The 71,766-nt window shown below is 45.6% G+C and overlaps 2 protein-coding genes across 3 annotated transcripts in view; one reads left to right on the forward strand and one right to left on the reverse strand.

Annotated features, from left to right (window-relative positions):
• MAML3 (mastermind like transcriptional coactivator 3) overlaps positions 1–15,644 on the forward strand; it is a 418,624-nt gene extending 402,980 nt beyond the window's left edge. The window contains exons 3-5 of one of the 2 annotated variants that reach the window (XM_040473561.1): positions 2,901–3,152; positions 7,236–7,320; positions 12,026–15,644. In XM_040473561.1, coding sequence (XP_040329495.1) covers positions 2,901–3,152; positions 7,236–7,320; positions 12,026–13,023 — 1,335 coding nt within the window. In that variant the 3' untranslated portion in view covers positions 13,024–15,644. The remainder of the gene's footprint in view (positions 1–2,900; positions 3,153–7,235; positions 7,321–12,025) is intronic. The other variant, XM_040473571.1, reaches the window with a different exon arrangement.
• A 5,348-nt stretch (positions 15,645–20,992) lies between these two features.
• Positions 20,993–46,937, reverse strand: MGST2 (microsomal glutathione S-transferase 2). Its single transcript, XM_040473582.1, has 5 exons — positions 46,787–46,937; positions 41,236–41,335; positions 25,442–25,512; positions 21,773–21,854; positions 20,993–21,286 (listed from the first exon to the last, which is right to left on the reverse strand). Exons 1-5 carry the CDS (start codon positions 46,842–46,844, stop codon positions 21,157–21,159), a joined length of 441 nt encoding a protein of 146 aa, XP_040329516.1. The 5' UTR covers positions 46,845–46,937; the 3' UTR covers positions 20,993–21,156.
• Positions 46,938–71,766: the final 24,829 nt, after the last annotated feature.

Here is a 71,766-nt window from a genome sequence, read left to right on the forward strand (position 1 = left end):
CTTACCACTTCTGGGCATGCGCCCCAGCTAGGCAGGGCTGGTCACACAGGACCAGAATATCTCAAAGTGCCCAAAGATAAACAGGGCCCGCCTGGGCCAGCCCAGACCAGCCCTCATAAAACTAGATGAAGCAAACTTTATCTTCCCTTGGGTCTCATTTTCTTTCTCCTCTCCTCCTTATCAAAACTGGAAAATATTAGGGTGCCTGAGTGGCTCAGTCACTCAAACACCCGACTCTTGATTTTGGCTCAGGTCATGGTCTTGTCCTTTGTGAGACTGAGCCCCGAGTGGGGCCTGCACTGGCAGTGCAGAGCCTGCGTGGGATATTCTCTCTCCCTCTCTCTCTCTCTCTGCCCCTCCCCCACGCATGCTCGCGCTCTCTCTCCCCCGCTCTCAAATAAACTTAAAAATGTTTAAGAGGGGCGCCTGGGTGGCGCAGTCGGTTAAGCGTCCGACTTCAGCCAGGTCACGATCTCGCGGTCCGTGAGTGCGAGCCCCGCGTCAGGCTCTGGGCTGATGGCTCGGAGCCTGGAGCCTGTTTCCGATTCTGTGTCTCCCTCTCTCTCTGCCCCTCCCCCGTTCATGCTCTGTCTCTCTCTGTCCCAAAAATAAATAAAACGTTGAAAAAAAAATTTTTTAAGAAAAAACTGGAAAGTGTCAAATATACTGAAATACACAGGAAAAAAAAAAACGGTGTACCTGTTTTTTTTTTTTGATTGGTTAACTGTTTATACTTCAGTGTGAATTTGTTTGTTAAAGTGTTAAGTCAATCAGCCATTTGTTCCTAAAGGTGGCAAGAAGCAGCTTTATCCCATTGGAAAGAAGGGCTTGGAAACAGGCAGCAATTATTGAGGGAAAAGGGGAGACTCTGAAACATTGTGATGCCTGTGGGGCTTGGGCCTAAAGTAAACTTTTTGGTAGCATAAAGGCTCCTGGCCTTTGGGAGTCTAAGTTCTTTTTAACATAGATATTTCACGGCTCTCTACCTGATAATCGTCTGTAGAGGAAATCCGCAAAGACAAAAAGGGTTTTGCAATAACACTTCCGCTTGAAAAGTAGAACCCAGGACACTTGTGGAAGACACGCTATGTATTTAGTCTACAAGCAATTCTCGGGTGTATATTTAGCACCACAGCCCCACAGTCTCGTAAAGGCCCGTGCTAGCAGAAGGAATACTAAATTTCAGCTCAAGATCAGGGTTCCAGTTCTGCTGTTTCCAATTCTTCCATTTGCTAAGTGTGACCTGGGCTACTGCACTAACTGTCCAGGACTTCTCGGCCTCTTGTTTCCAGGGCAAGAGAAGTAGGTTTTTGTCTGCTTTGCTTGTTTTGTTGTGTTTGTGTGGGTGGAGGGAGGAAAGAAGAGTAGCTGAAGACCCAGTTTAGGCTGGGAAGAAAAGCACCGACGGCTGAGCATCACACGGCAGAGGGAAGGTACACAAACCCAGGCTGTGGGGAATAAGATCCAGGACTGTGTCTCTAGGAGAGCCAGGGATCAAACTCCTGTTTTGAGAGGACAGTGCCAGCATGATTGACTGTATCCATACCAAAGAGGTAGCAGGGCAGAAGTAGGAAAAAAATATTAAAATCCAGTTTGCTTGGATACACAAATATTTAAATAACTTTAGACTTATTCATATTCATTTTGTATTATTTTGGTGACATGATGGTACCTCACACTATGGATACGTCCTTACATGTGTGCCCATTTAATCTGTGTTCATCTCAGACATCCGATCCTCTGTGTTCAGATGAATTACTTGAAATGTGAATGAATTAAAAGGCAGAATATTCAGACAGCACTTGCTTAGTAGATGAATAAGAAAGGAACTATCTAGAAGCTGAATTTTATGCTCACATACCATATTTTCCCCGGTGAACACTGGCTGTTACAGGCTTTCCCTGTGAGCACATTCTCCAAGTAGTCACTTGACTCTGTGAGTAGGTCTCTACTCCCTACTCCTTAAGAACCAGTCCTTAAAAGTTGCCATCATTTGACTGAGACAACTGTAGAATCAGAAGACCCAAATTAACCCACACATTATAAATTGTCCCAGACACAGGAGGCTCAGCCCTATTTTTAAAGATGTCGGGGGCGCCCGGGTGGTTCAGTCGGTTAAACGACTGGCTTTTGACTTTGGCTCAGGTCATGATCTCACGGTTCGTGGGTTTGAGCCCCACATCGGTGCCTGTTTGGGATTCTCCCTCTCTCTCTCTCTCTCTCTCCCTCTCTCTCTGCCCCACCCCTGCTCACGTGCTCTATATCTCACTCAAAATAAGTAAACTTTAAAAAAGTATATTAAAGATGTCAGGAGATTACGTATCTTTGTTCAGTGCAACGCATTCCCAGCTCTCGCCATCAACGACCCCCACTAGCAGGAATTTTGTTTTTACGTGCAGCAAAGCTTTCAAATGTCACAATTAATTGGAATTCCATTAATTAGTAAATCTACTGATTGATAAATTCCAGAATTCTTCTGTAAATGTCTCTCCTGCTAGCTAAGAAGAAGTCCATTTAGGCCAAGTAGACACTAAAGATTAAGAGGTAGGGGCACGCTGTCTCTTCCAGACTTAAGGTGATCCCAGCCTGAAGTCTTCTTCACTTTCCTTTGGAGGAACGCAGAATGTTAGCTGAGCATCCAGCCTTTGTCCCGTCATCAGTCTCATCCAAAACAGACTGGCCTTGCTGTCAGATTTCCCAGAGCCGTGCTCCATTACCGTTCCCTTGTATCTCTCCAGTTCCACGGTGGTAAGGCCAGATTTGAGGACCACTGGGTGGGTTTTGTGGGAATAGAATGCGTGCCACTCAGGACCCCGCAGGCCCGCAAGCTGGGGCCCCTGCCCCCATGCTTCCTCTCAAATATGAAACCTCTGCATTCTCTTCTCTTCTTCTCCTCCCAGGAACAGCACCCAGTTGGACTTCCCCGGACCACAGGCCCCATGCAGTCCTCCGTGCCCCCAGGCTCGGGCGGCATGGTCTCCGGAGCCAGTCCCGCGGGCCCTGGCTTCCTAGGCGGCCAGCCCCAGGCAGCGCTCATGAAACAGATGCTCATTGATCAGCGGGCCCAGTTGATGGAACAGCAGAAGCAACAGTTCCTGCGGGAGCAAAGGCAGCAGCAGCAGCAGCAGCAGCAGCAGATTCTAGCCGAGCAGGTAACATGATTCATTCATTCAGCAGGCATTTATTCGGTGCCCTGTGTCTGCGAGAGAGTTCCAGTTCGTGTCCTTTGTCAAGAGATTCACAGTCTAGCATTCCCCAGATCGCCGAAGAATCTGCCGAATTTGGACCTTTCCATTAGTTCGGCTTTTTCTTAGAATGAATTAGTTTGTTCTTAAAAGACAGGCTTCTGCCACCAGTTTGAAGGCCTGTTTGCCAGAGACATTTCTTCGATTCAAGCCTGCCTTCTTTTCTTCTGGTTTCTGGCACAAGGGTCTGCGCAATCAGTATGGGGGTAGGGAGGCTGCCTCACATTCTTCATAGAGGCTAATATTTCCAGCATGAAGAAAAAAAGAAAGTAACTCAGAGAACTTTGTTTCTTGAAGGAAAATGTCAGGAGGAGGGATTGAGGAGAATTCTGCAGAATTGGTCATGAACAATGGGACAGGAACAATAGCAGAATAATAGGGCCTACAGAACTACCTGGAAACCTGAACCCGGGGTCACAGAAAGGGTGCAAACTTAAGAAAATTCCCAACAGCTTTAAAACAGCTCAAGAAATCTTTGAGTTAAAGGAAGGCCTAACACGAATAAATCTTACCGTAGGCATCTTTGTCCACCCTCGCCATAGAATTCCTCCAGCTCCGAAAGAAAGCCTTCCCTGAGAGCTGCTTCTGTAGGTTTCAGTGTGTTTTGTTTTTCAAGATGCCCATGCCTGATTCAGGATTATTATCCCAGGAAAGGCGTGAGGCCTTCCACAAGAGATCCCTACATGGCTCCTGTGGGAGTCTGCACAGGACATCTCTCTCTCTCTCTCTTATAGGAGGTAGGCGTGAGGTTGTCTTCCAAGGCTTAAAGCCCAACAAAGCTCTGCCCTACAGTTCCCCTCCTAGAAGGTTCCTAATATAATCAGAATTCTGGAAACTTATCAAGCCTCCTCCACCCCATATTTACAAGATACCACGTGGGACACAGGCATGTTGAGGTCCCTACTAAGAGCAGTTCAGAGTAACACCAGCCATCTCCCAAATAGAAAAATTGTACTGTTGAACACAGTTCGCTTATGTTCCCTTCTCTGCTTTTGTTCCTGAGCAGCTGTGTAATTATCTTCCTTTTTACCAAGGTCAGTCAGCCGCCTGGCACCTCTTGTACAAACAAACCTCTCTCCCTCTCACCCTGCATAAGGTGTGTGACAAGGAACCGTGCTAATATCTCTCAGGCAGTGATAAATGAAGCCGCCGAGGGGAAGCTGGGCTTTGTAAATCCTCTCCTTGGCCAATCCCGGGAAATTTCAGGTGCGCCTGATACTGTGAGCGATGGCCTCTGATGTGTGTGCTCTGACCAAGGCGCAAATAGGAGCCTGGGTAACCCGGCAAACGCAGTTGTGCTAGCCAGGGCTGTCCCCACTCAGCGAGGGCAGCCAAACCCCAGGGGACAAGGAGGGAAACACAAGAGTGGAGGGAGAGCTGCCCCAGGAGAGTGCCCAGACAAGGAGCCGACACACAGAGAGATCCAGGGCCCCTTGGAAAAGATGGGGAAATGGTATCATTCCTTAGCAGGTTGTGGGCACCAAGAAATGAAGAGGGACCAAGGAAAGAATTTTACTCAGCCTCCAGATGTGTCCCACCTTTTGCTTGTGGTCTGATTCTGGAAAAACCTCTTCCCCCACTCTCCTCATCTGCCAGGTTAGGTTTAATAATTTCCCGGCCTTCCTCTGATAACCGTTTTAAGGACGACATAGAGTAATGTGTGGAAAATTCTTCGGCAACTGTACACGCGTATGTGGTGACCTGTCACGTGACCCTGGTGTCACGGACTGTGATGTCAGAGCTGGGGCCACGACTGCCAGCCATCAGTGGGACTAGCCCAGAAGCGAAACTGAGGGGCTGCACGGAAACAACTCAGTGCAGCAGCCTGCCCGTGCCCAGAGATGGAGCTTGTCCGTGCAGGCTGTTGGGGGGCGTCTACGTGTGGTGGGTTGTCAGCCTTTGTGTTTTGAGAACGAATGTTGCCCTATCAATGCTGAGCTGATGTTCTTGGTCTCTGCAGCAGCGGTGAAAGTGCCTAGTAATAGCAGTTTTGAAAGCAGCGTGTTGAAGGTCCTGGGATTTCCTGAAAGGACTTGGGAGGGAGAACAGAAGGATTTGGGATCTTGCCTGTCTTTGGGAACTTTACAATGACTCCGGTGGCTTTAGAAATCAGGACAGAGCCGGCTGAAGGCAGGTGTGAGTTGACACGTAATACCTTACTTGGAGCACGGCACTTCACATCTATTCACAAAGGTTCAACCGAACTCAGAATTTTAGACTGGAAAGAAATATTGGTGATCACGGAGGCTTTTTTATTTTACCTATGAAGAAACTGGAGGCCAGGGAGCTCATGTGAAGTATCAGAGATTGCAGAGCCAGAGAGGCACAGCCCCGGGACTGGAACAGGAGGCCCCCACCCCCAGCCGACCACAGGGCACCCCAGGGCTTCTGTCCAGTCAGTGTGGACCCTTAAGTTCTTACATAATATGAGAAGTTTGGCTGAGGAGAAGCTTACTCAATAATGCCCTTATATTGCTGCCTAAAAGATTAGCATGGTTTCTTGTCTATACTTTATCTATACAATTAATTAATTTCAACACTTTGTGCAAAACACTATGGTAAGCACCCCAGGATGAGGTGAACGGGGCAGAGGCTTTTCTTTTCTTTGGTTGCCAGAGTGCTGGCTGGCCTTGTGGAGAAAAAGAAAAGAAAAGAAAAAAAAAGAAAGAAAGAAAGAGAAAGAAAATTGTAGAGCTGCCCAGAAACAAAAACAAAGAAGAAAAAATAGAAATAAACACATGTGTTAAGAAGTGACCAATGTGTGTTATTTTTATAATGAACACTTTAAAGAGCAGGGCCCTTGGTCTACGTTCTTTATAAGCCCTTGCGGATGAAAGGTGCTCAATGAATATTCAGCAGCTGCAGAAGGAGGTTAAATGACATGCCGAAGGTCACGCAGCTACTTGACGGCAGACTGGGAACTAAAACCCCTTTCTCTGCTCTTTCCACCTCACCCTTATTTTCTTTCCCTTTTCACATACAGCATGGTAATGATCATAATAGCCTTTCCAGTAGATTGGTAACAGCTCCGGCAGCGCAAAATCCCCGCGAGGGGAAGAAGAAAGACAAAAATCACAAGCCTCTGGCTCCTGGCACATGTGGAGTCCCACGCGGTTTCCTTAAGGCACTAAACGCTGTATATTTTACTTGCGGAGATGTATTTTACAGGCAGTGTGGCCTGGTGGGAATAAGATTAGCCTTTTTTATAGCCCCTGAGAATCCCATCTTCCTATACCGGAAGCAGCTATTTAGGTCATTAAAAATCAGTTGCTCGTCCCTTGAGCTGGGTCCCACAGTGCTAAGGAAGACATGCAAGCTGATGTTGGAAAGTCACAGCCAAGACTGGCTCCCTCGATACGCACTCCTTGGGAGCCAGCAAGTCTACACATCAGATATGCCAGGTAGTCACCGAAAGGTACGTGCAAGGATGTGCATAGCAGCAGTATTTGTGACAGCCCAAAAACAGGAACCACTCTAAATGCCCATCATGAGTAGAATAGGCAGATAAGTAAGCCATGGTGTATTCATTCATAGGAAGGAATACTACTCAACAGTGACAGTGAACAGGCCACAACTACACGCATCAACACGAATGAACCTCATAAATATAATGATGAATGCAAGAAGCCAGACACCAATACGTTGTATGAATCCATTTATACGAAGCACAAAAGCAGATGTCACTAGTCTGCACTGTTAGGTGGCTCCCTGGTCAGATGAAGTGGGTCCCTGCGGTGGGTCGTGACTGGAAAGGGGCATGAGGGGAATGCTAGCGGTGCTCAGTTTCTTGATCTACATGCTGCTTATGTTGCTACAGGATGTGTTCATTTTGTGAAAACCCATCAGAGCCATGCTTTGCACACTTGCCTGGATGCACCTGATTCCTCAACACAAAGTTTAGTTTTTGAAAAAACTGCCTTCCTCAAAACCGCCACGATATTTAATCGTCTCTCCCCATGTCACCTCCCTGTCCTTGTCCTGTCGTTCTAGCAGCTGCAGCAATCACATTTACCCCGCCAGCACCTCCAACAGCAACGGAATCCATACCCAGTGCAGCAGGTCAATCAGTTTCAAGGTGAGGCCAGTGCACACCTCTTCCGTTTTATACCTTCCAGCCGTGAAGTGTGAGCGAGCGTGTAGCCAGTGACATTGCCTTCTGTGCTGTGTTTGGGTTCAGGTAATATTAAAAATATGTTAAAACTGAGGGTGCCAGTCAGTCAGAATGCATTTTTGGAGCCCTCTGCTGTGGCAGGCATTAACCTTTTGGTGGCTGCGTCACAGAGAGGCCCTGGTTGGCCCCGGCAGGGGTCAGAGTGGCTGTGGGGGGCAGGGTTGGGGTAACTGTTCTTTACCAACGATACACAAGTATTTCAATAGTTTAACAGCCAACGGGGACCTACTGGTGCCTGGCTAGTCCACCATCAGCCTTGTCTTTGTCTGGATCGTCATCTCAGGGAGCATGGGAGGAACAGTCCTGTGCCACATCCTTCTCGCTAATCCCAGCACGTCAGCTCGCCACAGCCCCCACTTCAGACATCCACTTGGGAAAAATCTGGCTTGCAGCAACCACCGATCTCTGCTGAATCTAGAAGACCAAAGCGCCTTGAGTTTGACTGGACTGTCTTGATCCTGCTGCCCTTTGCAGAAACCCTGATGACTCATGACCCAGTAGCAAGGGGCATATTGTGTGCTCAGTGTTATCATTCCTTTATGAAGTATAAAGTCCACTCAAATATTGATCCCTTCCATCTCCAATAGAGAGCACCCCTGAGGGTCTTGTATGGGGTAGAGGATCAGCCTGACAACCATCCCAGACTCATCACAGGAATTTTCAGGGAGCTAGAGGGGTCGCCTAGTAGCAGAAACCCTAATTCCCATCCTCTGCCCTTTTCATGAGACCTAGATCCTGGGTCCTAATTTCTCAAGTGTTACCGGTCGCCGGTCGCTTTAAGAATCTGCCAGAAGCTATGGGGCCCCTTGCATATAAATATGCATATATATAAACAAATACAGACTTTGTGTGGCATGTCGCAAGTGCTACCCTTCTCGTAGACTGTGAAAAATTCACAGGGGGTGAAAAATTCATGATCTCGGGTAGCATTGTTCAATCTTTGGGTTGCAACACACAAGTAGGTTGTAAAGATAATGGATCCCAACCAACATTTTTTTTAAAAGGAATATAATAGAAAAATGATGAGAGTGTATCATAATAAGGGAAACTTTTGTTTCTGTTGTAGACCAGTATGTGTATATACTGGATCACATGCTGTGAGTAGTGGTTTAAAGAGTCTGAAAGCCACTGGTGTTCACGGCCAGATCTCAGTGAAGATTGCCTGTGGAAAGGCAGTGGCCTGAGTAGCTACCACTCCCTTCCACCCCTGGAACACATGTGTCAGACCCCTTTGGACTTGACCCAGGGGAGGACAAAAGGAATGAAGCTGTGCACAGGTGTTATGTGTGTTAAATCAGTGCCGATATTCTTTGAAGAATTCTGTTTCTCACTTGGTCATGGGTAGAGGGGGTGTGGAAATGGTCACCGTTACACGCATAATTTTTGCTGCAGACACAGAGCCTTCCTAGGTTTCTACAAGTAGTTCTCAAACGTTAGCTGCATCAGAATCACCAGCGGAGCCTGGAAAAGCACACATGGCCTGGCCCCACCCCCAGAGTCTCTGATTCCAGAGGTCTGAAGTCAGGCCAGAGAATTTGCATTCTAACAAGCTTCCAGAAGTCCTTGCTGCTGCTGCTGCTGGCCCAAGGGCCACACTTTACGAACTGGTGATTTATATCAAGAACTAATTAAAAATACAAAATCTTATAAACCCAGCGTAGTGGCCCTTGCATTTTCTAGGTTCGTAATTCATTTATTATCTTTTGGAATAAAGGGACCCACCAACATTTAATGCTTCCTCTGTATTATGAGTTATTCTGTATGCCTTGGGTCCAGGTTAAAAGTTCTACTCTTTGAACTTTTCTAAAACTCCACCCCACAGGTAATCAACCTGGAAATTTAGCTGTACTTAAGTTGAACACCCAGGGCCATGGTGCGGTCCCTGAGCTAAATGAGGCACTTTTTTTCTTTTTTCACTCTCTTCTCTATTTTATTTTACTAACACCCTAGATATCATAATAGTGTGTATCTAGGAAAATAGCAAATTGGTATAGATAAGAAATACTGTCCTTGAATCACTTACTTGGCAATGTTGCATGCCTATGGAGAAATGCTTATTTTTCACAAGTATAGGCTTCCTGTGAGTAAAAAGCGAAAACAGACCCTTTTAAGAAAAAATTGCATGTGATCTCTATTTGAATATGGAAGATTTTCACATGGTGATATTAACCAGTGGATAAGAAAATTAACTTGAGTACAGTGTCCCACAATAATATCAGTTTTAGACAAAAATAAAGAAGAAGAAGAAGAAGAAGAAAATTAGTCTGTTATTTAACCTATATAGTAATCAGATAAAGACAAGGTAATTATTTGGACACATTTGCATTTTTTTCTATACATATTTAAAATTATTGAAGGTCAGGCACCTGGGTGGCTCAGTCAGTTAAGCTTCCGACTCTTGATCTCGGCTCAGGTCACGATCTCACGGTTTGTGAGTTCGAGCCCCGCATCAAGCTCCTCACTGGTGGTGCAGAGCCTGCTTGGGATTCTGTCCTTCTCTCTCTCTGCCCCTCCCCTGTGCTCTCTCTTTCTCTCTCTCTATCTCAAAATAAATAAGCTTTCTAAATAAATAAATAAAATTACTGAAGGCATAAAACTAGATTAATAAAAAGGGTTTGTTTCTTTGTACCTAGGATGAAAATACGGAGCTGATTGCTGGTTTTAAAATGCCTTTTTTTGTTATTCATTAGAGTTACACCTAGGTAGCACAGTCACTTTATACTAAAGATAAAGGTTGGCTCGGATTAATGCTTTAATACCTCTTAAAAGGCATTGCAGCATTTCTGTCCTCTAAAGAAAGGAACCTATCTGTCATTCACAAAAGTAGCCCAGACCATATCCAGTCCCTCAACATATCCATTATAAACATACAACAAAAATATCCAAAAAAAAAAAAAAAAGGAAGTCTTTTTGTCTCTTTCCAGCAGCTCATCAGTCTGTTTATGCAATTTGGGTCTAGCCAATCAGTCTCCGAGCCAGCAATATTTTCTCCTTAAATTTTTTTTTTTTTTTTACAAACAACTCAATAACCCATTTCACCACAGTTGATCAGATTGGCCATGCAGTCGATACAAATTTAGTCGTTAAGGTCACAAAACTTCGTAACAAGATTACAGACAATATATACCACCATCCAGTGTTTAACAGGAACTTTTGATTTTTTTTTTTTAAATCACTTCGATATATGAAGCTTAAAACAGAAAACCGAAACATTTCTAGGGATCTCTCCAGCCCTTTTGGGTTTCCCCACAGTAACCATTTCATTTCTCAATGCAGCATGATATTGATCTCAGGCCACAAAAGCTTAAGTCATAATCAAAATTCCCATAATTTTCTTTCTTTAAGAAAGAAAGAAAATATGGAGACATAGTTGCTGCCCAGAAATCAATAACCCCATCAGGAAGACAGAAACACACTTATCTGCCAAGGTGCCAAGCTTAACAAGGTTAGACTGTTCTCGTCTGGCTTTTCATCCCATCTCATCCCAGTTGCGGGTAGTATCACATTTGCTTATAATATTGATTGGCCCCCGGGCTGCATCTTTTTTAAATGTCCAGGAAAAAAAAAAAACTATTTTTTTTTGGTCTTAGAGACTCAGTCATTAGCTGGGACATAGGAAAAACTCATTTTTGTGCACCTCCTAGCCCTTTACGGCATTGACTGGGGTTCTCAGGGTGACATTTCTATTCTCTTGGCTGATTTGGAAATTTCTTAGGAACATGTAAAGAAGGACTCACTCAAACGCCTAATTAGAGTTGAGGGACTTGGCATTCAAACTCTGGCCAACTTTTAAACATCATCATTAAAAACCATGTTAGCAATCTGCTGAGAGAAGTAGTCACTGCCGATTTGAAGGAGTGAGTGGACTTTGCTGGAGAAATGCATAAAGTTCATTGCCAAAGAGCAAGTAGCAGGATGATTTCTTTTTCTAGCTCAGGAAGCTGGCCATTGTGCACTGACGTGTTATGATTCAGACAATCTGGAGCGTGTGGAAATCTAGAGAGTGGATCCAAAAAGTGTCCCCATCTGTCGAAATAGCTTCTTAGCAGGAGCAGTGGCCTTTAACCTCTCAAATCCTACTCAAGTCTTAAGGGAAATTAGTCTAATGGTCTTTATTGATAGTATTCTCTACTGAACCGTGTTCCACTTCACAAAGAGAAAACACAAAGTGATCGGCCATTTCTTCTTAATTTAGCCCAGGAGGTGAATTCCCACTCACCTCCAAGAAAAATGGTATCTGATTGGTTGAGGGTGGCATCCTATCCAGAAGAGTGAGAAACATCTTGCTTCTGCAAGTGAAAATAATAATCACAGAGTTATCAAGACAACTACAAAAGCACGTGTCCAGTAGCCAGTAGGATCCCTATTTTCATGTGTCTATAAAACAGTTAGTGGTGGTTATCTCTGATGGTGGGTATTTAAGTACTTTTGTACTTTTCAGCGTCCTACAAATTTTTTGTAATCAGCATATGTTACAGTCAAAAATAATCACTTTTGTGGATCTTTTCGTATAAAAGAATTTGGTCATTCCTAAAGAAAACTCCAGCGACGTGTTACAGTAACGTGCATATTGAGATGAGTGAATGGGTCCATTTTTTTCGGCCTGCAGGTTCTCCCCAGGATATAGCAGCCGTGAGAAGCCAAGCAGCCCTCCAGAGCATTCGAACATCACGGTTGATGGCACAGAATGCGGGCATGATGGGAATGGGACCCTCCCAGAACCCAGGGACAATAGCCACGGCAGCAGCCCAGTCGGAGATGGGACTGGCCCCTTATAGTAACACACCTACCAGCCAACCCGGAATGTACAGTATGAGCCCAGGAATGACCCAAATGTTGCAGCACCCAAACCAAAGTGGCATGAGCATCGCACACAACCAAGCCCAGGGGCCAAGGCAGCCCGCCTCCGGGCAAGGGGTTGGCATGGTGAGTGGCTTTGGACAGAGCATGCTGGTGAACTCGGCCATAAGCCAACAGCACCAGCAGATGAAAGGGCCCGTGAGCCAGGCTCTGCCGAGGCCCCAGGGCCCACCGAGGCTGCAGGGCATCATGGGCACGGTCCAGCAGGGAACACAGAGCTGGCAACAGAGGAGCTTACAAGGGATGCCTGGGAGGACTAGTGGAGAACTGGGATCATTCAACAACGGTGCGAGCTACCCACTTCAGGCTGGCCAGCCGAGGCTGACCAAGCAACACTTCCCACAGGGACTGGGCCAGGTTGTGGATGCTAACACCGGCGCGGTGAGAACCCTCAACCCAGCTGCCATGGGTCGGCAGATGATGCCACCGCTCCCGGGGCAGCAAGGCGGCGGCCAGGCCAGGCCGATGGTCATGTCCGGCCTAAGCCAGGGTGTCCCCGGCATGCCAGCGTTCAGCCAACCCCCGGCACAGCAGCAGATGCCCAGTGGCAGCTTCGCCCCAAGCGGCCAGAGCCAGGCCTACGAGCGGAACCCCCCTCAGGACATGGCATACAATTACAGCGGCGAAGCCGCCGGGGCTTCCTTCCCCGGCCTCTCAGACAGTGCAGACCTCGTGGACTCCATCATCAAAGGGGGCCCGGGGGATGAGTGGATGCAGGAGCTCGATGAGTTGTTTGGGAACCCCTAGTCAAGAGGAGGCCCCAAGAGCCACAACTCTAGTGCTGAAAGCTTAAAACGTGAGAAAGAAACAGGATGTTGAGCCATCCCTGTTTTTCGTTTTTTTGACCCACGGAAACTGAGCAAAACTGCAGCTGGCCCACAGTGAAAGATCCAGGTGCCAATCGCAGCCCCCACTGGGCCTCGTTTCACCTGATTTTCACACAGCACTCAAGACAACACGCCACGCAGGTCCCTGCTGCGAGAGAGGGAGACACACTGGAGGCAGGTGGGGAAGACAGATCTGAAGCCCCTCGGCCCCGCACTCCCTGTGCCCGCCCGGCCCAGGGAGAGCTGCTCCAGCCCGTCACTCTGCTGCCCGGTGTGGGGTGTCCGTCAGCCCCTCCTGGCCCAGCTCCGGAGACCGCAGAGCCCGGGGCCGGGAAGAATCCCACGGAGGCTGCTGGGTGGTGGCACAGGCCAAGAGCGCAGGTCAGAAGTGCGCTGAACTCTGGCTGGAAAGAGCTGTCAGGCGTCAAGACGTGCTACTGTGTTTGGAGGGTGGACACGAAGAACAGTGAGATGTCACAGGGAGACTACAAAGGATCTTACAAGCCTGTCTGCTGCCCGTGATGACCCTCAGGAATTTTAGAGGCGTTGCTGCTAGCTGCCTCTCAAGGAAAGCCACGTGAGCCTAGAGAAGGGTCTGTCCGGCAGTCTTGGGGGAGGCAGCCCTCTGCTGGTGACTGTGGTGACGGTTCCCCGGGGCAGTTGGGCTGGAGCCTCCTGGGGCCTCGGTGCGATACTGATAACGTCCAGGCAGCTCACATCTATTTCCGGTGGCCGCGGGGTGGAGAGACCCCGACTGGATGCTGTGTCGTCTTTCCCCACACCCCTCCCCACCCTGTTCCTTCTTGCCTCCACCCCATCCTGCCCCTGCTTTTCCTTACAGACTATTCCAGAAGAAATGAAGCTTTTGTCTTTAGGGGGCCTGGGCAGAATCAGAATAAACGCAAGAACGTAGACCGTGCCTGAAATGCAAAGGCAACACTGGAGTCTTTTTGCTCTAACATGTAGTCGAGTGAATATTCTCCGCCCGGAACTGAGCAGGCCCCTCTGATGTTCGACGGTGGGTTTATAGGAGCCACACCTGACACTTCTGGGACACCCTGGGAGGAATGGCCCCGATGGTCGCTGACTCTGGCTCCCTTTGGAAAAACCCCAGGGGTGTGGCTCTGAAATTGGCCTTGCCCTTAATCCCTACTCACTGGAAAGACAAATCTAAAACACTGAGAGACAAGGAACTGAAAAATCAATTGCCCCACCGTACACATTTTGATGATGAAAAGAAGGAAGATACAATTCCTCCCATATGGGCAAAGTAATCCGCTCAGAAAGTCCTGTACAGTCGTTCTCTTTGTAAATCACTCCAATCTGCCCTAAGCGAAGTCTGTCGGTGCCCTGAGCGAAGTCTGTCAGAAGGGATGACGACCTCTACCACTTCCTGTAAGGCTTGTCTTTTTAGTCCTTGCTGCTGTTCCCACTGTCCCGTTTTTGGAGGCCATGTGGCATAATTATTATCCAGAGTAAGAATGGCGTGTGCTTTTCTCCCACCACCCACCTGCCCCGTGTCCGAAAGCCTGGCTCCCTCTGTACGCTCACATGCACCCCGCTGCGCCACATGTGGGCCAAGGCTGTGGGAGGCTGGACTGGCTGTACTCAGAGGGGGTCCCGAGAAGGGGGCTCGAATGGGAAGCTGGGGCCAGAGGATGGAGACAGGCAGGCAAGCAAACACTGCCCTTGGCTTGCTCGCCACGTCCCAAGGTAGTGGATCTCCTGAGCAAGGGGCAGGATGGAGAGCAGGGGAGGCCGGGTGGGTGAGAGCCCAGGCAGAGGCTGTACCCTGGGAAGAGGTGGTGGCAGGCAACCGTAAGCCCCTTGCCTGGGGAGGGGCCACCACCAGGGAAACTCTTGAGTGGAAACAGATAAAAAACCAAAAAAAAACAAAAAACAAAAAAAATACACAAAGTAAACAAACAAGAAGACAGAAAGCATAATTACCTTTTTCTGAAAGGTACAGGAAACAAATATATAAGCAACGATGAGAAACTGGGGGTGGCTGATGGAGAGAAGGGGGCTCCATTACCTTGTAAAAGCTTCCTCCAAATGCTTAGTACTGGGACCAACTAAATAGAGAGGTAGATTTTAATAAGGTCGTTTTGTTTTTGTTTTTGTTTTTGTTTTTACTACGGTGCTGATGTATATGTAATGTCTAAAAAAGTTATTTGTAAATAAGTTTTTACAATACTGCAGATATCACTGGGTCTACTATCTGTAAAAAAATATACATATAAATATATATATACTGTTTGTTTAAAATAGAGTATTTTTATTTCCTTCTTTAACTCATCATCACAGCAGTGGTATCGCACTTCAGATGACATCTAATGACTAATTTGTACTGTATGACCTATGGCAACTTGCTCCATTTTATTCAGATTTTTCTAGTTTTCTGTTTTTACTTTGTACATTGAGCATTGCTTATTTCCTTTTAAGAATTATGTACAGAACTCGGAAATGTAGAAATGAAGTGATGTTGACATACCACTTTTAAAGAAAAGAAAACAAATAAAAGATCATTATCTGAATCAACCCCCCCCAAGTATAGTTTATTTTAGGGTTGTCACTGGGTCTCCAGCTTTAATTAAACAGATATGCCTGGGTTTTAATTGGTTAACTGCAGTTCTTGTCTCCAAATTCTTGATATCATTAACTATTTAACAGTGGAGATCAACCATTCCCAGTCTTTTTAACTCAACCACACAACTAAAACTTTCTAAATTTTCACCCCAAGGGATGTAGCAAAGGGAAGAGAAAAAGCCAGCTTTGAAAGGAACGTAATGAAGTCCATTTGTGGAATCATGTGCCATAACTGTTCCATTTCAACTGGTTCATTCAGAGGACTTGGAAAACTGATAGTAAAATTTTCATTAAAAAAAAAAAAAAGAGGGGCGTCTGGGTGGCTCAGTCGGTAAAGCTTCCAACTTCAGCTCAGGTCATGATCTTGCAGTCTGTGGGTTCAAGCCCTGCGTTGGGCTCTGTGCTGACAGCTTGGAGCCTGGAGCCTGCTTTGGATTCTGTGTTTCCCTCTCTTTCTGCCCCTCCCCCCTCCCTCTCTCTCTCTCTCAAAAATAAGTAAACATTAATATTAAAAAAAAAAAGAATCCTCAAGTGATATATGGAAGGAAAAGTAACAAAGGGGTCTTGCCCCACTATAGTGGACACTGTCCATGTACACTTACGTACACACACGCACACACACAATCCACGCACACCTTACTTCCAGCCCTTGCTCCGCCCGCACCATCCACAGATTGTTGGAAATGCTAGGAGGTTTACATTTCTCCAGATCAACATTAGTCAACGAGTCACTAGTGCAAGTGTGTGAGAAGATAGTTCGGCTTCCTGGACAAGCCCTGAGATAGGATTTAGGTCCTCCAGAGCTCCCCTGCGGCCTCAGGCAAACACCGGGACTTTGCCTGAAGTCCCTTCACTTGGCTTCTTGTCCTTCCCCACTCCGTTCCGATTACCCTCCAGGGGGGACCTTCCTTAATGAATCACACACATGTGAATCCACTCCTCCCCTTTAGGAGACCTGTCCCTGAGACTTCCATGAAACTCGAAAAGGCATAGTAAAACCACACAAAACTACCTGGGTTAAGCAAAAAAAAAAAAAAAAAGCCACAAAAACAATAAAGTCATCATCAGAAACAGATCCAAAACAAAGGTGAGTTTTAATAGATACAAACCAAGAGGAAGAATGCGTTTGACTGAGTCACAGCCCGGCCCTACCGATGGGGCACTGTGGTTCCAGACTGGCTGGCACATGACAGCATGGAGAAAACAGTATGACACCGTGCTTTGTCCCAGCGATAAGGGCTTAGCACTCCACCAGAGAACAGGAGGTTGAAAAAGGAACTGACGGGGGTGGAGGGCGGGAAGGCTGATAAACAGAAATAAAATCTTGAAGCCGAGGAGAGTTGAGTACTTCCCAAGTAGTCAAAACCACGTAGTTTCATTCACACGAAAACGCATTGTGCACGGAATGAATGGCATCTCCTTCTCCTTCAGGATGATTTCTTAGATGTAATCTTACTGACCTTCTTGAAATCCCAATGCGTGAATGTGTGGTGGGGGAAGAGGTGGAGAATAAATATCTTCTTTCTAGGAAGTCACCAGGCATCTGCCCCGTGAGATGTATTTTGTTGCTGAAAGTTAAGGAGCACTCGGAAGCCCTTGACCCTTCTTTTCAAGGAAAGCTGTGTCTGGAGACAAAGGGTGAAAAACAAATGACCTGATTTTTTCCTTATTAATGACCTTTTTGGCCTCACCCCACCCACCTGCAACCCTGCAAAGGGCCGTGGGGGAGGGGAAGCGCCAGGGAACGGAACACGGCTACTTGTTTGTATAGCCAGCCCTCTGTCGCTAGATTTTCTTTTTCATTTTTTCCCCTCTTCTCTCTCCAGTCTTCTCCTCTAGTCTCTTTTTGAAGTTCCAAGGACATTTGACACCACTCTGGTGTCCTCTGGGGAAGCTGCCACGACCTGCGTGATTTCACGTGACAGGTGGAGGCGATTATGGCAGCATGCACCCAAGTGGGGCCCAGGTGTCCCTGCCGGGCCAGCACGGGTGCTGTGGCCCAACAGTCAGGCCTGTAGTGCTCGACTTGAAACAGATCTTCACCACTGCCAAGAAACCGATTTCAGGTTTTAACTTCATAGAAATGATTTTGAAACTTCTCGTTATGAACGTTATCAAACAAAAGTAGACCAGGAGTACGGCGAATAAATACACACTTTGCCATATATGCCTGACGTGCGTACTTCTCCAAATAAGTTTGACACATTAGCTACTTCACCCCTCAACCTCTCAACACGCAGCTCCCAAGAATCTCTTCCCTAGCCACAAGATCGTTATCACACGACACAATGAACATTAATTCCCTCAATATCATCTAATTCTCACTTTATATTCAGATTGTCCTTATCGTCTCCCAAATGTCTTCCATAGCTGGTTTTTTCCAAGCAGGATTTGATCGAGGATCCCACATTGCCATCTGGTTTTTTATGCCCCTTAAGACTCTTAATATAGAACAGTTCTATGGGGCGCCTGGGTGGCTCAGTCGGTTAAGCGTCTGGCTTCAGCTCAGGTCATGATCTCGCAGTTTGTGAGTTCAAGCCCCATGTCCGGCTCTGTGCTGACATCTCAGAGCCTGGAGCCTGCTTCAGATTCTGTCTCCTTCTCTCTCTCTGACCCTCCCCTGCTCATGCTCTGTCTCTATCTCTCAAGAATAATAAACTTAAAAAAAAAAAAAAAAAGTTCATCCTTTTTCATAACACTGACTTTTTTGAGCCAATGAATCTGATTTCTAAAAATAAAATCCAGGGCACCTGGGTGGCTCAGTCAGTTAAGCGTCCGACTTCAGCTCAGGTCATGATCTCACAGTCTGTGAGTTCGAGCCCCACGTCGGGCTCTGTGCTGACAGCTCAGAGCTTGGAGTCTGCTTCTGATTCTGTGTCTCCATCTCTTTCTGCCCCTCCCCTGCTCATGCTCTGTCTCTCTCTGTCGCAAAAATAAATAAAAACATTCAAAATAAAATCCATCATGGGGCACCTGGGTAGCTCAGTCGGTTAAGCATCCAACTTCCGCTCAGGTCATGATCTCGCAGTTCACAGGTTCGAGCCCTGCATCGGGCTCTGTGCTGACAGCTCGGAGCCTGGAACCTGCTTTGGATTCTGTGTCTCCCTCTCTTTCTGCCCCTCCCTCGCTCACTCTCTCTCTCCCAAAAATCAATAAACATTAAAAAAAATTTTAATCCATCAACTCCTGTGTATGTGTGTATACATATATATACATACATACCACAAACAAAAGAAACTCACATTTCTCTGGCCAGCATGTTTGCTCCTTGTAGGCAAATGTACAGGAATTAAAATAATCAAGAGTTTGCCCTGGTGACAACAGAATTAGAACCAAGGAAAATTTTCTGATTCAAATGTTTAAAGATACAAAGCTCTGACATCCTGGTGTACCCATCTTCTTTTTCCACAAGTTTTTAACCAAATTCTGTGTGTGTGTGTGTGTGTGTGTGTGTGTATTTGTAGCTTACCTTTTTAATAGCTCCAGTTTAGATGCAAAATAGAAATTGTTTATAAATCCTCAAGTGTAAGATTGGGAAAGTTGTGCGTTCTTTTCCCTACTTCCGAAGGATATGATTACGCAGTAATTGTTCCTCAGGGTCAAAATTTTGCATTCTTTCTTCCTTATTGTCTTCAATGTGTGAAACAATTAAAATGTCACAATACAAGTCACCGTAACTGATCAGAAAACGAAAGTGTAAAAAGACCATAGAAACACAGCATGTTAGTATTAGCCCCATTTTTCCCAAGGAAGACAGGCAGAGTGCTACAAAGTGCTGTGGTAGCCTGAGCAGCAGGCGGGAGAACCCGATTAGTGCCGGCTGGCTCTGGTCTCCACCTCTTGGCTCCACTAACCCCATGGATGAGGTGCCTTAGTCAACGTCAAACAGCCAATGAGTGGGGGACCCAGACTAGTATCCAGATATCCCCGTTCCCAGACCGATACGTTCTCAGTGTATTGGGAGTACGTAGTAGTGCTATTTGGGATGCAAAGAGTTGTAATGTCTTTGCCACTATTCTGGAAACACTAGTGTTTGCCTTTATTTCTTTTCCTATTATTCATAGTCTTTTTTTTTTTTTAACGTTTATTTACTTTTGAGACAGAGACAGAGCATGAACGGGGAAGGGGCAGAGAGAGAGGGAGACACAGAATCGGAAGCAGGCTCCAGGCTCTGAGCCATCAGCCCAGAGCCCGACGCGGGGCTCGAACTCATGGACCGCGAGATCGTGACCTGAGCTGAAGTCGGAAGCTTAACCGACTGAGCCACCCAGGCACCCCTATTCATAGTCTTTAAAACTTCCTTTGGGGCGCCTGGGTGGCTCAGTCAGTTAAGGGCTAAGTGTCCAACTTCAGCTCAGATCATGATCTCACAGTCCTCGGGCTCTGTGCTGACAGCTCCGAGCCTGGACCCTGCTTCAGATTCTGTGTCTCCCTCTCTCTCTCTGACCCTCCCCTACTCACACTCTGTCTCTGTCTCTCAAAAATGAATAAATGTTTAAAAAAATATATTTTTTTTAACTTCCTTTGTACCCAGAAAAAAGGAAAGCCCAATAAACAGCTCCTTGAAGATGCTCACAACAGACTCAAGGGTGTCCAAATTTCTTTAGAGAAATTGACAGAGAGCCGTTTTCCTAATGTTAAAATGTGTCATATGTGCTCATAACTCCCTTTTGTTAAAGTCCCTGAAGTCTGGGGGTGAACGCATTCCCATTTTATAGATGAGGAAAATAAAGAAAGGTCATTTGTATTGTGCCACACAAAGACTGCACATCAGGGTCACAACGGCTGCCCCGACCCCACACCCCACATGACACAGGAAGTACAGTGGAACCCAGCCCTCCCTCCAGCTGTGACCATGGCCCTCCTTCCCCTGCCCCGGGCAAGGACATTCACCGAGCACTAGTCTCTGAAAGGTTTCTTAAAAATGATAGGCCTTTCCCCCTCCTTTTTCCTTTTTTCTTTATAAAGTAACTTTCACAACCAGATTTGTTTTGTGCTATTCGTTGATGACTCTCTTCTCTGGCTACTCTTTGGGTTTGCCTGACTTTTCCCACATGCGGCCATCTGTTGCTTTCCTACACCGATGAAGCGGGCTTGCTGCCTTATCAGCATCTGTCTGGAACTTTCCATCAAAAGAGAAGTAATCTCAGAGGCAGGTGATGGTGGTGGCCGCACAGAAAGCCCAGCACATGGTCAGGCTGCTTCCTGCCCACACAAGCAGTCATGACTTTAGCAGACATACAAAACCTGGGCTCTGCGCACTTGCACTGAGGATATGGATACATCCCGTCCGAGCAGACTTCACTTCTTAAACAGGAATGTATTCTCTAACAGGTATGGTCCTACAAAGCCATTTCAAGAAAAACAAAAGAAAGACTTTTGTTTTTAAAAATTGATTGACTCCATATAACCTTCAGGGTGGAAACAGCTTTTGCTAGCATTTGGGCAAAGGGAGGGGGGGACGTTAGAAGCGTCTCAGTTTCTTGGCGACGTTGAGGTCCATGTATTCATCCAGAAAGCTGTTTGCAATCCCCAGGGTGCCCAGGACTGTCAGCAAGGCCAGAATCGCCAGACTCAGCCGGAACCCGGTGATCCTGCAGGGTGGACGTGAGGCAGAGAGGTGATCAGCAGCTGCAGGGATGAAGGGAGGCGTCCTGAAGCAGGCAGCTCCACGTGGACACCGCCCAGGACTTCCATGTCTTTGCCGTTTGAAAATTTTGATTCATCACATGAATTCAAGGGGGATGCCTAGGCACAGAGATTAATTGGCTCCTTTGAACATTCAAAGGATTATCAAGACCGGGACGAATTATTTCCTTTGCAACTTTTTGGAGATAGCGCACAATTTTTGCAAGGATTTAAAGTGTGGCCGCCAGAAGTGCCCGTTCAGGGCACAGTTTGTACTTGATGTTCCTGCCTCGCACCAGTAGGGCGGGGCCTGGAGAGAATGGCCCCGGGCAACGCAGATGACTTTTGCAAACACAACCCTCAGGGCTACTACTATTCCCAGGAGCGGGAAGCTAATTCAGACTCCATCCTGCCACTTTTGCCTGAACACCCAATCCTTACGTTCTCCTTACCTTTTTTTAGCTGCTTCTGAATATCCCCAGAAATACTGGTGACGGGCATATATGTACACAAGACCCAGACAGGTAGCAAAAACTATAGAGAAAAAATAGAGAAGATACAGGATATGATGGCAGTGTCTCAAAGTGCAATATGAAAACTGAGGGAAAAAAACTTACAAACTTTGTACGTGTCCAAAATATATACAGATCTCTGGCAATTCAATCATGAAAGGAAGACAAATTAATTTTTTTTAATGGGCAAAATATTTGAATGGACAATTCATACAGGAAGATAATAAACAAATGTACCAATAAGCACATGAGAGTTGTTTCAGTATTCAACATCATTCAATATCAGCAAGCTGCATCTTAAAACCACAATTAGAGGGGCACCTGGGTGGCTCAGTCAGTTAAGCGTCTGACTTCGGCTCAGATCATGATTTCATGGTTCGGGAGTTTGAGCCCCGCGTCAGGCTATGTGCTGACAGCACAGAGCCTGGAGCCTGCTTCGGATTCTGTGTCTCCCTCTCTCTCTGCCCCTCCCCTGCTCATGCTCTATCTCTCTCAAAAATAAATAAATATTAAAAAAATTAAAAACAAAACCAAAAAAACCCTATTAGATGACACCACCACATACCCACTAGGATGGCTAAAATTTAAACACACCAACAAAACGTCGGTGATGTTGGAATCCTCATACACCCTTGGTGGGAGTACAGCCACTTTGGGACAAGGTCTGGTAGTTACTTATGAAGCTAAATATACTTTTCACCCAGCAATTCCATCCCTATGTATTTACCCAAAAGAATGAAAGCACTTTTCCATAAAAAGACTTGTACAGAAGGTTTATTGCAGCTTTATTCATAAGAGCCTAAATTTGGAAAGAGCCCAGAAACCTACCACCAGTAGAATGGATAACCAAATGGAGATAATCATACTACAGAATACCACTCAGCAATGAAAAGACACAGATACTTGCAACAACATGGTGAGTCTCAACATTTTGCTGAGTGAATGAAGCACTGCACAAGAGGTCACCCTGTATGATTCCAGCTATGTAAAGTTCTAGAATGGGCAAAACTACACTGTGATGAAAAAGACCAGAACAGCGTCTGCTTCTGAGAGCACCTGATGAGGAGGGGCATACGAAAACTTTCTGGGTGGTCATGTCCTGCATCTTGAGGGGTATACACTCGTTAAAACTCATTGAATGGTACATGTATGATTTGTGCATTTCACCATACAGTATACAAATTTTACCTAAAAGAAACGTAAAGTGCGGCATGATCTGCCATCTGGTCTAACAGAAAACACCAATATCTTCCATACAGTCAGGGACCCTCTCTCTCTTCCTCAGCACCCAACGGATGCAAATAGCCAGGGCCCTCTTGCACACTTGGAGTCTATCTGTGAGGCTCTGATATCCTGGATAAAATGAAATTCCTTATTTTATTAGGTCACAAACATTTTCTTTAGTTTCTACTCTATACCAGGTATTATTCTAAGGATCAGGGTGAGCAGTGAAATGGATACAAGCTTCCTACCTTTATAGAGTTTACCAGCAAAGACAGACAACCATGAGAAAAATGAGAAGAACATCACAGACTTGAAAGCATCGAGAAGGAAATGAAGTGAGATGGATGGGACCGTGGGGGGGAGGTGGAGGGGAGGACAGCGGAGCCACCTTTAGAAAGGGGTCAGGGAAGGCCTCCCTGAAGGGAGGACATGTGCGTGGGGCCTGCGGGTGAGAAGGAGAAGGCCGAGCAAAGAGCTGAGAAGAGCGGGGGTAGGGCCACCCGGCATGAGAGGGAGGAAGTGGAGAGATCCTGAGTGGGCTACAGTTAACCTCCCCATCTAATGACTTAACTCGCACAAAGCCAATGAGGACTATTCAGGGCAATTAATAGGCAACTTTTCATGAGAGAGAAGGAAAAGAAAATTACGACGGAAAACCCTTGTCTGACAGGAGGCCTCATTCAGCCCATTACAGTGAAATCCAAAGGGTCAAATAGCAGAGACTGAGTCCCATTATCAAAGGCACTTTTCCTATTGTTAATGCAGTCTTACCTGACAAGGAACAACCCCTTCATTCATGCCCTTGGGGGAAAAAATGGGAGTTGGGATAAAGTTAAGAAGTCTTCCTCTAGAGGACATTTTATCTGAAGTTCCTCAGTTGACAGTAAAAAGTACAAGAAGACAGTGATGGGGTTGCCTCTGAAAGCAACTGGATTTGGGTTTATGGGAAATCTTAGCAATCAACTGTCAGATCCAAATGAGGCAACGAGAAAGCAAAAGAGATTGGGTTTCTCCAACTAAGGTAGCTGGTGATACTTGACCCCATTAAAGAAACAGGCAGAGGGGCGCCTGGGTGGCGCAGTCGGTTAAGCGTCCGACTGCAGCCAGGTCACGATCTCGCGGTCCGTGAGTTCGAGCCCCGCGTCGGGCTCTGGGCTGATGGCTCGGAGCCTGGAGCCTGTTTCCGATTCTGTGTCTCCCTCTCTCTCTCTCTGCCCCTCCCCCGTTCATGCTCTGTCTCTCTCTGTCCCAAAAAAAAATAAACGTTTAAAAAAAAAAATTAAAAAAAAAAAAAAAAAAAGAAAAAAGAAACAGGCAGAGTTTGGGTTAAGCCTTCAGCTCTCCAGGGATATGTGCAGCCAAACAGAAAGTAGATGTCTGTAGAGTTGCTACATACAGGAGCACATCCTTGTGAACTTAAGAAAAGGTACCTGGGTTATCGGAATACCTATAGACCCTGCCTGTACTTGAAATCCAGTTTTCTCCTACATTGATAAATGTTAAGTTGGACAAATTATCTGTGATTCGGTTTCTTCATCTATAAAGTAGGATATGTATAAAAATTTAAAACAGGGGCACCTGAATAGCTCAGTCGGTTAAGCATCTGACTCTTGATTTCGGCTCATGTCCTGATCTCAGGGTCGTGAGATCAAGCCCCGCATCAGGCTCCACACTGGGCATGGAGCCTGCTAAGATTTTCTCTCTCTACCTCTCCTTCTGCCCCTCCCCACTCTCTCTCTCAAAAAATAAAATACAAATACATTATTTTTTTAAAATTTAAAACAGTTTCTGGCACATAGTAAGTGCTCAATAAATAATAGCTATAATGATTAGGGTGAATTGTCGCAGATAAACTAGAATTAAGGAATCAGATTTGAAGACAAACTCATGTCATTTTCATCTGGGAGTGCCCAGCATACAGTTTGTTTCAAGTTGTTTTTTTTTTTTTTTTAATTACTGAATTAAATTGAAATGAAGCCAAAATTAATTTATCTTTATTTTTTTTAATTTTTTTTAATGTTTATTTTTGAGAGAGAAAGAGAGACATAGTGTGAGCGGGGGAGGGGCACAGAGAGAGGGAGACACAGAATCTGAAGCAGGCTCCAGGCTCTGACCTGTCAACACAGAGCCCGACGCGGGGCTCAAACCCACGAACTGCGATATCATGATCCGAGCTGAAGTCGGGCACTTAACTGACTGAGGCACCCAGGCACCCCCAAAATTAACTTATTTTTAGAACAAGTGCTCTCTGATGCACATAGACATGGCTTATTTTGTTTAAAACAATTTCTAGGATCAGAAGATGTATGGTTACATGTCTGTTCCTTAATGGTTCTAAGAACCACAGTCATCATTAGATCAGAGTTGACTGTATTCTAAAATTACCTTGATTGAAATACCATCCAGCCATCCACAATGTAATCAGAAATATGGGGTAAAACTCCACACAGTTTTGTCTGCAGGAAAAAATAAAGACGTGGGTTACATTATGAGAAAACTAAACACCAAAGCATTAAGCTTCCATCTGAAGGTAAATGTCTAATCTCTTCTTATATAAAAATATGTAAGAATTACATACATGTCTTTTCATGTAAAATGAATCTTCCAAGGTAAGACTCAAACATTGTTTAAATCTTAGATCAGGACCAAGAATCACTCTCCTACAGGTAAACCACCAGTAGTAGGAATGAATTATACCTCTTTTCCAAAAGACAGACCTTGAGATGGTCCTGATTCTAAAGCTAAAATTCATTCTGTATCCTATCTACAGAACCCAGAAAATAACACAACTTATGTAAACCAAATTTCTTCCCAAAATTCCTACACATTCATTGCCTTTCGATTGAGTTAATCAGCAGTTAAAAAATGGTTTTAAATAATTCCTATAAAATCTCCTGAAATCTATGAGTAAGTATTTTTCACTCCCATTTTACAGAGGAACAAACTAAGACCTGAGAGCACAAGCTGACTGATGCCTTGCAGAGAATCAAACGGACTATGTCATCGCCAAATTCCAAGTTCCGTCCCAACATCAATTCAAATTGCCTCTATTCATAGAAGAGGTGGATGGAAATTTTGATACTATTTTAAGCGAAAAGGAATAGTTCTCTGGGAACTATAATTCATCTGCACCTAGCAAAGGGAAAGGAGATGAATTATATTCATGCTTCCCATGCTACGCCCCCAAGTGATCTTAGTTAGGTTGACTGTGCTCCTTGCTGACAATATCACAACCAGAAAGAGCTTTAATATAATTCGTAATGAGGTCTTGAGTTGATCCTGATGGAAGCAGCATAATTAGACAGAATTAGAAATGATACCACAGTGTTCCTTAAAGCTTGAGGATTTAAGGTTATGAGGCAATTGACCTAGAAATAGTTGATACCAGTTCTTGAAGATCTGCATCTTCTATCCGAGGTCACCATGAGTGGCTCTTTTTTTTTCCCCCAAATTAAAAAAAAAAAAAAATTGTTTTGTTTTGCTTTTGCTACCAAGATGGCGACATAGGTGGCTCCTGAACTTCCCTCCTCCCACGGATACGCTGATCGCACAGCCACACACAGAGCAATTCCCTCTGAAAGAAATCCCGAAACCAACTGTGACTCCTTCAGTGCAGGCAAGGAGAAAATACCCACACTGAAATAGGTAGGAAAGAGGGAGACACGCTCTCACCATAAACCCCAGCACAGCACTGTATCACCAGGTGGGAGTCCTCAACTCCTAGCTTCTCCCAGAGGACCTAGAGCACTCCAACTTTTTAAGACTTCCACTTGAGGGCTGGGTCCCCAAAACACTTAGCTCTGAAAGCTAATGGGGCTTGCATCCACAGGATTCGGGGTAAGACTCTAGCAGGACAGTGGCACAATCCCTCCCTTAAAGTGCCTACCAGCAGGGGCTGCGTCCCTGTGCACATCCCCTTGGGGCTCCCGGAAGTAACCCAGAAGATGGGAGAAGGGAGTATCCCAGAAGATAGGGGGAGGGGTGCTGAGGTCCTAGGTGAGCAGGGGTGATTAGAAGCCATTGAGATTCAGGCACAGGTGTAAATGTTAACTGCATTTATGCTCCCTGAGGGCAGAGCCTGGGCAGCTCAGCACCCAAAAAGAGTCCCTTTGTCCCCTATAAGCAGTTCGTCACTGTTGGTCTTGCCCTGACCTCAGGTCTTAGTTGTGCTCATTCTACTTTTCCCCTGGCTCCTCGTTTGATGGCCTGCCTTAAGCCCTAGTCCCTCTGAAATGAGGCTTTGTTCATTTCTTAATAGCATCTAACAGATTGAAAATAATTCTCCGATGGCTAGCCCTGGGGCCCTGCTATTTGCGGATGGTCTTCTCTGCAGCTGCCTGCTGAGAAGACCAGGTATTACTTGGCCTTGAAATACCTTGCATCCCATTCTACTTGCTCATTATGACCTCTTCCACCCTCCTCCAGCATGTGACCGTGTCTTTCTGCCACCTCAGTGAAATGGTTCACGCCTGGATATGTCCCAAGATAGCTGTTCACAGTGAGTTGTCCACAAACATTGTTTAACTCAAGGGGACCAACCTCTGAAAATCTGTTCTTGACAATCCTATCAGTGACTACTCACAGTTACATTGACAAGAAGACCAAAATGAGAATAATTTCTGGTCTCTTCTGGACATGAAGGCAGATATATTCTGTCCTCTATTCTATAGGAGATCCTCAGGGAAAATCTCCAAATGGGACAGAAAAGAGCTGGCAGCAGCTGTGTCCATTTCCCTTTATGTGGGAAGAGAGGGTATAAGCTGATTGTGACCACTGATAGACTGTCCCCTTTCCTGCATGTCCACACTGAGGGAAACGAGTCTATCTACTCATTCCCTGGTTAGACCCCTCTTTGCTCAGTAGTCCTGTGCTCTTTTGACATCTAAATTTCCCATAAAATTATTAGGGAGAATTGTTATTATTGTTATAGACAGGTGTCACCATGTGCCTCGAATTCTACTCAGGGGCAATAACAGAAAGACAGTAGGGGGACGAATCATCCTAGTTTGCCCTAGATTGAGCAGATTTTGAGAACGTGGGACTTTGAACTTTATAACCAAGATAGTCCCAGATAAACTGTAGTGGTCTGCCTAGAACTGAGGGTTCCCTGGGACACAGAACTTTGAGTGCTAAAACCAAGGAAGCCCCAGGCAAACTGAAAAGATCTAGTCACCACGAAGAATGACCTGAAGGAGCCTATGGAGCTTGAATAGTTCAAGCTGCTGGAACCCCTCATGGATCATCCCCAGCTCCAAGGGATCCCGGAGCTCAGGACATGTGGCCACCGCGGGGTCCCACTTGGACCCGAGGGCTGGCAATAGCGAGGGCAGTACCAAACTAAGTGCCATTGGACCCTGTCTTGGTCATTAAGTGTGCCGCTGAATTCAGCTCATTTTGGAAAGAAGAATCAAACGTTGGCCCGACAGCCAAATCTAGCAGTTCCTAAAATGATAGTCTACAAATGTTTTTGATTGTATAGTGCTCATGGTTGCATAACCCCACAAAAAACAGAAATGGCCTGCTTTACAACAAAGATGATGTGAAGTTGGTGCCATACGGCAGCTGCCCGGCCTTCCTGGATTTGGGTGGGGCTATCTCTTGCCAATGGAAAGAGAAGGCGAAATGTGTCACATCTGAGCCAAATGATTAAGAAGCTGGTGTGCCCAGATCCCTTCCCCCACACCTGGTTGAGTGGAGAGAACTCTCAGGACATGGATGGGGACAGACCCCTTAGATGGACAGAGCGTAGGCCTCTCAATGACCATGGGGAAGGCCACTCAACCAGGAGCACCCACATAGGACACTTCGTGGACAGAACACAAACTTCCCTTGTGTTAAACCACTGGGATTATGGGGTTGATCCATTTAGCACGGCAAACACAATCAGCTGGAAAAATATATCACATACACTATAAAACCCACACAAAACAGAAATTCAAGAATGAGACTCTAAGAGCAAATATAAATAGAAGCTCCAAAATTTCCTCATGCTCACAGCGGATGACTTAGTTCGCCCTCAGCATGTACATGTCATCTGGGAGACCTCTGACCTAAAACACTTGTGAATATCTCTGCTATTAGATTTAAACGCACAACAGGACACAGCGTATAGCAATCTTGTTCATAGAAAATCTGAACCATGCGCTGAAGGGAAAAACCTAATTAGCTATAGTACGTTTCTAATGGTACGACATCTTTCAAAAAATAAAAACAGACGAGGCAACTTAAAGGAGACTTCGTAGGAGCTTCTTCTCTTTCAAGTTTTTGTTTGCTCATTTTTCTTTCTCCTTCTGTTTGGGTGACTCATTCTGAAGCAGCGGGCTGCACACCGCCACGAGCAGCTCGCACTATTAACAGATGACCCAGCCCCGGTCTGCTGCCTTTTGACCCTGCAAAGTCTTTTCAATTATTACACTGGCCGAGGGTCAGAGCAACAGGTTAATATGCTCAGAAAAGGCTCGGGGATGAAAGGTGCTGAAGTTAATCTTTCTATATAGATTCGTAACTATCTAAATTGCTCCTTGTCAAGCAACCCTTGTGCGGGAACACCAGAGGACATTTGCCACGAATAGCAGGAGGGCAAGACTCTAACCACCACTTCAGTGGTGCCGCTGATAAGCAAAGGGATGAACCGATGAGGGAGTGAGGCTTGCAGCTCATCCAAATTCCTGCCGCTCCTCATCCCCCCGCTTCCGGAGGCTCACCCAGCTTGTGTGCAGAGCTATTTGGTGGTGGCATGAATGTTTGTGTCCCTCAAAATTCATGTGATGAAGGTCTAATCTCCAGCGTGGCTGTATGTGGAGTAAGGAAGTAATTAAGGCTAGAATGAGGTCAGAAGTGGGGGACCCTGATCTAATGAATGGGATTGGTGTCCTTATAAGAAGAGACACCAGAGAGCTCTTGACACCCACCAGACTCACTCTGCCCAGCCCCTTCTCTGTGCTTGCATGCACACACCAAGGAAAGGACAAGTGAGGACACAGCAAGAACGCAGCCATCTGTGAGCCCAGAGAAGAGAGCTCTCAGCAGAAATCCAAGCAGCGGGAACCTTGATCTTAGATCAAGGTCATGATCGCCCAGCCTCCAGAAGTGTGAGAAAACAAATGTGTGTTGTTTAAGCCACCCAGTCTGTGTTATTTTGTTACAGCAGCCCAAACTGACGAATACAGGCAGTTTGTGGAGAAGGATGAAGAACTCATCATTTAGAGTCATTCTCTGGCCTTGGGGACCCCTAGCCCTTTCTAATTCAGTGGATAAATACATCTTATGCATTCAGCTAATATCTAAGATGGGTGCACTTGTAAGAAAAATGGAGATGTGTTTACTGTTTTTTATTTGACTTATTTGTTGTTGTACTAACCTATTACAAAAGTAGGTGACTCCCATTACTATAGTCCCAGTGTTACAGAATACCTGAAAAATTTTTTGTGTGAATTTTCCTTTCTCCAAAGTTTTTAGACATAAGTTAGAGCCACTAGTTTTAATTTCAAATTTTCAGGATTTCAATGTGAAATGACTATAAAAAGTAAGTGGAAAAGCAACAGTAACAACAGCAACAAAATTTACAGCTATAGTAGAGTAAGAGGAGGGAAATGTTTCTGAAGAGTACTCAGATTCAGGATGATTGGGTTTACTTGTGGCAGGCTAATTCTGGAACAGGAAATGAGTAGTTCAATGTTAAGCAAATAAGGGTGCATTAAGAGAACTAAGTGAGAGGATTTCCTTCTATCTTACCCAGCACGAATGAAACCATTGTTGGGACACTGCATATACTTCTAGGCTTCAGGTTTAGAAATAACATGAAAAATTTGAGTCTAAAGAGAACAACCAAAATTTTTTCATAATTTGGGGGAAGAAGCTGAAGAATTATTACTACCTAGCCTCAAAATACAGAAGATGAAAGATAATGAAGATAATGATCCCCAACTGTATGAAAAAGAGTGGGGTCATTAGCAGCTATTCGTCTCTTCTGGTGAGAATAGAATCAGAGGGAATGTACTTAAATTGCCACAAGATCAAGGTAGTACTTGGATCTACTTTTGAGATTTATAAAAGCCTTCAATCTAAAGGGATCAAGGTACTCAAATTAGACCAGATAGAATTTTCTAAGCTTAGCAATAACAAGAAGGACTGGCCCTTGTTGAAACTATAGTTGCTTTGTTCACAAGTTTAAAAGTGTATTCTGGCAAAAGACTGCAAAACTCTAGAAAAAGTCGTCTCTAAGGCCCTCACGGTAGGAAGGAAAGTGGGAGTGGATGGGGGACTCTAACTCTCAAGTTACCTGGGACTGGTAACATGGGTAAACTGGGCTCCAGAATCATCATCTCTGCTTGGTGAATGAATATCCAACCTGAGGTGATGTTGAGACAGGAAATAGGTACTTCTGGGGTGGTGAGAGGGACCTGGAAGTGATTGTTATAAGACGTCAGGTCCCACTTAGGGACAGGATTAGCCCTTACACCAGGCTTCTTGGCCATACTTAGGGAAAAGCAGCAGGAAAAAAGAGTAGAGGAAAAGACAGCATTTCTGGTATAGCCAAGGTCATAAGATGTTCAAAGGAGGCTGAAGGACTCAATGCTTTGGTCCAGAAGAGCCAGAAAAGAAAGTACATTTTCTCTTAGGGATTTGCAGAGCTCGAGGAAGCCTACCCTATAGCCAAATAGGCTTTGGAATGACCTGGTTATCCCCGGGGATCCTGTCCTAACTACCTCAGATAAAATCAAAATGGCTTTACTAGCAATGAATTTAATCTGGTTTGACCTGATTTACCTAAACCTTAGAACCTAAGGCAAGAACTTGGGCTGGTGCTATGGAACATCTAAGAAGAAATTCACGGAAGTGAGTAGGCCCATCCCTACTCACTCTTCAGAGAAACCTAGGACAGTTACTACTGTGCTCTTGAAGGTATTTTATGACTCCAAATTCACTCCCTCTGCCCCAATTATTGGCTATTATTTTTTAACCCCTCTTCATTCTGCCACGATTAATCAAACAGAACAAAACACTTCTAACAAGGAAATTCGGTTTGTATACTTTTTGATAAACAGACATTTAAGAGAAATATTTGGAAATGGTGTCCAGCGATAGAAGAGAAGGGAGAAAGCAATAACTTGAAGGAAATCAAATTTGTGGAAAGTGTAAGAACAAACAGAACCAGAAGCGGCCCGAGGATTTAGAGTGCTGGAAGCCCAACACTCCCCAACAGAATGTTCTCAGATGACAGAAGACAAAGTGGGAAAATGTGGAATTTCCTCCTGTGATGATTTTTATAAATAGAACAGTGTCTCCCTAACTTCAAGCATTCATACATCACTGTCAACATTTTAACATCTCCGTATACCACTTACTATCTTTCTATAAATCAACTATTTTTTCCCTTAAATTAGGGAAAATGCAATTTTATGAGTAGAAAAAGAATATCACTTTCGAAATAAAGAATAAGTATAAAAATAAATCCCATGAGAACAAAATTTGCCAAGTTCTCATTAGATGCTGTTGATTGCTGAAGGCTCTGAGCATGAGACCCTCCCTCTGTCGAACAGGAGAATGGATGGTCCGGAGGTGTTGAGAATACATACTCCCTGCTAAATGTGACAGATTGAACCCATGTTTATTTCTTCTCCCTCCTGAAACCTCACTAAAATGCCAGGAAAGGAAAAAAAAAAAAATAGATACAAAGTCAAGAACAAGGAGAATGGGAGTAGACACAACAGTGGAAGAGAGACGTTAGTCAATTTCTGAATAAGGACGGCACTTAAGGGAACAGCAGCTGAGCTGACAGAGCACAGACAGATGAAGCCTAATCACCTGCACAAGGAAGGTCCAAGGAAGACTAATACACCGCTTATCCCAGAACCCAGGACACTCAGGAACTGGGGGCACCAGGTACCCGTGAGTCCGAGCTAAAACAGAAGAACTGGTGGACGGACTATAATCAGGAGTGCTTTAGCTCCCCTCCACCTCTGATCCCCACCCCTACTACCCCATCACAGGAGATGGGAGGTCTATCGTCTAGAGAACCAGAACCAGAGAATCTCGTGGGGTCTAGGAACAATGGTGGGGGGGGGGGTGAGGGTAAAATCTTGTACTGAAAGCCACGCGAACCTACATACTACATAGTGGGAGAACCTTCCTTCGTTCACCCACCACACTTTCAGGTTTCTAGAAGTGAGACCTATTTACCCATCCTCCTCCCTCATCCCATCCTTGCCTGCCCCCACAGGGGGCTTACGGGTTTTCCCTAGAGAAACCAAATGGTCCCAGAAAGATAACCTACAGATACTGACTTTGGGGACTCTACAAAAGGAAGCTGCTGCCAATCAATCACCCTTTAGTGAGCTGCCCACTCTACTGAGCCCCACCCATGCACACAGAGTCCCATCATTTTCTGATGCTCTTTACTAAATTTGCACAGATAGCCAACCGAGGATCACTTGATATTTGAGTAAAGCTTCTAAGGTCTCCTTTGCTCAGATCTCTTTACTGGACCCTTGTCTTCTTGACCTCTAAGGCTGGTTCAGTCCTTGCTCCTCTTCTCTCCCTTCTCCTTTGTCTACACCCACTCCCTTAAGATTTCTTCTAAAAAAATTAAAAAAAAAATTCTTCCAATCTCATGGCTGTAAATCATCTTCGTGTGCCAATGGCCAATAACTCTTGAATTTATACTTCCGGTTCCAATCTCTATGCTGAAATGCAGATTTTTATACCCACGTCCCTGCTTCTCTCCACTTAGATGTGTAAACAATGTACGAGGCAGTTTATGATGCAAGAACAAACGATCTGAGTAGCTTAGTCGATGACAATGCTTACAGTCTCTCCTTAGCTGTAGCATAAGTCACATCTCAGACACATGTCAAAAGGAACCTCCCGGTCTTCCCCCCAAAACTGCTCCTCCCACTGCCTTGTCACTCTGTTGTCTCTCTCATCTCTCCCAGGATGCTCAGAACAAAAATCCAAGGTCATTCTTGATGCTTCTCACATGCCATATTTATCATGTCAGGAAATTCCCTTGGCTCTACCCTCAAAACGTATCCAGAATCTGACCATTTCTCACCATCTCTACTGCTACATGCCTGGTTCAAGTTAGCTTCCCAACTGAATTTTCTGCTTCTACCAATGCCTTCATAGAGACTGTTCTCAGCAAAGCAGACCAAGTGATCCTTTTAAAGTATAAGATCATGGGTGCCTGGGTGGCTTAGTCAATTAAGTGCCTGACTTCGACTCAGGTCATGATCTCGTGGTTCATGAGCTCGAGCCCTGCATCGGGCTCTCAGATGTCAGCATAGAGCCTGCTTTGGATCCTCTGTCCCCCTCTCTCTGCCCCTCCTCTGCTCATTCTCTCTCTCTCTCTCTCTCTCTCTCTCAAAATAAATAAATTAAAACTTTAAAAATAAAATAAAATATAAAATCATGTTACTCCTCTGCTCAAAACTTTATAATGACTTTCCATTTCACTCCGAGAAAAGCCAAAGGCCTTACAATGGCCTTTAGGGCCCTACGTGGTCCATCTACTACCTTTCTGACTTTCCCTCCTACCACTGCCTGTCAGCTCCTTCTCTCAACCACACTAACTTCCTTGCTAACCCACCAGGCACATTTCCACTTAGGGTCTTCGCACCGGTCATTCCTTCTGCCTCAAGTATGTTTTCTCTGCGGGGCGCCTGGATGCCTTGGTCGGTTGGGCGTCCGACTTCAGCCAGGTCATGATCTCGCGGTCCGGGAGTTCGAGGCCCGCGTCGGGCTCTGTGCTGACAGCTCAGAGCCTGGAGCCTGTTTCAGATTCTGTGTCTCCCTCTCTCTCTGCTCCTCCCCTGTTCATGCTCTGTCTCTCTCTGTCTCAAAAATAAATAAACGTTAAGAAAAATTAAAAAAAAAAAAAAGAATGTTTTCTCTGCGTGTTCATGTGGCTAACCCCCTTACCTGCTGTGTAAGCTGTTGCTCAAGTGCTACCTTAGTGGGGTCTACACCGACCACCCTAAGCAGCAACCTACCCCCGACTCACCTCCCAGCAACCCACCCCTCTGTGTTTTCCTTTTTCTTTTCTTTCTTAACACTTACCACCTCTTGCGTAATATATTATTTTCTTATAATATTACCTGCTTATGGTTTATTTTCTGTCTTTTCTAGCTATGAGGTAAACTTCAACAGACAAGGATCTTTATCCAATTTTTTCATTGATACATCCCAAGCTACTGGATATATCACACAATGCCAGATATATAGAGGTGCTCAATAAATATTAAATAGGCAAATAATAAATAAAATTGAAATGTAAAGGACAAAATAGACAAATAAGAAGGAACTTAGAAAAAAACAGAAATGATGGGGGCACCTGGGTGGCTCAGTTGGTTGAGCATCTGACTTCGACTCAGGTCATGATCTTGTAGTTCCTGGGTTTGAGTCCCACATCAGACCATGGAGCCTACTTCAGATTCTATGTCTCCCTCTCTCTCTCTGCCCCTTCCCCACTCATGCTCTGTCTCTCTCTCTCTCCCTCTCAAAAATAAATAAACATTAAAAAAATTTTTTTTAACTTTTTTTTAACATTTATTCATTTTTGAGAGGGAGGGACAGACTGTGAGTAAGGGAGGGGCAGAGAGAGAGAGAGAGAGGGAGACACAGATTCCGAAGCAGGCTCCAGACTCTGAGCTGTCAGCGCAGAGCCTGAAGCAGAGCCTGAACCCACAAACCGTTAGATCACGATCTGAACCAAAGTCGGACGCTTCACCGACTGAGCCACCCAGGTGCCCCAAAAAATTTTTCTCAAAAAGAAAAAGAAAAAGCAGAAACGATACATGGAATTTAAAAAAATATTATTATTGAGGCGCTCATGAGTTCGAGCCCCGTGTCGGACTCTGTGCTGACAGGTCAGAGCCTGGGGTCTGCTTCGGATTCTGTGTCTCCCTCTCTCTCTGCCCCTAACCCATTTGCATTCTGTCTCTGCTCTCTCAAAAATAAATAAACATTAAAAAATATATATTATTATTAAAGTCCTCTGATATAAGAGAATAAATTGCCTCCATAAAACAAAAAAGGGATGATTTAATAGCAGCAGCAACAACTAAAGAACAATGAAAGAATAAAAATTGATTATTAGAAATTGAAATTGATATCTGAAACTTTTTTAAAAGATCAGTAACCAATCAGACAACACAAAGAAATAAAAGGCATCCAAGTTGGCAAGGAGGAAGTCAAACTTTCACTCTTCCCAGATGACATGATACTGTATGTGGAAAACCCAAGACTCCACCAAAAAACTGCTAGAACTGATATATGAGTTCAGCAAAGTCGCAGGATATAAAACCAATGTACAGAAATCAGTTGCCTTTCTATACACCAATAATGAAGCAGCAGAAAGAGAAATCAAGGAATTGATCTCATTTTCAATTGCACCAAAAACTATAAAATACCTAGGAATAAACCTAACCAAAGAGGTGAAAAATCTATATACTGAAAAGCAGAGAAAGCTTATGAAAGAAATTGAAGAAGACACACACATACAAAATAGGAAAGCATTCCATGCTCGTGGATTGAAAGAACAAGTATTATTAAAATGTCAACACTACCCAAAGCAATCTACATATTCAATGCAATCCCTATCAAAATAACACCAGCATTCTTCACAGAGCTAGAAAAAATAATCCTAAAATTTATATGGAACCAGAAAAGACCCCAAATAGCCAAAGAAATCCTGAAAAAGTAAACCAAAGTTGGAGGCATCACAATCCCAGACTTCAAGCTGTATTACAAAACTGTCATCATCAAGACAGTATGGTACTGGCACAAAAACAGACACATAGATCAATAGAACGGAACAGAGAACCCAGAAATCTGCCCACAAACATATGGCCAACTAATCTTTGACAAAGCAGGAAAGAATATCCAGTGGAAAAATGACAGTCTCTTCAGCAAATGGTGTTGGGGAAACTGAACAGTGACCTGCAGAAGAATGAACCCAGACCACTTTCTTACACCATACACAAAAATAAACTCAAAATGGATGAAAAGAAGCCATCAAAATCCTAGAGGAGAAAACAGGCAACAACCTTTTAGACCTTGGCCACAGCAGCTTCTTACTTGACGTGTCTCCAGAGGCAAAAGAAACAAAAGGAAAAATGAACTATTGGGAGCTCATCAAGATTAAAAAAAAAACAAAAAACAAAAAACAAAAAACAAAAAAAAACCTCTGCACAGGAAACAATCAGCAAAACTAAAAGGCAAACCAATGGAATGGGAGAAGATATTTGTAAATGACATATCAGATAAAGGGTTACTATCCAAAACCTATAAAGAACTTATTAAACTCAACACCCAAAAGACAAAAATCCATGAAGAAATGGGCAAAGACATGAATAGACACTTCTCCAAAGAAGACATTCAGATGGTTAACAGACACATGAAAAAATGCTCAACATCACTCATCATCAGGGAAATACAGATCAAAACCGCAATGAGATACCACCTCATACCTGTCAGAATGGCTAACACCAACAAACTCAGGCAACAACAGATGTTGGCGAGGATGCGGAGAAAGGGGAACCCTTTTGCACTGCTAGTGGGAATGTGAGCTGGTGCAGCCACTCTGGAAAACAGTATGAAGGTTCCTCAAAAAATTAAAAATAGAACTACCCTATGACCCAGCAATTGCACTACTAGGTATTTATCCAGTAGTGTGCAGAGATACAGGTGTGCTGTTTCAAAGGGGCACACGCACCCCCAATGTTTATAGCAGCACTATCGACAATAGCCAGAGTATGGAAAGAGCCCAAATGTCCATCAATTGATGAATAGATAAAGAAGATGTGGTGTATATATATATATATATATATATATATATACACACACACACAATGGAGTATTACTTGGCAATCAAAAAGAATGAAATCTGGCCATTTGCAACAGTGTGGATGGTACTAGAGTGTATTATGCTAAGCAAAATAAGTCAGTCAGAGAAACACAAATACCATAGGAATTTAAGATACAAAACAGATGAACATAAGGGAAGAGAAGCAAAAATAATACAAAAACAGAGAGAACCAAACCATGAGACTTTTAAATACAGAGAACAAACTGAGGGCTGCTGGCAGGGTATTGGGTGGGGAAGGGCTTAAGTGGTGAGGGGCATTTAGGAGGACACTTGTTGGGATGAGCACTGGGTGTTATATGTAAGTGATGAATCACTAAATTCTATTGCTGAAATTATTATTACACTGTATGTTAACTAACTTGGATTTAAATACATACATACATACATACATAAAATACACAAAAGATCAGTAAACAGAAGTTCAAGAAATTTCCCAGAAAGAACAAAAACCCAAGAAGATGAAAAACTGAAGATAAAAGAAAACTAGATGACCAATCCGAGGATCAACATACAACTAATGCAGATTTTAAGAATAAAAGAACAGAGAAAATGAAGAGGAAATTCAGGGTAAAAATATTTTTAGAAAATTCCAGAACAGAAAGACATGAGTTTTCAAGCCATGAAAAAGTCTCATCTAGGGTTTAGCATAGTGAAGACAAATGCCTCCAAGCAAGCACAGAACCATACCATCTTAGGACACTGGGATTTAGGAAGATCCTAAAGCTTGCACAGTTTCCAAACAAAAAATCAAGAATCAGCATAGCACAGAACATCACAACAGTATCAGTGGAAATTAGAAAATAAAAGAGGAATATTTTCAAAATTCTGACGGTAAGGATTTTTAACATAGAAATATATGCCTAACCAAACCATCAATCAACTGTAAGGTAGAATAAAGGCATATTTAGAAGTGGAAAGTCTCAAAATTTGGCCAACTATTCACCCTCTCTCAGAAAACGTCTGCAAGGTATGTTCCACCAAAATGAGAGAAAACCAATAAATAGGAAAATAGAAGATCCAGGAAACAGGCGATCCAAATCAAGAAAATATAAGGGAAATTCCTGAGGATGATGACAAAAATCCCCACAATGACAGCAGGTAGCACGTTTAAAGAGCAACCTCCAGATGGGAGCAGAAAGATTGAGGACTCAAAAAAAAAAAAAAAAAAAAACTCTAAAAGAGATAATCCAAAAAAAAAAAAAAAAACAAAACAAATGGCATTACTAGATTAATGTATTTGAATGTATTAAGGGGAGACTTTTTCAGTTCTGTTAAAGATTTGAGGATGAAACTAAGCAAACAAATAAACAATGAGGCAGTCAGTAATCCCAGGTAAAACAAAAAATTCACAAGGAGACGAAATCATAGTATATTATTGGACTCAGCTTTGAACGTTACTTATAATTAGAATAATATAAACATTGGCTATTGGTTTAACTCAACAAAGTGATGTACTGGAGGGCAGATGTAAGGAAAAGAAATTCTTTCTTCCATAAAAGGAAGCTGATTGATAATGTCTAAAAATTGTGCATCAATAAATAGCAGTGAAAGCATAGTGTTTAGAAATATGGAAGTAAATGTCAAAAGTGCTAGTCACAAGGGTGCCAATGGTTGTCTCTAAGGCTAGATTGGCAGTAAGGAGAGTTATCTGTTGCTTTCGGGCATGTAATCTCACTTGAGTTTCAGACCACATACATCATTACTCTGACAAAAATAAATATTAGAATTGGGACATACTGGGACCAAACCAATACTTTCCGCTTGACATAATCATAAAGATTCAAAGACAATTGAAATGGACATGACTTTCTCATCATGTTGTTCACTGTTACTGAAAATCATATCTTGGGCATAGAGTTTTAGTCAAGTAAGAGATCAAGCTCTGGAGATGTGCTGTAAAACACTGTATCTCTAGTAACAGCAATGTTTTATACATTTAAATTTTTTAAGAAGGTATATAGCTCATGTTACATGTTCTTACCACAATAAAATTTTGTTGAAAAATATCTATGTCTACGCATCTCTTAAAACTATCTTTTCTGGGGTGCCTGGGTGGCTTGGTCGGTTGGGCGTCTGACTTCGGCTCAGGTCATGATCTTACGGTCCGTGGGTTCGAGCCCCGCGTCGGGCTCTGTGCTGACAGCTCAGAGCCTAGAGCCTGTTTCGGATTCTGTGTCTCCCTCTCTCTCTGCCCCTCCCCTGTTCATGCTCTGTCTCTCTCTGTCTCAAAAATAAATAAACGTTAAAAAAAATTAAAAAACAAAAAACTATCTCTTCTACCAACAGTGGTATTCATCCCAATGCTCAAGCCTAGAGAGTAGTCTGTGCAACCCTTGTTGAAGCAAAGAGATGGACAAGAGAACAATGCTGTCAGCTCAAGGATCATGACTTGCCCAGAGTGATTCAAGATGTACAAAAAGCTGAATAACCCACTTATCATTAAAGAAATAAAATTCCATAGTTTAACATTTTTCCACAAGGCAAACACCAGGTTCAGATCATTTTATAGGCAAATTCTAAGAACTTGGAAGGAACACACTCTTCCAATCTTATTAAAATTCTCTGAGAGAATAATTCTCTAACTCATTGCATGAGACTAGTATAATCTTGATGTCAAAATGGGACAAACATCATATAAGAAAGGCAAATTATAGGCCCACGTCACTCATGACACAGATGAAAAATCCCACAGTGTTAACAAAAGAATAGAATGATATATAAATGGTGACATGTGCAATGTTTCTAAAAGCACTTATCTGGGGGATGAAATAAAAAGGGAGCCCTAGCATCTGCAGCAACCAAACTCATGGTGTGGCTGCTGCAGAACATTCTGTAGAGATCTGAAAAGACAAGATGATCAAAATCACTACAAGTATGTATGAAATGGGAAGCTTTCTCATTCTTACACGCTTTGGATTTCAGGAAATGGTTCATGGGCAGAGGATGATAATGACCCACCTCTGTTTCAAGGAGAAAGGAAAAATTAAGATAGAAGATGGATGTCATAGCTAATCCAGCTTGAGGCTATTGAATTCTAAGGGTACTGGAGGGGCTCTTTAACCAAACTGCCATCCTTAAAGGTGTATACCAGTCATTCTTAAGATCCCTGCCTTTTCTGTAAATGCATCCTCTGAATTCATAACATAGGTGGATAAAGGCTCCATGTACTAAATACTTCAAGCTTTGAGCATCATGAGAAGGGGCATGGCTGTAAAGACTGGTTTGTTACAATGAGATATCTTCTCTGCACATCTTTCCCCTGATCAGAATCGTCTATATGTAACCACTGAAGGGTGGAGGAAGCATTACTTACTGTGCACGAAATATTCTCTCAAACTCTGGTGACCCAGAGACTGCTGGGGCTGTAACTTTGTATTTTAATCTTGCCTTTCCTACATGCAAAGCAAAATAACCTGCAAGTATAGAGGAATTAACAATTAAAATGTGGCACATCACTATTCATTAGAAAAACACAACTTCAAACCATAATTAGATACCACTGCATACGTATTAAGATGTTTAAAATTCAAAAGACAGACCATATCAATTAAAAAACACAGGTGAGGCTATAAGAGCAATGAGAATTCTCAAAGACTCTGGCAGGAATGTAAAATGGTATAATCACTTTGGGAAACCATTTGGAAGGGATTTTCTACTTAGACATACGTAGATTGTATAGCCAGTCACTCCACTCCTAGTGATTTCGCCAAGAAAAATTTAGTTACATGTCCATACAAAGACTTGTACACAAATATTCATAGAATCTTTATTCATAATAGCCAAAAATTAGCAACAACTCTGTGATGGTTAATTTTGTGTCAAGTAGCCTAGGCCATGGTGCCCAGCTGCTTGGTCAAACACCAATCTAGATGGTTCTGTGAAGATATTTTTGGAATATGATGAACATTTACATCAGTAGACTCTGAGTAAAGCCACTCCTTGATGTGGTGGGCCTAATCCAATCAGTTGAAGGCCTGAAGGGAACAGATGGACATTACCCAAAGAAAAAAGAATTCTGCCTCCACACTGCCTTGAGACTCAATACTGCAACAACAACTCTTGCTGGAATTTCCAGCCTTCCAGCCCACCCTGCAAATTTCAGAGCCTCCAGCCCCCGCAGTGGCATGAATCAATTTTTAAAAATAAATGCCTCTGTGTGAGTGAGTGAGTGAGTGTGTGTGTGTGTGTTTGTGTGTGTGCATCTGCTGTATTGGTTCTGCTTCTCTGGAGAACCCTAACACAAATGTTGATCAACAAACTAATGGATAAACAAATTGTGGTATATGTGCCATATCTATATAAGAGAAATACTGTAAGACAGTAAAAAGGAATGAACTGTTGGGGCACCTGGGTGGCTCAGTCGGTTAAGCGTCTGACTCTTGGTTTCAGCTCAGGTCATGCTCTCACGGTTTATGAGTTTGAGACCCACGTAGGTCTCTGGGCTGACAGTGCAGAGCCTGCTTGGGATTCTCTTTCCCTCTCTCTGCCCTTCCCCCACTCACCTACTCTGTCTCTCAAAATGAATGAATAAACTTAAAAAAAAAGAATTAACTATTGATACATGAAACAACATGGATGAACTTCACACTAATTATGTTGGATGAAAGCAGCAAGATCAGAAGAGAATATTACTGTACAGTTTCATTTACATAAAATTCTCAAAAATGCAAATGAATCCGCAGTGACCTAAAACGGATCAGTGGCTGCCTGGACATGATGAGAGCCAGGAGGGAGGGTCACAAGAAAACTTTGGAGGATGATGGCTTCCTGTGTGACTCAGTTTCGCTACTATAAAATGATCATGACTTTGTTGTCCTTCATTGGCCACAGCTGTTGCGTTAGATCATCCAACCCTGTGCTGGAGTCACTTACATCTGACGGTCAATCCCATAAACCTCATTCACTTTTGGACCCACACTTCCTCCTTGGTCAGTTATTCTCACCTCCTGTCCTTCTCGCCCTCCTTTTACACCATGATTAGCGCTGGGGCCTATTAGTTCCCTCCGGATGATGTCTTCCAGCCACCGTTCCTTTCCAGGTCCCTCCAACGCTCTTCTGGTCTCACTTCTTTTAATACCTCCATGTCCCTTTCCTACTTGCTAATGTTTCAATACCAGTTTCCTTTTCCACACCAAGTTTTTAGCTTGTGTGACAGTATCAGGTGCAATGCATTTCCTCCAGAGAAACAATATGATCTCCCCTCTGACAAGTCAGTAAATAGCGAGCCTGGGTTAGTAAGGCCTCACAGAGCGGGACTATTCCCTTCCCCTGAATTCCTCTCTGCTATGAGTAAACTGTTGCTCAGGATCTAAAAGCTGTAGCTGAATGTCTAAAAGGGTGTAAATACTTAGGACTAGAGTCTCTCATTCAAACTGCAGTGGCATCCCTGAACCCTGAGAGAGCACAGTGAAGAGACCGAAAATGTGGGACTGGGCACTGTTTCCAACCCCGGGCTAAATCCTCTCAAGGCAGCATAAATCCAGAGGGGCCAATAACTCAAGGGTCCGCCTGGAGCCAGAAAGGAGATCTGACTGCAGCCGAGAAAATCTGCAGGCCCTTGCCGATCTGCACCCCGCTGCTCCCACTGTTTCTAAGTTGTTCCACAGCCTTGGAGAAAACACTCGGTAAGGCTTCTTGCTTCCATCTGTAAGAAGGGAACTATGAAAGATGTGCACTCCTTGATTTACACATTGGCGATGGTGCAAGAACCCAGAGCTTCGAGATGAAGTTGTGACTACGCGAAAGCTTAGGAAGGGCTGTCTCCCTCACGGCTATTCATAGCACCTGGTTGCACCTGTCTGTAAAGGCAGCAAATGTGAGGAAAGAGCTTCAGTCGGGGGCAGAGCTGTTTGGATGCTCCCCAACCAGCCCACCCACAGCTGCAGGCAGAAGGATTCAGTTGGGCCAACACAGTCCCAAGGAGGAGAAGCCCCTCTCTGTTCTTTCAGGTCAGGGGCCTTAGAGAGACCATGGCTACCGCGGGGATAACGGGATGAGGGCAGAAAGGCTCTTTTACCTTTTCTGGAGTGCGTCAATTTTCTTTCCCCTCCTAACATCACTTTAAAACTACCTGAGGGGTGCCTAGGTGGCTCAGCCAGTCAAGCATCTGACTTTGGCTCAGGTCACGATCTCGTGGTTCATGAGTTCACACCCCATGTCTGGCTCTGTGCAGGGAGCTCAGAGCCTGCTTCAGATTCTGTGTCTCTCTCTCTCTGCCCCTCCCCTGCTCATGCTCTGTCTTTCTCTCTCCCTCTCTCTCTCTCTCTCAAAAATAAATAAACGTTTAAAAAAAAAAAAAAACTACTTGAGAATACTCTCCCTTTGCTTGGCCTGTCTTTCCTGTCTCCTTCACTTTCTCCAGAGGGGCACATGCGTGCCAGGGAGAGTGAATCGAGAACCCTTCCTGTCCCACCATGCCACCTACCCTTCCCCAGCCGTAGCCAGCCTTCTTTCCCATCGTGTGGCTGCCTCTCAGTCCAGCAGCAGCTTCCTTCTGTGGGGAAGCAGCGATGACGGGGACTAGTCATGCTGAGTGCCAACCCCAGGCCAAGGATGCTGGTGGGCACTTCTCACCCAGTGTCCTGTTCGACCCTCCTTTTTTTAATGTTTGTTTGTTTGTTTGTGTGTGTGCGTGTGTTTAGAGAGAGGAAGCACTAGCAAGGGAGGAGCAGAGAGAGAGGGAGACACAGAATCCCAAGCAGACTCTGTGCTGTCAGTGCAAAGCCCAACATGGGGCCTGAACCCACAAACCACGAGACCATGACCTGAGCCAAAGTCAGACAGTCAACTAACTGAACCACCCAGGCACCCCTGCTTAGCCTTCTTTGATGAGGACACTGAAGGACAGAATATCCTGGCCAGGCGCACCCAGCTTGTTAAGTGTCTGAACTGGACAGATGTGGGATTGTCTGTCTTCAAAACTCAACCTGCTTCTACCATGGTATGCGGGCCCCTCTCTACATAAACACCAGACTTCTGTAGAAGCAGCAAATTCTGGTTCTTAATGCCAACCAAACAGTTATGCCTTTTCTTTCTTTCTTTCTTTCTTTCTTTCTTTGCTTCTCCCTTTCTCTCTCCCCCACCCAACCAGTAAATGTTCCCTGTCTATCACTGTTAAAAAAAAAGACAACAGGCTCAAAATGGAGTCATCTATGCTAACATCACCAATCCTAGACATAACACCTCACTTAATTACGGTTTCAACCTCTCCCAAAAGTGGAATCTTAAACCAGCCAATCTGGAATTACGTGGTTAGCACCACAGAGGCAATCTGCCTGACAGACTCTTGCCATTCCCTAAAAGGAGACGACCTTTGCCACAAATAATCACAAACTAGCAACTTCCTGTTCTGCCCCCTTCTGCCTGTAAAAGTCTTTCACTTTGCACAGCTCTCCAGAGCGCCTTTCTACCTGCTAGATGGGATGCTGCCTGATTCAGGACTCATTGAATAAAGCCAATAAGATCTTCAAAATTTTTTTTAATCTTCATTGATTTTTGAGAGAGACAGAGACAGAGAGACAGAATGTGAGGGAGGGAGGGTCAGAGAAAGAAGGAGACACAGAATCCCAAGCAGGCTCCAGGCTCTGAGCTGTCACCACCCCACCCGACGCGAGGCTCGAACTCACGGACCTCAAGATCATGACCTGAGCCGAACTCGAAGGCTTAACCAACAGAGCCACCCAGGCACCCCATAAACCAATAAGATCTTGACATTTTACCCAGTTCAATTCTGCTTTCTAACACCACCAGCCACCACTGTCCCAGTCTCCTCTCCTCTCCCCACCCCCACCTAACCTCTGGCCACAGTTCTCGCGGAGCCCTGCACCCACCAGCAAACAGAAACCTCTCTGTGAGGCTGACAGAGGCTCTGTCTGGGGCATCTGTGGACCTGTTCCCGGGGTCCCCACAGCACCAGAATGAGGGCACACAGGGGTCGGCAGTGCTCACGTGTAGTGGTATGTGAACCATGGGGTCAGCACAGGGGCACTTGAGACCTAAGTGTTGCTTTAGTTGGCGATAAAAATCCTGCTCTACTCCACTACTCCGGAAAACACTGTGAATCCAACCACAAAATGTGTATCCTGTGGTAGAACAGTTTCATAAACTCATAAAACAGACCGGTTAGGCAAGACATGAAGTGTGCATGCGGGCCTGGACTTTATCCCATGCACCCTGAGCAGTCCTCAGCTCTGCCCCCTTCCTGGTAGGAGCGCACTTGGAAAAATAAAGAAGTATGCATGGTTGGTTCCGAGTCTTGCTCACCCGTGCCCAGACTTTTTTCCCCATTTAGCATGTGAAGTTGGTGATCATGGATAAGATGATAAGAACCGAGCAAATGTGGCCCCCGTGGAGCAAATGCCCTTTACATAACCAGGCAGTCGAGATATCGAATAATCCTAGTGGGACGGTGCTTTAAAAGTTAGATTCGTCACTTAACCTGAAGCTCGTGTTTCTGCAGATTTTTTTAGACCTGATTATCATACCTGCCATAGGCAGTTTATTTAAGAAAACACTAATTAAAAGATCAGTGTTTAAGAAATGGCAGCCACGGTTTACAAGCAGGTACAATGTTTCCTTTGGCACATTCCACATTAATAGCTAGTGGCTTCTACCCTCATTTGAACTGGGCTGGGGGTGGGAACCACAAACAATGCAGAATCGCTGGGCTCAGAAAGCCTACCACGTCCCCTTTGGGAGAACTAATCCTTGGAATGTTCCAAATCTGTTCCCAGGGATGGCGGCGCTGATGACCCAGAGTGGAGCGGGCACTCACACACTCATGGGCACCAGCAAGTAAGTATGAAACTCAAAATCTGGACCTCCCTCCCTCTGCCACACACGCACACACGCGGCCCGAGACTTACTTTGTTGACAGGCGGACAAGACTGAGACAGCGGCCAGCAAGATTGAATGCCCAGCCATCTTTCACACCAACTGTTCTGGCTCAGGGAACTATTTGTTGAAACCGAGGGGAAGATAACAGGCACTTTCGACTTGGTAATGTTGACCTTCCTTATAAGGCAAACAAAGCTGGAGAGCAAGAAAAAAAAAAAGACGATTCAAATGGCTGAGTGACCTTTGCCCTGGAACAGGAATCAGGAAGGCCGGTCGATCTGGAGCTGCCAGTCACAGATCTTTATCTGGCAGGGGAGCAGCCTCCGAGCTGGCTCTAAGTCTGTCTCCTCCCGTGCAGTGTGGGGGCTGCGGCTCAGCCCGAGGGACTAGCCCTCCAGCAGCTGCACCTGCAGACAGACCCATCTTCTCAGCCAGTTGGAAAACAATTTCCCCTGCCCCTCTTCCAACTCTGGACCCTTCCAGACTCTGGACCCTTGAGTCTCTTTGCCCAGCTCCCAGGCCTTGCTGAGATCTTGTTCACAGCCTGCAGGAAAAGAGATGGGAGCATTTACTTAATCCCACTGAGATGTAATGTTCATTTAAATGGATTCTAATCTTATTCCCCAATAAAGGACAGAACTTGGATTTGTACCCAAGTCCAGCAGATTCCAAGTGTTGCCCTACCTCCTGTTATCATGCTGCCTCCCACGATCACCTTGACTCTCCCACGGGCATGGTGACCATAAATTAAAAAAAAAGAATAAACTAAATTCCTCCTTCTGAGGAGGAAGAGGGCCCTTGGCAGAAGAAGTGGGGCAAGTTTTAAGCTGACTTCTATCAGAAACACAGCACAATGGTCATCACGTCAGTCAGAGCAATGCCCCACGCCACCCAGGTAGAGTGCCGGTCCCTCCATGGCTGAAGGCTTCTCTGCAGAACCCATTTTCATAGCCCCTCCCCGCTGTCAACACAACCCTTTTGTTCCTTAAAGATGCAGCTTCAGGGGCACCTCAGTCAGTTAAGCATCTGACTTCTGCTTAAGTCATGATCTCACAGTTAGTGGGTTCGAGCCCCACTCCGGGCTCTGTGCTGACAGCTTGGAGACTGCTTCGGATTCTCTCTCTCCCTCTCCCTCTCTCTCTGCCCCTCCCCTGCTCACTCACGGATGCTCTTTCTCTCTGTCTCTCTGTCTCTCTCTCAAAAATAAATAAACATTTTTTTAAAAAGGTGCAGTTTCAGTGAGAAGTGAGAGGATTCATTTTCGGAAATACCAGATAAAAGCCATGCTGTATAGTTAACAGTAAACCTGTTGGAACTATGTACGAACCCCCAACACGCACACAGTGGAGTCCCAAACCCTTAGATACTTCACTTGCAGGTTCTTCTTCCACTCTCCATTTCCCAGGCTTATTTTTCCAGGGCTTTGCAATGAGCATGCACCAGAGAACTGAAGTCTCTATCTCGAGGAAGGTACTTTTTGCTTACATGGGCATAGGCAGCTTCCAGGTAAGGCTGTAATCTCTGTAGTACTCAGCCAATGAGGAATCAGGGGAGGGACTTCACACTAGGAGATAAATTGCCTGCTGTCACTGCCACACAAGCTCTTGCAAGAACGTTGGTTAAAGCCTTGCTTCTCTGTGCTCTGAGTCTCCACGACCCCCCTTTGATTGGATCAGCGGGCTTATTTCTCACAGCTTGCCACAAAATAAAGTTGGGATCCTTTCCTTACACACCCACCCCCCCCCCACCCCCACCCCTCGGGCTCACTTAAAGGGAGCCCTAGTGCCAAAGACCAGTGTGTTCCAGTCTCACACAGGTCTGCACCTGGACTCCCAGCCCTGGTACTTAGTGATAATACAACCTTGACCAGGATTATGAGCCTCAGTTAGATAAGACGGGCTGATAAGGGCTGAAGGGACACATAAGTGATATAGGGCCCTTATGAGGATTGAATTAGTTAACATTTATAAAGCACTTAATACGGCATGTGGCATTCGAAAATGTGTTCTGTGTTTGTTAAACACACAAAGCACTTTATGTAGGGAGCCGAGGGCAGGCCACCCCAAGATGGGCCACTTTGGCATGAAGATTATTTTGAATTAAAAAACAATCAAACCCAGCAGATTCAGGGAAAGCTCTTTTACACACACACCCCCACCACCACCACCACCAACTGCCTAAAAATAATTTAGATCGAGAACCTACTCCGGGAAGAGAGTTATCTCCATAGATAACTATAGTACGATATGAACTAGGTGTGGAAGACACAGATGAGCTAGCAAGTCCTATTAGATCAAAGTCTTCTGGGGGCGCCTGGGTGGCTCAGTCAGATGAGTGTCTGACTTTGGCTCAGGCCATGATCTCGAAGTTCGTGAGTTCAGGCCCCGCGACCAGCTCTGTGCTGACAGCTGGGAGCCTGGAGCCTGCTTCGAATTCTGTGTCTCCTCCTCTCTCTGCCCCTTCCCCACTCATGCTCTGTCTCTCCCTGTCTCTCAAAAATGAATAAATGTTAAAAAAATTAAAAAAAAAAAAGTCTTCTGTGTCCCATTGTTTCTGTATGGCCCAGCAAACATTTGTTTACCAAACACTCTTTTTCATCTTCCTGTGAGGTGCATTGCTTCCCATTGAAGTCCCCGGTCTCTACCCTCTTCTTTTTAGTTCAGAATGACATGTATACCTCATTCTGCCTGTCTTTGGAATTTCCATGTCTATGTGGGTTCCTCGAATGTGCACTATTAAATTCGATTATGTGCACTATTAAATTCGATTTCTCCTGTTACTCTGTCTCATGTCAATTTGATTCCAGCCAGAAAGTCCATTGTGGAGACAGAATTTTCACCCTGCCATCAGCGTCTAGAAAACTGCTACACATATTATGTACCTAATGTGAAAAGATAGATCTTAAGAGGTAAAAATCATGCCTCTCATACAAATATAAAATGAAAACACATCAAAGATTTTATTGAATTCATTAATAAGGGAGCCAGTTCAAAGCAGAGTTCCAAAAAACACACATAGAGGCACCTGGGTGGCTCAGTCGGTTGAGCGTCCGACTTTGGCTCAGGTCATGATCTTGTCAGTCGTGAGTTCAAGTCCCGCGTCAGGCTCTGTGCTGACAGCTCAGAGTCTGTAGCCTGCTTCGGATTCTGTGTGTCCCTCTGTCTCTGTCCCTCCTCCACATGTACTCTCTCGCTCTCTTAAAAGGAAATAAACATTAATTTTTTTTTATTTTAAATTAAAAAACCCACATATATAGTGTTAAAAAACAAAACTCAACTGAGTACATTTTAGAGAACTTACTGGCTTTACTCAACAATTGATGCGTCGGGCAGCATCCAACCTAGCAGACAGGAAGGAGCTCCAAGGAGTTGTACAAAATGAAAGACCAGTGTGGGCAGAAAGGAGTGCAACAAGGAAATTGTACTAAACAAAAGTGAATTGTTTATTGCAAGGTTACTTTCCTTTAGGGCCTGGCTGGGGTCTGTCAGGCGGGTTACCTCACTAATGCTGATCAGAAGATTCCACATTGACTGGTTTAAGATTCTATTTCTGGGAGAGCTGAAATAGTAATTAGGTCGAGCCTCGGTTTGTTGCTATGGGACTTAGCATTAGTGACTGTATTTGAGGCCTGTTGTCTTGTTTTTAACAATAGGGAATAAAGAATGCGAAAACGAATTCACAAGTAGTTGCACAACAGGTCTGCTCACTGTGCCCGTTTGTCTCTTCAGGTTCCCTCTGTGCTCATTTGTTTTGAAATCACTGAAGAGGGACAATCATATAAGAAGGCAGATCCTAGAAGTTCAGGACAGCACCGAAACTTTCTTGTATATTTGATTTAATGGTTTTGGCCTTCAGTACACAGCTGGGATTCTAAACTGCAAGCCAGCTGCCCTGAACTCACATCGCCCGTGAACTAAAATAAACTCCTCAAATGACAGGCCTCAAAGAAGAGGTCTGGGCTGGGCCTGTGGGCAAGCAGAGGTTCTCCAAGTAAGAGAACTGCTTCGAGAAAGAGAAATGGCAAAGGAAGAGATGAGCAGGGAACGGGGCCCCCGGCTGATGGCCACAACCGTGGGGTGCTTATAGCTCCTGTTTTGAGAAACTTGGATACATCCACACTAGGGAACTAGTGTTGAAAAAACAAACAATTCCAGACTGATGTTCTTTGGCTGCCACCGATTCTTCTTCCTGCCTTCCAGACAAATCTTGAGATTCCCAGTTGCTGTTCCAAGCCAAACCAAGCACTCCCCAAATCCAGATTCTAATAGACACTGATACAATGGGGAGAAAAAGTGTCCAAGTGCTTTGAACCCCCATGCATTCATGTATGATCTGCTTTGATAGATATTGAAAGTTGGTATAGTTTCTGCCTCTAAGAAGGTATTAAACAATGGAGCTTTGAATAATGACATGTTCATCACTTTCTGTGGTGATAAAACTTCCAGATGATCCTATGGTTGAAATACTGCCATAGCATTAACAAAAACTAGCAAAAATTTGCGTTTCTCTGGACATTTGCCCTGGATGAATTGAAGATGAAAATTATTGTCCCTGAATGCAGTACATATAGATCCTTCTGGTATGTGTGTCATTCCTTACATGTTTGTAAGAAACACAAAAGAGGGGCGCCTGGGTGGCTCAGTCGGTTAAGCATCTGACTTCAGCTCAGGTCATGATCTCACCATTCATGGGTTCGAGCCCCGCATCAGCTCTGTGCTGACAGCTCAGAGCCTGGAGCCTGTTTCAAATTCTCTGTCTCCCTCTCTCTCTGCCCCTCCCCTGCTCACGCTCTGTCTCTCTCTCTCTCTCTCTCTCTCTCTCAAAAATAAACATTCAAAAAAAAATTTAGAAAAAAAAAAGAAGCAGCAGCATATTGGTAAATGACAATAAAGTGGCTTTTAAAATATTTATACTACCTATGTAAACTCGAAAGAATCTAGAAGAGTTTCTACGAATTTACCTTATTACAGCATTTCAAATGATACTCTGGGTAAGGTAAACCAGGGAAGCCAAGGTTTGGCAACATAAAAATCATGCCCACCCATGTGAAGGAGCTGTTTTCATGAAATGGAAACTGTCAGTGTAACTATTTCCGTATTGTTTTGGTAATAGACGAAAAGAAATGATGTATTGAAGCATAGACGTGTTCTCTCCCTCAGACCAATTGCAACTCCTCCCAAATTATTCCCTGGCCTCACCCGGTCCGCTAGATCCTTATCGCTCAAAACATGATAGGTAATCATCTGGTCTCTGCGGGCACTGTAGCAGGCTGAGAAGGCCTCGAGGCAGAGAGACAGAAAATGCATGCCCCTCCCAAGAATGCCCAGAAATAATCAGTGATTATGCTATCAGCAGCCATGCTACTCTTACTTGAAAAACTAGACCATGTAAGCTTCTCCGTGTGCCTGCAACTGATTGCATTATCTTATTGGAAGTCCTGACCAGTTGAAGGATCCTCTAGCAACATAAGAAGCGTTTAAACAAAACTCACATAAACCAAATTTGAAATTACACCCCAACCTCCATGCTGCAAAAATTTAGAAAATTAAAGCAATCCTTCAGAATATGCTCTTGCCCTTTCAGAAACGGCAGCACTTTGCTCTGTGGGCCTGGGTGTAGACAACCAAGCTAAAGAAGGCCAAGGCCTTTTCCCGTTGAGGAGACCTTTGTGCGGTGACAGACTGAGCACAGGGCAGAGGATTACAATCGGGTTACACCAAGCCTCTGACAGAAACTGCCTGTCACCCAATACCAGGAATGCCCGATCAAGGCTCAAAGACAGGGACGAGGGCGCCTGGGTGGCGCAATCGGTTGAGCGTCCGACTTCAGCCAGGTCACGATCTCGCGGTCCGTGAGTTCGAGCCCCGCGTCGGGCTCTGGGCTGACGGCTCAGAGCCTGGAGCCTGTTTCCGATTCTGTGTCTCCCTCTCTCTCTGCTCCTCCCCCGTTCATGCTCTGTCTCTCTCTGTCCCAAAAATAAATAAACGTTGAAAAAAAAAATTAAAAAAAAAAAAAAAAAGACAGGGACAAAAGAAGAGTGGAAAAGAAAGGAAAATAAAGATCAGTTCCCAGTGTAGTACGGTAAAAAGAGTAAAACAGTACAGAACCTGGCATGCGGCAGGCCATCCACAGCTCTCTCGGCCACTCCCCCCATGCCTCCAGCCCCGGGTGGCCACAGAAGAGACCAGATCTATTTGTTGAGAAGGCCATTTCACAAAGCAACAGATGATCGTAGAATGCCGTTATGATTTCCAAGGCTGCAAGGATTTCCCAGAAGAATGGAAACAGTGCTTGAATTACTTCAAAATGGCTTTTGACAGTAATAGAAGGTCTCAACCCGAGTTGTCTTAAGTTTACGTAAGGCTTAGGAGAGGATAAAGTAAAGCAGAATCTAGAGACTGGTAAGGAGAACGAGAAATCCTCATTCTTGACAACTCCTGGCACATGCAACCCTCCTCTCTCTCTCTCTCTCTCTCTCTCTCTCTCTCTCACACACACACACACACACACACACACATACACACCCCCTCACACAGGTATACTCACATACACAAACACACTGTGCTTTCACACACTCACCCACACACCCACACTCCTATATGTTCACAAGCACTAAAAACACCCATGCACACATTCAAAACACACACACACACACACACACACACACTCATACATACCCATGCATACCCACATATCCTACACTCATATCCCAAAAGGGGATTTGTGGAGTTTTTTAAGTTTATTTATTATTTTGAGAGAGCAAGAGAGAGAGAATGTGTGTGCGTGTGCACATGAGCAGGGAAGGGGCAGAGAGACAGAGACAGAGAATCCCAAGCACGCTCCATGTTCTGTGCTAAGCCCGACGTGGGGCTCGATCCAATGACCCTGGGATCATGACCTAAGCCGAAACTAAGAGTCAGACGCTCAACTGACTGAGCCACCCAGGCGCCCCAATCATTACTAATATTTTTAACTGAATAGTATGCGGGATTAAGTACTTTAAAACAGGGTTGTTGGCATGAACTGCTTGCCCTGGCCCATGGAGAGAAGCCAAGCTCCCTGTGGGCCATGCCAGAGCTGGATTCATAAACTTGCTGGAACCAGAGCTGCAAGGGGCAAGGAAGCCCTGAGCCCAGAGGGCCGAGGCACTCTGGAAGGACCCAGGGCTGCTGAGAAGGCCTTGCTGTGCCAGGGACCTCTGACATCCACCATGACCCCCAGCTCCTAATTCCAGTCAACAGACAGTAAGGTCTAAGCACTGTGCCGGGTCCTATACAGAATTGTCTCAATCTGCATAATCAAACAATATGAGGTACATATTTTGTTCCCGTTTTTCAGATGGGAGAAACTGAGGCTCAGAGGTCAGCGATTTGCTCAAGGTCAGTACAATCCAGTCCTACTGATCAATCCCAAAGCCTTGCTCTTAGCCTTGGTCGCACATCAGAACTACCTTGTGATCATTATAAATACCCAAGCTTAGCTCTGCCCACACACAGCGATACAGATTTAATTAGTTTCAGGGTCAGCCTGGGCACCTCAACATTTTGAAAGCTCCCCGCATGATTCTAATGCTTAGCCAAAGCGGAGAGCCACCATTAGCCAATATTTCTTAGTGAGGTCCTCACCACCCACTACAAACACCTGCGGTGACATAAACGTGTACATTTCTAGGCTTCATCCAGGATCCACGATTAAGCATCTACTTCATGTTGGTTAAGCATACATGGCTTCACATAACACCACTCGTATGAGGCAAAATGACAAAATTATTGTCATTTTACAGATAAAGAACCAGATTCAGGGGTCTTTGGGAGCTTCCCCCGTGGCTCTATCTCACTGCCCCCCAAGGAGGAAAGATCACACACCCTCTTGGGGTGGGGTCAGAGGGAATGAACTGGCTGGTGTAAGCCAAAGTGGGCACTGGTGGACCCCAGGAAGGGGTACGGAACATTTCGCAGGGGCAGGAAGGAAGACAATGCTGGAGAACATGGGGATCCTCCAGGGACAGCCCAGGGCGGATGGGGAGGCCAGAAGGGGATTTCCACAGGAGGGGTTCCTGGGGTGCCTGGAGGGAGTCAGGAGGAGGGGACAGACAGAGGAGGGAAACCGAGGCTGAGCTGGGAGAGAACGTTGCTCTCAGTTACCAGCAGAGAGAAGTCTGGGTGGAGCCTGTGTCCCAGCTAATCACATGTCATCGGAACTACCAGCACTTGCCAGCTAACTGGCTTTGATGTACATCTTGACAGGTGGCTCTCACATTAGGATCACCAAGGGCGCTTTTTAAATAAATACCAAATTAACTGAGAAATCTCTTGGATTTTAGGGCACCAGCAAGACCAACTACTACCTCAGAGAACTCACTGCGATTTCTCTGCACCAAAAGAAGAGAGCTTACCTCCTCTGAACCCAAAAACACAGCATTTCTCTCCCGCGTGGCCTTGAGGTTTAAATGTGACTTTGTCTCTCGGGCGTTGCCCGGTTCCTTCGCTAGGCATCCTACATGGACAGTGAAGAAATCCAGCTCGTGAATGGTGTCGAGTGATTGGACCACTTAAGAGAGCAGGTACTCTGGGTTCCCTGGCTGTCTCTCTGGGGTGACAAAAGGCAAAAGGAAAGGGCAGCTATGCCCCTCTTGATGAGAAAACACAGAAGGTCGCGGATTAAGAAAAAACAGTTACAAGCGGCTCTTACTCACTTTGAAATGTAGCACTCCCGTGCTCCCACCCCCCACCCCCAGGCTGACTGGCCGGACAACAGTAATCGCAACTCAGTGCAGCCTGTTACAACCCGCGCCACCGCTGCAGCCATCGGAGTAGACCTTAGGCCAAGGCAGTTCCTGCAGAAGAAGATACATAACAGAATAAAACAAACCCACCGGCCCCAAACAGGAAAGCCCTAGGGTAACACCATGAGGCACCAAGGCCTGTTACTATGTCCCTCTGCTACCTTAGGAAGAGGATAAACAATTTCAAAGAAGTGTGGCCTGGTTTTCTTTCTTCCCTTTTTTTTCCCTCTCTTTTCTGTCTTTATGTCTATCCTTCCTGCTTTCCCTCAGATTGCGTTTGGCTCTTGCCTTTGTTTCCAGGACACTGTGAGCAAAACATCCTCAGAATTTCAGTCTTGGGCAGGTCCCAGGCAAACGTATCTGGGACCAGAATTCCAGATAAAGCGGCTTCATCTGCCCTTCTGTGCCCCCCACCTCCATGGGCCCCTTTCCCATTCTCTTCTCAAAGGATGCATGGACTTACCATCTCATTTCATCCATAATTTGCAATTGGGAGATTTTGAACGGCCAAACACTCAGAGCTGGGAGCTGGGACTTAAACTTGGTCCTTTTCATCAAGAGAAGTTATATTTTGTCAAACCACTAGGGGGAGTAAATCCCAGGGTTCTCATGACTCCAAGGATTCGACAGCCCTGAAGGAAGCTGGAGCTTCCTTACAGCTTCCTCCTCCGGCTTTCCAGAGATTCCCAAGAATGCACATCAGCAAACTGGAAAAGTCAGTTCACAAAAACTGTTTGCCAGAGTCATTTCTAAGCAATGCCCTAACAAATGTTTGTCAGGTTTTCAGATATCAACATATTGACCGTTTCCAGCAAGAGCCCTGTGACCCTCCAAAGCTTCAACAGGCACAAACCCCACAAGTGCTTAAATGTAAAAATACCAGGACTTAACCCTGACCCACTCAAAACTGAACGCAATCCAGACATAGATGGTGCCCCTAAAGCCTTACATTCCATCAAGAAAGGATCCAAAACGGGTCATTTCACATTTAGCATCCCTGTGGGAGACTGTAGTCAGGAGTGAGACACGAGAAAGGACAAATGAAGTCCCATTTGGTGGATACAACAGCCAAGGAGGGATCCTCCAAAGAATCAAATACCACATCTTGCACTTTGATTCAATCCCTCGATGCACCTCTGGCCTCTCGAGGGGGTTGGTAAAATTCTGGAGTACTCCATAAAATACTTGCATAAATTCTTTGCAAAGGAGTAGGTCAGAAAGCTGGGCAGACTCTGGAGAGATTCTCATGATCAGGCAAACGGTTTGGTAAAACATCACACCTGGAGTGAGGGCCCTGCTTTGCAATGGCAGAGCAAAACCTAAAGCAAGGGAAAGAAGGAATCTGAAGATATTCCCAAGAATACATGTAAGTAGTATTCATTCATTCATTCGTTCGTTCGTTATCAAATATGTTGAGCACCTGTCACCTGCCAAGCTCTGTGCTAAAGACAGGCTCATGGGATCAAGCCCCACCTAAGGCTCTATCCGAGCGTGAAACCTGCCTGGGATTCTCTCTCCCTCTCCCTCTCTCTCTCTCTCTCTCTCTCTCTCTCTCTCTCTCTCTCTGTGTGTCTCTGTCTCTCTACCCCTCTGTCCCTCTCCCCCACTCATGCTCTCTCTCTAAAAAAATAACAATAAATAAATACAAATACTTAAAAAAGAGGGAGAGATCACTCTGACTTCAGTGTGGACTGATGGAGAAGAATCACTAGCATAGACACGAAAGGATTTCTTAGGAAGGTGTATTGTGGTCTAAGCAGGAGAAAATGGCACCTGACCTAAGAGAATGTCAGTGTGGGTGGAGAAAAGTGAATGGATAAGGAAGATATTTAAAAGAACAGATCAATCGGATTTGGTGACAGATTGTGGATAGTAGCTTACTTAGCCCATGTCTCTAGAGCAACAGGGCCAGAGGCAAGACTTAAAACGCTGGTGCTTTATTTGGACGGCACAATACCAGGGCAGCAAGAGTGAAGAAAAAGGGCAGAATGATGGCAAGCAGTGTGTTTCCACCTGGGCCACTGCTTCAAACGAGCTGCAACGAGACACAGCTAGCCACAGAGCAAGGCACCCCCAGGCAGCCACTCAGGGTATCTGTGGATAGAATGTTGGAGAAAGTGCATCTCAGGACAGTCCTCTTAAGGGAAGAAAGGAAATTTTATCTTCTTCTTTTTTTTTAAAAAATTATTTTAGAGAGAGAGCACGAGCCAGGGAGAGAGAGGGGCAGAGAGAGAGAGAGAGAGAGAGAGAGAGAGAATCTCAAGCAGGCTCCACACTCAGCATGGAGCCTGACAAGGGGCTTGATCCCATGACCCTGGGATCATGACCTGAGCCGAAATCAAGAGTCAGATGCTCAACCGACTGAGCCACCCAGGTGCCCCTGGAAAACTTATTTTCTATCTCCTGTCTCCCCTTGGTCAAACTTTAGCCTGTGGCAGTTTTAAAACATATCTCCAAATTCCTTGATATTTCTTTCATCATGAAGTAGGGCACTTGTTAATCTGGACTGGCCTTAATAATGCACTCGTAGCCTGGAGAAGGCAGCAGAGATGAGGCTGTGTGACTTCCAAGGCTGGATGGTCAAAGGCCCTGCGGCTGCAGCCTTGCTCACTAAGCACTGTGCTCAGAGACTTCGGCAGCCGTGTTAGAAGTCAGATTCCCTAAGGCCGCCATGCTGGGATGGAGTCCAATGTTTGAGGTTGTACGTGACAGCTCCACCCAGGGGCCCAGGCACCAGCCGGCACGAACTGCCCGGCCTTGCGCAGAAAGATTCTTGCAGGTGATTCTAGCGCACGATCGTAGAGTCGCTCCCAGCCAATGCTGTTTCCCCCGCTGCAGCCGCAGACCTTGAGGGGCAGAGACAAGCCAGACCTACGGTGACCTGCTGACCCAAATAACCCATGAGCCTACTTAAACGGTTGTTTTAAACCCCCAAACTTTGAAGTAGGCACTGGAACAACTTCATTACAAGTTAATGACTCCACCTTCCAGTATGCACCATTTGCCCCTTGGACACCAGCCCGTGCACTGTGGTGTGGCACTTCAGGCAGGACCCAGGGACACCAGGAGTATGGCTGGCAGTTCTCAGGTGGCAGATACCCCACAGGGAGTCGGTCCATCACAGCAGAGGATGCAGGAGCGAGATGAGGTCAAGAACGTTGGGCATGGCACACTAGGTATGTCTGATAAAGGGGCAAAGGTAGGGAGAAGCAGGAATTAAGGATTCCCACATTTCTGGTTTCTCAACGTGAGCAACCAGGTAGATTAATGACGGTGCAATTTACTGACAGAGGAATTAGATAAAAGGAGGGGGTTCAGTTTGAAGTGGCTGTTGGTCCACCATATGGCAAGAAGAGGAAGCCCAGGTCACCAACGACGGTCAAGGTCATTGATCTTAAGACAGCAGGGCCCTAGGAAGGTTAAGGTTTGTCCCCAATTCTTCTTCCCTCTGTCATGAATATTTTCTAGGTCTTACGTTGGGACCCTCGCCGGCCTAAGTCATTATTCCAAAATCATGTATTCCAAGAATAGTGTGTTAGAGAAGACAAAGGTGGCCCCCAAGAAAGCACATGGCATCTGCAAGAGCTTATGCAGAAACATGCCCTGTACCCCAGTGAGTTTCAGCAGAGATACCATCAGATTTTTTTTTAATGTGTGGGATAAATATTTTAGTTATTTTAAATTTTTTTTAACATTTATTTATTTTTGAGACAGAGAGAGACAGAGCATGAACAGGGGAGGGTCAGAGAGAGGGAGACACAGAATCTGAAACAGGCTCCAGGCTCTGAGTTGTCAGCACAGAGCCAGACGTAGGGCTCGAACCCACGGACCACGAGATCATGACCTGAGCCGAAGTCGGCCGCTTAACCGACTGAGCCACCCAGGCATCCCATATTTTAGTTATTTTTAAATATGCTGGAATCCCTTCTCAACAGGCAACTCTCCTCTCTCTCCTCCCTCTCACCTATAACCCAAATTGAAAATGTTCTACATGTGTATGTTACTCTGTTTCGCATTATTTAGATAATTGGTGCCTTTGACTCTTGTTCTTATCGATGTTGCTTTAGTCCATGGACTCATAAGATTCCCAGGCTTGGAGGAGATCTCAAAAAGTAATAATGTAAAACAATCATCCATGCCCACCACCTCCTATTCCTAATCATAGGGAGGCAGTGTCCTCTTCCAAAACGAGCAGTCAAGGTCAGGCATGAGACACTAGCTCTGATTTCTTCAAGGGCAGGGCCTGGGGGTCCTCTCGTCTCAGCTGGGACTCCCATGACCCACTGCCTCTTGTTCTCCCCACATGCAGATTCAGGTTTTTCCAGCCCCCAAGCCCCACCGCTAAAAATCAAGAGAGCAGTGCCCCTAGCAGTAGTAATATTTGATTATTAACAAAATCGTGTAAGCTGTGGTGAGGAGGGGGAGGCAGGAATACAAGGGAGAATGAAGAAGGTAAGGAGAGATGAAACATTTACTGAGGCACCACATTCCTGTACTGTTCCTGGGACTTTTATTTCCATGAATCCTCACAAAACCCTGTTGGATCTGTGTGTGTGTGTGTGTGTGTGTATATATATATATATATATATATATATATATAACAATATATATATATATATATTTTTTGTGTGTGTGTATATATATATATATATATATATATATTTTTTTTTTTTACATGAAGAAGCTTAGATACAAAGAGATGAATTAACTTGCCCAAGATTATGCAGCTAATCAGATGCAGAGCCAGAGTCCACTTTTGACTCCAGTCCAGGGCTCTTTGCACTATCATTTTCCTCCCAAAGGTCTCTGTAGCTACACCTCCCCTCCCCTGTCACTCGTACAGAACAGAAGGCAGTTCTCTTAAGTTTGGGGGAGAGGACGCTGTGTGCACAAGAACCAATGTATCTCTCCCTGAGCGCCACCAGATGGCGCAGTGAGAGGAGAAAAATCGGCTGGTTTTTATTAGCGCTTCTGGAGAGACAGACCAGCGTGGGGGAGAACAGCTGCAAGGAGAATGTCAAAACAGAGTTCTATTTAGGAAAGCGAAGCCTTCTGCCTGGCCCTGTCTCCCACCGGGATCCTTGGTTGGCTCTCCGCAGACTATAAATGAATTTGCTTCTTTCTTCCTCCCTATCCTACTGCTAACCCACATCGCTGATTCTATTTTCTCTCCATCCCTGACACAAGGGCACTGGTCCCACCCACATCAGGGAGTAGTGCGGCCTGAAGAGAGAGGGCAGCGGCCAAGCCGGGTGTGGAATCAGGGTCAGCAGTCCCTCCCCATAGCAACGGGTGGGCCATTTCCCAGCACAGCCCCTCCCACTCGCTTACCCAATGCACGTACCCACATGCAACACTCACACCGCACACACGTGCTGATCTGAGGGACCTGTCTCGGTCTGCTTAGTTCTGGAGGCTGGAAGTCCAAGATCAAGGGGTTGGCAGGTTTATTTTCTTCTGAGGCCTGTCTCCTTGGCTTGCAGATGGCCACCTTCTCGCAGCGTCTGCACACAGCCATTTATCTGTGCGTGCATCCCTGGTGTCTCTGTGTGTGTCCGAACCTCCTGTTCTTCCAAGGACACCAGTCAGATTGGATCAGGACCCACCTTAGCAGCTTCATTTTAATTCAGTCACCTCATGGAAGGCCCATCTCCAAATACAGTCATATTCCTTTTTTTTTTTTTTAATGTTTTATTTATTTATTTTGAGAGAAAGAGAGAGAGCAGGGGAGGGGCAGAGAGAGAGGGGTACAGAGACTCCCAAGCAGGCCCCACGCTGTCAGTGCAGAGCCCGACACGGGACTCAAACCCACAAACCTCGAGACCATGACCTGAGCCGAAATCAAGAGTCAGACACTTAACCCACTGAGCCACCCAGGTGCCCCTAAATAACAGTCACATTCTTTTTTTTTTTTTTTAACATTTATTTATTTTTGAGACAGAGAGAGACAGAGCATGAACAGGGGGAGGGTCAGAGAGAGAGGGAGACACAGAATCTGTAACAGGCTCCAGGCTCTGAGCTGTCAGCACAGAGCCCGATGAGGGGCTCGAACCCACCGACTGCGAGATCATGACCTGAGCCCAAGTCGGACACTTAACTGACTGAGCCACCCAGGCACCCCCAACAGTCACATTCTAAGGTCCTGGGGATTAGGGCTTCAATATAGGAATTTGGGGGGAGGGGAGGACACAATTCAGTCCATAACAGAACCAATCACTTATTTTTTAAAACCCTGAGTAAAAGGCAGGATTTTTTGTTTAATTTTGGCCCCAAGATGTCCTAGGAAAAGTCATAGGTCACAATGTGCTCACGAAGTTCACTTCATGAATTTCACCAATTATGTGATGTTAAGGATAAATATGGCTGAAACAACCCGAGTAATTGCAAAGTAGCCTGACCCAGGCGCTCATGTGGCAGCCTTGAGGGAGCTGGTTTGGGGTCTCCAACTGAAGAACTAACTAGAACACCACCAAGTGTCCACTTCTCTCTGAAAAGCCCCATTTCCCTGATCTGTCTCTTTGGAATGCCCCCCAACTCTAAGCACTCCTAGAGGTCACAGAACTCCCTCATTCCCTGGGGTCTTTCTACCTGGGAGGTGGTTCTTGGATGGCTATCTGGATCTCCCTAATGTACTGTTAGGCTGTTGGGGTGGCAGAATTATCCCCAGGTTGGAAGTCCAGGCCAGAGGGTCTGTTCAACCTGGGAGTACTCCAGGCCAGCCTACGTGGTGCCTCATTTAGAACGAAGTCTTAGAGAATTAAGAAATCCCAAAGAAGGTGTCCCTTCCCAGAGGGGAAACTATAGAGGGGAGACAGAGAAAGGCCTAGTTGCAGAATAAAGAAGGCAGCTCCCATGTGACAGTAGCCAATGGGGCCCGGGCTTGGGGGTCTGGGTTTCCCTAAGCTGGGGGAGTGATTGTGTGCTCACTTTGGTAGCTATGAGTCTCTAGCCCCTGCTTTCCCCTGGACTGTCCTGCTGTCCCCTCAGAGGGCAAGCCAGCACTAGTTAACGGCCTAAGCGACTCTCAGCCCTCTCCCTATTCAGCCCTCGTGAGGGCAACTCGTCTTCCTCAAGACATAAGTTTTCTGCATCCGAGTGTTCTATCACTGTCAGGGAAAGTCCTGTGGTGCAGGCATCACAGCGGAGTCCAGCCTCACAGTCAGGGTTGTGGTTTTGTCACACACGCTGCAGGCCAGGAAGGTGAATCGGTATCCAGAATAGGTGTCTGTTTTAATAAGAACAAAGTGTGCGCTTTCCATTATGGAAGCGTCTTTTGTAATCAACCTGCTACCAGGGGACTGGCTGATGGCTTGGGGAATGGTGACGTTCTCCAGGAAAGTCCTGCTTCCCATCCCTGCAACGTTAGGGCTCTGTTAGCCTGGACATTTTAGTTCCCAAAGAAGGAATGTTTCCACCAGGGACTTAGCAATGGTTTCATGAAAATGGAAGTTGAGACCGCCATCTGGCCACTTTAAGTTCCTCATGCCAGTGAATCAACAGACAAAGAAGGGGATTGTCTTCTGGCTGCAGTGATCAATCTTGATTATCAAGGGGGGAGTTTGGGTTCCCTGGGAGTGTGTCTGGAATGCAGGAGGCTCCCTGGGGTGTCTCTTAGTACTCACAGGCCTTGGATTGAAGTCCACAGAAAACTACGTTATCAGGACTGCTAATGGCCCTGACCTTGCAGGGATGAAGACATCATGTCTAATCAAATTTGCTATGGGCGAAGGGGATATGAAGTAATGGAGGGAGGTAGTTATAAATGCCAGCTATGACCACATGATCAGGGGTGGAAACAAAGAATAATAATCGTTATGAGCATTTCTCTTATTTTGGTATGATTGTGTGTCTATGGTAACTAGTTTTTCTTTTCCCCTCTTCTGTTCACCTACCAGCGAACATAAATGCGTTCATAATTTTTAACTTCGTGTCTCACAGAGACACTATGACTCTGTGAGAGACAATTATCGCGCAAAGAGGGACAAAGGGATTCTGGGTCCCCTTTGGGAGAAAGAGTATGTTTTTGGTTGTATGAGAGACACTTACAGTGTGATAGGTGGAAGCATTCTTTTGCTACTTTCTTAATTTGGAATTAAATCTAAGCGTCATTAAGAGAATACTGACTCCATCTTGACATGCATCTGATGGGTCTGAGTAGTGCTGACTTAGTTAAGCTAGAGATAGGTCCCCTTTGTGAGGAGCGCTGGGTTCGTCTGGGCCACAAGGACATTTTGTGTACACGGTCCCTCGTGTGCTGGCTCTCCTTGCTGGCATGGGGCAGCAGCTGGCCCGCACCTGCCTGCTCCTGGCCAATCTCCTCGCCCAGCCTCCTGACTCTGGGCCGGGTGTATGGTTCATCCTGTGATGAAGGGCACCAGATTCCACCCTAGATCGCTCCCATCGAGCATGCTGCAGGTGGGGGAAGATGAGAGGCTGACATGTCTTTCAGTCCATCCTCCTGGGTTCCAGCCCGTCCTGGGAGGGTCTATCTAGTGCTTCCTCCCTTCACAGCCATCTTCCTTTACCAACCGCCTGCCCTACTGACATCAGGCCCCGGCAACAGAAGCGACAGCCATCTAGAGACTGGATACCCAGCTCCCACACTGCACAAGGTCGGATTCCTACAAAATCCCTTTCCATATATGTTTAGCTTTTGTGTCCTTCTACAATTCATATGTTGAAATCTTAACCCCTAAGGTGATGGCATTAGAAGGTGGGGCTTTGGGGGGGGGTGTGATTAGGGCATGAGGGTGAAGCCTCATAAATGGGATTAGTAGCCTTGTAAGAGGCCCCAGTGAGCTTCCTCCATGTGAGGACATAGTGAAAAGTCTGTGAGCCAGGAACTAGGCCTCACCAGACACCAAATCTAGGGACGCCTTGATTTTGCATTTCCCAGCTAAGGAACTGTGAGAAATAAATTTCTGTTGTTCATAAGCTACCCAGTCTCTCCTATTCTATTATAGCCGCCCAAACTAAAACAGAAATATATATATATGCGTGTATGTGTGCATGTGTGTGTGTTTCTGCTTCTCAGATTGAATCCTGACAGACACAGAATGGAAAGACAAGAATAGAGACAAAGTGACAAAAGGGAAGGACTATGCCAGTCCTGGGATTCCTTAGCTCTCTCCTCACCCTTTCCCTGCTCGGCTCCATGTTGCAGGAGGCTGACCCACATAGGCTGTGTTTCCCGGGCTCCTCAGTCAGCTGGCTTCCAGCCTGATTTAGCCAATGGGAACCCTAATGAGAGCTGGGGGGTGGGGAGGGGGGGGCAGAGGAAGAGAAAGCCAAGGAATTTCTCCATCTTGTTCTGTTCGTGCATCATGTCTGGCCCTGTCTGCATCTGTCCTCTACCTCCAGCTCCCTCCCAGCACGCTCACCATCGTTTCGCCCATCACCCAGTGACTTTGGTTCTGGGTTCTGGCTCTGGCGATGCTGTCTCCATTTTTGTCTCCAACTTGAGTGGGGTAGAGCTTCATACTGTTGCTAATCTTCAGGTGCTCCCCAGCACATTTGGCTTCTCAGTCCATCCATCCCTTACGGGACCAATTGCCTGTATTGGGTTCCCACTGTGTTAGACACTCAAAGTAGTTTTTTTGCCTGATTGGACCCAGACTGATACCACCCACTGGAAGTTAGAGCTCATGAATTAAAAAAAAATTTTTTTTTTAATGTTTATTTTATTGTAGAGAGAGAGAGTGAGCGAGCAGGAGAGAAGCAGACACAGAATCCGAAGCAGGCTCCGGGCTCTGAGCTGTCGGCACAGAGCCCAATGCGGAGCTCAAACCCATGAACTGTGAGATCATGACCTGAGCCGAAGTCGGGCGCTCAACTGACTGAGCCACCCAGGCGCCCCTAGAGTTCGTGAATTTAAAGTGAGAATAATCAAGGGCACCTGGGGGGCTCAGTCAGTTGATCATCCGACTCTTGATTTCGGTTCAGGTCATAGTCCCAGGGTCGTGGGACCCTTCTCTCCCTCTGCCCCTCTCCCCCCACTTACTCCCTCTCTCTCTCTCTCTCAAATAAAATTTAAAAAATAAATAAAGTAAGAACAATCAGGATGACGTGTGACTTTTCCCAGTTGCATTCAGCTCTTTTTCGGGTACAGGCACAGAGCAGACAGGGAGTCGGATTTAATTAGGGCTGGACTTTTGCCAAGAAAATCTGATGGAAGGAGAAGGAGCTGATGGGGATTTTAAGGATAGCCCAAAGACCCTCGGCTGGGTTAGGAGATAAGTGAGGTCATGAAAGGGTGAACAGCAATGCAAAGACAGGAAAGTCAGTGGGTTAAAAATGAAAATACATGTGTGCTTGATTGTTTTTAGAGCCAAGGTGCTACAGGAAGTGAGCAGGAAGGATATGTAAGGATAAGCAGGGATTAGGATGCTTGAAGTCAAAACCTTGGAAGAGATGCAGATCTACCTAGGAACGTGGGAGTGAGTGACTGAGACAGGCTGGGGGACAAGATCCAAGGAAATGAGAGGAAGGGACTGAACGGTGTTGAATGGATTATCTACGTGGGTACTGAAAGCCAGTATCCAGACTGAGGATGCTAAAGGACTGAGTCTCTCCTCTCTTGCTTGAACCTTTTGTTCTCCTCCCTTCCCCATCCACTGCCTCTCCCCTCACCTTTACCCTCTGTCCATGGTCCCTGCCAATCCTCCGTTCTCCAAGTCCCAAGGGCCCAGTAGGTGCAACAGACATTTACCAGATACAGGTGCACCTCACTTCATTGTGCTTTGCCTCATTGCACTTTGCAGGTACTGCTGCTTTTTACCAATTGAAGGTTTGTGGCAACCCTATTTTGAGCAGATCTATCAGCACCATTTTCCCAACACCATATGCTCACTTTGTGTCTCTGTGTCACATTTTGGTAACTCTCACAATGTTTCAAACTTTTCCATTATTGTTATACTATCTGTTATGGCGATGTGTGATCAGTGATTATGACTCGCTGAAAGCTCAGATAATGGTTAGCATTTTTTAGCAATAAAGTATTTTTTAATTAAGGTACATATTCTGTTTAGACACAATGCTATTCCACACTTAATACTCTTCAGTGTAGTGTTAAGCATAACTTTTATATGCACTGGGAAACCAAAATATCCATCTGACTTGCTTTCTTGTGATATTAGCTTTCTTGTAGTGGTCTGGACACAAACCCGCAAAGTCTCTGAGGTGTGCCTGTATTTGCAGATAAAGGAAGAGGCCACAGAAGAGCATAAGGCTAGAAATAATTACAACTGAACATTCCTTAATGGGAATTTCTCCAGGACCACTTTTCCCCTTAGGTCCCGACCTTGCCAGCTGTGTTCAGGTCACCTGTCTCTATAGAAACTCTTCTCTACCTTTATTCCTCTCCAGGTTCTCTGCCCACCCCCCACCCCCAGCCCCCTTTGTGCCAGCCTCCAGGGCAACACTCTGGAGTTCATGTGACCGAGCACACATGCAGCTGTGTGACTCTTTTGCAACACCTGTCACATGGGGGGCCCATGTTTTCCCAAAAGGTCTTTCAAGGTATTTTTCTAGAGAAAAGAGCCATCAAAATCTCTAAGAAGAATTCTGCTCCTTCTCCAAAATGCATAATTGCAAGAGCCATGGGATTGTTCTAACAAAGCGACTCTATCATGTTCCTATAGCCCAAGATAAAATGACATCATGTGGGCGACGGTGTTTAAAAGCTGAATAGCACTTTTCAAATTCAAATGTGAGAGGAGAGAAATTTTATTACAATCCCACAAGCCAGACAGCTGAGGAGATGATCCAAGAACTGAAGATCCGTTTGTCTGTGGGGGTCTTGGGTAAGTCAACTTGGGGAAACTGGGTTGTGGCTAAATGCAACACTCAGTTGAATGCGTGCTTAAATGAATGAATGAAGTGTGTGTGGGCGTATATGATATTGTGACTTATAATAAAAAGTATACAGCTGGTTGGGGCACCTGAGTGGCTCAGTCAGTTGAGCGCCTGGTTTCGGTTCAGGTGATGATCTCACGGTTTGTGAGTTCGAGCCCCGCATTGGGCTGTGTACTGACGGCTCGGAGCCTGGAGCCTGCTTGCATTCTGTGTCTCCCTCTCTCTCTGCCCCTCCCCCACTCATGCTCTGTCTCTCTCACTCCCAAAAATGAATAAATGTTAAAAAAAAAATTTTTTTAAAGAAGTATACAGTTAGTCTTCGTCCCAGTTTCTGGCACAGACCTCCTAAAACCCTTGGAATTTCCAAGGCGATGAGAGCAATGGGAGCATCTTTTGTTATAACATTTGGTCTTTTGGCCTCAGTTCCTGAAATAGCTCCAGGGCCATAAAGGTGAAAGGAGTGTCTTATTATTCATAACAAACCTTTTTCAGCTTCACCTGAGTTTATGTTAATGAGGTGAGCCCATAAGGATGAGAGCTGGTTGCCAGGAGAATCAACCCTGTGATTAGAGTTTTAGAACTTTCAGATACACACACACACACACACACACACACCCTCTGGGGAGGAAAGAGACTGGAGGTGGAATCAAAATCAATCACCAATTGTCAGTGATTGAATCAATCATCCTTACCTGATGAAGCCTCCGTAAAAACCTAAAAGAATAGGGTTCAGAGAGCTCCTCGGCGGGTGAACACGTGAGGGTGCAGGGAGAGTGGCTCCCTGGGAGAGGGTGTGGAAGGTCCTCGCCCCTGCCCACACGCCTTGCCCTGGGCATCTCCTCCATCTGGCTGCTCCCATTCCTGTTCCAGCCTTTTATAATAAATTGGCAGGCTAGTAAGTAAACTGTTCTCCTGAGTTTTGTGAGTTCTGCTCTAGAATATTAACCAAGTGGGAGGCGTGATCATTGGAACCTCCTCTGTGTAGCCTCCTAGGTCAGAGGCACAGGTGACAACCTGGATTTGCAATGGGCATCTGACGGGGGAGGGGGCGGTCCCGTGAGACCGAGCATTTCCTGTGGGACCTGATGTGATTTCCAGGCAGTGTCAGAACTGAACCGAACAGGACACAGGCAGCGTTGCAGAATTGACCAGTGAGGGAATAAACCCACACATCTGGCGTGACAGCAGAGAAAACATGGCCGGGCAGGGGTCCTTTACAGGGCAATGCAGGGAGGCGTTCAGCAGGCAGTGTTTAGCCTTCTCTGTGAACATTTCAGAATTGTGGAGGAAGCCAGGCGAGGTTGGAGAATGAATGGGAGTGAGAAAATGGATACACGTGTGCGTCTCCTTTCCTGGAAGTTGAATGTGAAAAGGAGAGACAGGGTTGTAGCCACTTAGTTCCAGCACTCCACACCACAGCCCGTGCTCCGCTCGGCAGCCCAGTCTGTGTCACACACAACGTGTCTTCAGGAGACCCTAACAACGCCTTTCCAGCATCCAGCACTCCATCCCAACCCTATGCACCTAGGGCAATGCCAGCTACGCAACCTTCTGAGTGAATGTTTTGTCAGGGCTTTAGGGAGAGAAATCGAAAGGACGGGCCTGCGACTACGGAAAGAAGAGGAAAGAGATGAGGCATGGACAGAACTACGGCCCCCAAATTCCGTATGTTGAAGCCCTCACCTGTATTGTGACTGTATTTGGAAACAGAGACTTCAAGGAGGTGATTAAGGTTAGGTGAGGTCGTAAGGGTGAGACCTTGATCCATTCGGACTGGTGTCCCATTATAAGAGGAGGAAGAGACACAGGAATGCATATGCACAGAGGAAAGGCTCGTGAGGACACAGCAAGAAGGCGGCTATCTGCAAGCCAGTAAGAAAGGCTTCACCAGGGGCGCCTGGGTGGCGCAGTCGGTTAAGCGTCCGACTTCAGCCAGGTCACGATCTCGCGGTCCGTGAGTTCGAGCCCCGCGTCGGGCTCTGGGCTGATGGCTCAGAGCCTGGAGCCTGTTTCCGGTTCTGTGTTTCCCTCTCTCTCTGCCCCTCCCCTGTTCATGCTCTGTCTCTCTCTGTCCCAAAAATAAATAAACGTTGAAAAAAAAAAAAAAAGAAAGGCTTCACCAGAAACCAGCCCTCCACCACCTTGATCCTAGACTTCCAGCCTCCAGAGGCGTGAGAAAATCCATTTCCATCATTTAAGTCACCCAGCCTGTGGTATTTTGTTATAGCAGCCCAAGAAGACTAATACAGGAAAATAATAATAACAACAACAATAATAAATAAACAATAAAAATTTTTAACGTTTATTTATTTTTCAGAGAGATAGAGAGAGACAGAGTGTGACCAGGGGAGGGGCAGAGAGAGAGGGAGACACAGAATCTGAAGCAGGCTCCAGGTTCTGAGCTGTCAGCACAGAGCCCGACGCGGGACTAGAACCCACGAGGGTGAGATCATGACCTGAGCTGAAGTTGGACGCTTAACCGGCTGAGCCCCCCAGGTGCCCCCAAAATAAAAATATTTGTAAATAAATAACAGAGTGGGGAGGTTAGTCTTGGACACTGGACCTGGATGTTTTTCACGCATTTTCACAGGTCTGGCTCTAGTTGGCATAACTGGAGGGAAAGGGAGAAGGGGAGAAAGGTGGGTGACATGAAGATTGTCACACAACGGGACACCGGCTCCTCCGGGCCAGCCCCCCCACCTCTCCCCACCCCTCTTTGCAGTGCTGCATTCCTTGGATTTCTGGGTCTGGCTGTCACACTGAGGCAAACACTGGGCCTCAAACAAAGGCAATTGTTGGAGTTGGGAGCTCCCTGCCTTAGTCTTGGGTTACTTTCCAGTATTGGCAAAGGTTCGCTTAGTTGTTAAATCTCCCAGTTTAGACGACAAAAGTTCCACGGTGGGCGTTTCGGGGTGTTTGTTTGTTTGTTTGTTTTGTTTTGTTTTGTTTTTTGCCTTCTGGCGTACGCCAGGATCAAAAGCAGCTTTAGTCTTTCCTGTTGTTCTCCACCGACCCACCGAGGGCCACCGGCAGCCCAAGGCCTGGCTGTGATGGGAGCACCACGGGGATCAGGGAGGGCTCCCCCGGAGATCTGCGGACCCGCACACAGCGCGCGCACCTTGCGTCTCTCTTCGCGAGGGTATAATGGACCCAAAGTGGTGTAGTGCTCGCAGATTCATCCCTCCCTCCTTTCCCTTCTAACCTTAGGGGGAGAACTGCATTAATTAGTTAAACGGTTGAGCGGCTCAAAGGCTTCTCAGCTGCAACGCTCACGTGCCAGCCTCTTTTATGGTGGGCAGGTCGCGGCTGCCAAGGGTGGCCACGGAGGGCGGCCTTGCAAGGAGAGCTTGTTTAAACAAGGCCAGTTTCTAGCCCACTTTGCAATGCAAATGCTTCCACGAGCATCCCGGCTTGCTCCTCAGAAATAGACGGAATAAAGACACTTTGGAGGGATATGATTTGGTTTGTTTCCAGCCTTCTCCTCTTATGGCTAAAACCAATTTCTCCAGATCGTCCTTTGGTGTAGCTGTGTTCAGAGTGTGCATGTCAGGAAATTTCTTTATTCTACAGGATCAACAGTTTAAAATGGGAACCATACAATGCTGTTGTTGTTTTAAATGTGTTTAAAAGAGTGTCTTTTCAACAGGTCTCTTAAAACGGTTTGCCCTGAAAACGTAATTTTGATGCGCACAATTCCAGGCTCCTTGGGCTTGTGGCATCTTCCTTACGGAGACCCATGGGAAGCAAAAGTGCCCTAAAGCGTTTCTGTGTCTGGCCACGTGCCTGCCAAGCACACGGCAAGCACTCACGAAATCATTTCTTTGGTGAATTATTTATGTGTAGTTGCATTAATCTTTTACCTCAGACTAAAACCTTGGTTTGGCCATGTTGTAAATCTTTGTCACAAATGAGCATTTTCCCTACGCGGGCTGCATTGTTAGCAATTCGAACAAACAAACAAACAAAAAAACGTTACCATGTGCTAGATGAGGTTCTCTTCTGGTTAATTTAGTTTCTTACTAAACAAATACCTGTAACATTACTGAGATTGCCAATCTCCTGACAGTTCTTCCAGCAGCAATTCTCAAACCCCTACGCACGGTGAAGGAGGCGCACGTTTCTGGAGTCTGGAGAGATGAGACAACACCAGTCGGGGAGGGGAGTGGGGGGCAGAGGAGAGAGAATCCCAAGCAGGCTCTGTGCTACCAGCTCAGAGCCCAGTGTGGGGCTCAGACTCATGAAACCATGAAATCATGACCTGAGCCAAAACCAAGAGTCGGACGCCTAACCGACGGAGCCACCCAGGTGCCCCGGAAACATTTTTATAGATGAAGTGGAAGATGGTAAGAGAGAACAGCAGAGTGGACCAAA

This window comes from Herpailurus yagouaroundi, unplaced genomic scaffold (genome assembly GCF_014898765.1).
Source record: "Herpailurus yagouaroundi ecotype Mexico unplaced genomic scaffold, PumYag 28, whole genome shotgun sequence".
Lineage (NCBI taxonomy): Eukaryota > Metazoa > Chordata > Mammalia > Carnivora > Felidae > Herpailurus > Herpailurus yagouaroundi.

Coding starts and splice junctions, on each gene's coding strand:
- MGST2 (XM_040473582.1), bottom strand. CDS start 46,844: ATGGCTGGGCATTCAATCTTGCTGGCCGCTGTCTCAGTCTTGTCCGCC. Junction 21,855..25,441: donor TGGATGGTATTTCAATCAAG/GTAATTTTAGAA, acceptor TTTTCTCTATAG/TTTTTGCTACCTGTCTGGGT. Junction 21,287..21,772: donor TCAGAAGCAGCTAAAAAAAG/GTAAGGAGAACG, acceptor TCCACCCTGCAG/GATCACCGGGTTCCGGCTGA.